The sequence below is a fragment of the Chiroxiphia lanceolata genome, chromosome 19 (assembly GCF_009829145.1).
Source record: "Chiroxiphia lanceolata isolate bChiLan1 chromosome 19, bChiLan1.pri, whole genome shotgun sequence".
NCBI lineage: Eukaryota > Metazoa > Chordata > Aves > Passeriformes > Pipridae > Chiroxiphia > Chiroxiphia lanceolata.
Genome location: NC_045655.1, coordinates 711,583 through 780,693, shown reverse-complemented (window position 1 = coordinate 780,693; position 69,111 = coordinate 711,583). Strand labels below are relative to the sequence as shown.

General features: G+C 49.3%; 4 protein-coding genes across 5 annotated transcripts in view; 3 read left to right on the top strand and 1 right to left on the bottom strand.

Moving 5' to 3' along the window:
* Positions 1-26,270: 26,270 nt before the first annotated feature.
* ADPRM (ADP-ribose/CDP-alcohol diphosphatase, manganese dependent) lies at positions 26,271-35,400 on the bottom strand. Of its 2 annotated transcripts, XR_004360326.1 has the most exons (5): positions 34,807-35,400; positions 34,196-34,312; positions 33,498-33,869; positions 32,866-32,873; positions 26,271-26,282 (listed from the first exon to the last, which is right to left on the bottom strand). XR_004360326.1 is itself a non-coding variant. In XM_032706920.1 (3 exons), the coding sequence occupies exons 1-3, from the start codon at positions 35,357-35,359 to the stop codon at positions 33,583-33,585; spliced, it is 957 nt and encodes a 318-aa protein (XP_032562811.1). In that variant the 5' UTR covers positions 35,360-35,400; the 3' UTR covers positions 33,227-33,582. The 2 variants fall into 2 exon arrangements, 1 of the variants encoding a protein (XP_032562811.1); XM_032706920.1 differs by lacking the exons at positions 26,271-26,282; positions 32,866-32,873 and having other exon boundaries at positions 33,227-33,869.
* Positions 26,408-32,695, top strand: TMEM220 (transmembrane protein 220). Its single transcript, XM_032706922.1, has 6 exons — positions 26,408-26,541; positions 26,679-26,708; positions 27,532-27,592; positions 29,965-30,088; positions 30,886-30,945; positions 32,016-32,695. Exons 1-6 carry the CDS (start codon positions 26,470-26,472, stop codon positions 32,146-32,148), a joined length of 480 nt encoding a protein of 159 aa, XP_032562813.1. The 5' UTR covers positions 26,408-26,469; the 3' UTR covers positions 32,149-32,695.
* Positions 35,401-35,562: 162 nt separating the features above from the next.
* On the top strand, positions 35,563-43,401 carry LOC116796355 (protein SCO1 homolog, mitochondrial). The gene is made up of 6 exons (XM_032706921.1): positions 35,563-35,580; positions 35,663-35,753; positions 36,526-36,723; positions 37,628-37,720; positions 37,832-37,947; positions 42,441-43,401. Exons 2-6 carry the CDS (start codon positions 35,723-35,725, stop codon positions 42,567-42,569), a joined length of 567 nt encoding a protein of 188 aa, XP_032562812.1. The 5' UTR covers positions 35,563-35,580; positions 35,663-35,722; the 3' UTR covers positions 42,570-43,401.
* Positions 43,402-60,082: 16,681 nt separating this feature from the next.
* LOC116796444 (myosin-3-like) overlaps positions 60,083-69,111 on the top strand; it is a 24,631-nt gene continuing 15,602 nt past the window's right edge. Inside the window, 16 exon segments of the mRNA XM_032707067.1 lie at positions 60,083-60,294; positions 62,703-62,846; positions 62,932-63,088; positions 63,835-63,862; positions 63,942-64,047; positions 64,569-64,661; positions 64,973-65,036; positions 65,113-65,211; positions 65,719-65,822; positions 65,903-66,041; positions 66,595-66,713; positions 66,907-67,056; positions 67,518-67,578; positions 67,581-67,687; positions 68,438-68,747; positions 68,892-68,965. Coding sequence (XP_032562958.1) covers positions 60,091-60,294; positions 62,703-62,846; positions 62,932-63,088; positions 63,835-63,862; positions 63,942-64,047; positions 64,569-64,661; positions 64,973-65,036; positions 65,113-65,211; positions 65,719-65,822; positions 65,903-66,041; positions 66,595-66,713; positions 66,907-67,056; positions 67,518-67,578; positions 67,581-67,687; positions 68,438-68,747; positions 68,892-68,965 — 1,959 coding nt within the window. The 5' untranslated portion in view covers positions 60,083-60,090.

The window sequence follows — 69,111 nt, the reverse complement described above, 5'->3', positions numbered from 1 at the left end:
AGTGGTTTAAAGAGAAAACTACAATTAAAATACACTCTGGGGTAATTGAAGCAAACACACTGTCACTATGTATCAGACAACAGTATTTTTAATGGAAAATGCTCAACATCAAAATCTGTCTTTGCTGTAAATCACTTTTGCCAGGAGCAAATGGGGTTTATTCTGTCAAAGAATCTTCTTGAGTGTTTTCCTAGTCGCTCACTTCTTAATTCACCTGGTTAAAGTCTACAGGGGAAAAAAGCTCCCGGCCCCTTTCAGCAGCTCTCCTGCCATGGGTCTGCCAGCAGGAAGGTGCCAGATCCAGCACCCACAGCTCATCACGGGCTCCCCCAATCCTACCCAACAGGCTGAACTAGGCCCCCTCCCAGCTGCTCACTCTCCCAGCACCTCATCTATTAGCTTAAACTTCCTGCCAAGGACATTTCGTCTTTACCTTCAAGGGTTTTAAACTATCAGAGGGCAGGACTAGCCTGGACACGAGGAAGAAATGTTTAGCGATGAAGGTGGAGAGGCCCTGGCACAGGTTGCCCAGAGAAGCTGTGGCTGCCCCATCCCTGGGAGTGTCCAAGGCCAGGTTGGATGGGGCTTGGAGCAACCTGGGCTAGTGGAAGGTGTCCCTGCCCTCAGCAGGGGATGGAATGAGAAGGTCCCTTCCAACCTGTACTTTTCTATGATTCAATGACCAACTGCAGGGAACAGCCAAATGTTCCATGCTTCACACCCAGATCTCCAAAGCAGCAAAGGAACCAGGCCAACAACCCCACAGTGTGTGAGCAGGCACTCGCTCTTCTCCCTTAGTGAAACCTTCCCTGGAATAAAACTCAGGCAACAAAACAACTTTGGGTGTCCAAACCAGGATGACCTACGCTCAGATGCACAACAGCAGCTGTTCCTACAGAAACATATTTCATTTCTATCACAACTCTTGGGGATGAAGATCTCCACTAGGCAACACTTCAGGAGCTCCCCAGCCTCAAAAGCACCGTGGGTACGACCTGGTATTTTCAGCTGCTCTGGTGTATGTTCTGCATTTTTAAGGCAAATTATAGTGCTCCAGTGGCAGCTCCTCTGTGGCAGAAGTGCTAAAGTGTTGGTTTAGAGGGTTTTTTTAATGCCTTTTAGCCTCCTGGGTCTGATCTACCTGCATTTCTGCCTCCAGGCATAGGAATCAAAATTATTTTAATGGAAGTACTTTACAGCCTTACCAGTCATGAACCTCTGGGCACGCTATGCAGGGAGCTCACAGCACAGCAGGTGACAAACCACCAGCACACCACTGCTTGTGGAACAAACTGCACTAAGGATTCCGGAGCTGGAAACACAAATTTTCACTCCAAAACTGCCAAGGTCAGAAAGTCACAGTGATGCTGGAGGGATTTTTGTCTCCTGCTCTCTGGAAGCCTCTCAGCAGCAGCCCGGCCCTCTGCTGCCAGCACCTGTGCTGTGAAGTCTCCTGCCACCAGCAAAGCAGTTCCCAGGTTTTCTTAAATTTTCAGATAGCCAATACAGTGAACTGAGCTGGTCAGAAAGGATTCACTGGTTATTGGTGCTCAGCTTGCAGCCACCTGAGAGCCTCTTCACTCCTGCAATGGGAAAATAACAAAAACCCTTCCCTAATATCCCATTCATTTCCAGTTTGTTCCAGGGGCTACCTACCATTAGACCCAGCTGCCAAGCTCTGGAAAACCTCATTATTTTGCAAAACCTTCTGATGACAAAGCCTTTTTATTTCCTTTCTTTTCCCCCAGAAATATCATTTATTCAGAATTTTTTGTTTTGTAGAAGACTTCAACCCCTCCAAAACACATGGACTGTCTGTGCCTGACAGAAGATCCCAGCTTCAGCCAGAAAGCACTGCTGGGGAAGTAACTCATCTCCTCCAGAAGCATCTACAGTCTTCTTAACATGCCAGACAACTGGGAATTGGCAAAAAGACTGACACAAAAGCAAGCCACTGTCCTTATAAATATAATCAATTCTTCTTGGGCTGCCCATAGTTCATATGAACCATTGGGTGCCAGCTGTTCCCAGCAAGACCATCTCTAATTCAGTCTCACCTGCAGAGCCATTAACACAGCTCCCTCACCCACATGCCTCCAGGCCACAGCTCCCTGGGGTAGACACTTCCCTCCACCTCCTTTCACATCTCAGTCACTGTCCTCTCTTATATTCACCAGAAAGGTCTATAAATCAACTCTAATCCTGCCACACAGCTCTAGCTTGCAAAGAGGTTTGAAATTCCTGCTTCAAACATCAAGTTTCCTAGATATCTGTACACCCTTAATAGCTTTCTTTTAGCTCAGAATAGGTGCTTTCCAACCCTCTCCTAGGGGAGTAATTCTGACATGCAGGCTCGCTCTGTGCTGGAACACTGAAGCAAAGATCTTTCTTAGCTTTTCCAAAACAGAAAAAGCATCAGTCTGTGAAAAGTTATGGCCAACAAATGATTTTCTATATACAATACCTCAGAAGAAATGTCTCTGACCAGCAGTCACAAACATACTGAGATAAAACCCACAAATACCAAATGTTTAAAAAACATTACCAATTCTCTCTCCAGATATAAAACCTGCCCTAACAAATAAGCATATTGACTACAAACAAAAAACTTTATGTAATTTGAAAGAAATGCAGAGTCAAGATTTCTAAATTCAGATTTAAAAAACAAACCAAAAATCAAAAAACCCCCACAAAACAAAACCAAAAAAAAAAACCAAAACAAACAAACAAAACAAAAACAAACAAACCAACAAAACCACAAAACAAAACAACCAAACGATTCCTTAAGCCCTCTAAGGGTTTTTTTTATTTTTCTAATACTTGTAAGCCTTGTAAGTTTTATAAGTAGTGAAGTAGACTCTAAAAGCAGCATCCCTTTCCTGTAGCACCCTTGTTACACATTCCTTAACCCTCTTACCCCATTCTATGCTCCCTATATCACCCTACTCCTGAATCTAGCAGAAATGTTTAGTCTTTTGTCAAGGCCAAGGCCTAGATTGTTGGCAGAACAGCATATCAGGGCCTGAACACCAAATGAAGTCAAGAATTAGGTACCTATGTACCTTTGTGCTCTGGTGAGGTGATGAAGTAGGTGGTCCCGAAATACACCCCATTTCATGGGGTGACCCGGGTCGGTCCAGAGTAAAGGCCACAGGGTGTGACACATCTGGATTGGATGGATGGTATTATAAATGCACCTCTCTCAGACACGGGGCGCTAGGTCTTTGTAACATCTTTAGCCTTGGCAATAACCCTTTCTTATCTCACCCCTAATTACCTGCGCTGGGAGATTTTTCAGCACCTAAATCCCACAGCAACAAACAACCAAACAAAAAACCCTACACAAAAATCCATGCAGAGCCTTGCTTCATAATACAGTTTCTACCTTACTGCAGCAGGGGTTTGACTAGACATCTGAGGCAATGACAGAAACTAGATGAACCCTCCAGAGTTCTCCAAGTCCCAGGGGCCACACACAGCATGAGAGACTCTCACACCACCTCTGGGAACAAGGTCTCTGACCTCTTCACATGCTGTCATCCCTTACAAAGGGGCAGGATAAGAAGGGACCTACAAAAGTACGTGGTGCCCATACCACCCATGCTTGAGATTCGAGGTATTCACCTGTAAGCTGAGCATGAGTACCTTCACCCTCACCACGACAGAAAAGCAGCTGGTCTTCACTCCACAGAAGTTTTAACAAGTGCAAGTCAAACCCCAATGGCAGCAGCTGGTGTTGGTGGCAGTTCAGGAGGCAGCAATGCCCTGGGCTCCAACCGCTCCAGCCACGGGCAATGCCTCTGTATAGTGACACAGTGCTGCTGTCGTGTCACAGGCAAAGCAGAAGGCACAAAGCCACCTCAACAACTGGTGACCTTTTCAGAAGTTTAAATTCAGCTCTTGGTGCACTAGCACTGTGAGAAATGGGGGCTTCCTCAGGAGCAGGAATAGTTGGTTAGTTGGAAGAAAAAGCAAATTCTCAGTATCAATATTTATAAAAAATGAAGAATTAAGCTAAAAAAATGGCATAGCTTTCTTTGTGCTTTTTCACAGAAGTTTCTCTGAAACTCTTTAAGCAAAAGAGACCAGTTCTCAGGCATTCGCTCAAAATCAAAGGAGAGCATCGCTATTAAGAATATCCTTTTATGCTTCAATATTTACTCTAAAATCATAGATAAAATTGATATTTTAGATCAAACTTCAGACCATGCTGCTTTGAGTAGAGAGCAATCCCATCATGTCAGGATCCAACATTTTATAAACCAGCCTTTAGGGGTGGCACAGCTCAACACACCTGCAAGGGGACCAGCACCGGCACCTGGAAGGAAAGGACTGGACCAAGGTACCGTAAAAAGTAACAAAAACAAAACAAAAAGTAACAAACTTTAAGACTGTCCCTAGACAGACTGTTTTGTCCCGAGAAAACAGAAGGTTTGCAGTAAATCTGCCCATATTAAGCAGTATTTTAAAACAGATGGTCCAGCTGCTCATGCTCAGGCGATTTCCCACAAAAGCCCACCTCTCCAGCACTGCCACCGCAGCACAAGACCAGAGCTGGGAAAGTGCAGCATTCCACACCTCCATCAAAGACTCCTGCCCAGAGCAGGGGAAGACACAGGCAATGGCTTTTTGCAATATTCCCCCACGGGTGCTGCTAACGACAGTTCCCCTGTGAAATAGCAACCTGGGCAAGCAGCACTGCCCGCTGCCCCTCTGCACAGAGCTGCCAAACCCTCCTCGTCCCTGCCAGCAGCAAACTCAGGCTCACAGAACACCAGAACGGTTTGGGTGGGAAGGGACCTTAAAGCCCATCTCATTCCACCCCCTTGCCATTGGCAGGGACACCTTCCACTATCCCAGGTTGCTCCAAGCCCCATCCAACCTGGCCTTGGACACTTCCAGGGATGGGGCAGCCACAGCTTCCCTGGGCAACCCGTGCCAGGGCCTCCCCACTCTCACAGGGAAAAAAATTCTTCCTGAGAATTTATTCCTAATCACATAGGGATCACACCAAACAACCACACTGCAGACCTGGGTACAGATCCTTTGCTTGACATAAGGGGCAGGTCATGGCAAAGCTCCAGCTCCTTGAGCAGTGAGGACAACCCAGCACTTGGAAGAGGCAGATGTGATCGCAGTCGCTCGGTGGTGCAGGCACTAAAGCCATGTGTATGGGGAATTGGCACTGTCACACTGCGGAAGCAGCAAGCTTGCTGTTTTACTAGGGTAAATAACTAGAGGCAAACAAAATTTCCTCTGCTAAAGAAACAGCACCATAGAGGTCTCTTAACAAAAATTCCCAAGTGCACTGGATTTTAAGTTCTTGGAAAAAATGCTGTACTGCTGCTGCAGAGGGCAGAGGGCCCTCAGTACAGAAGGAGCACTGTGAGTCTGTCACCAGCTAATCCCCGTGGTCTCACGCTGGGTAACAGAAGACTGTTGCAAAAATATCAGCCAGTAGCCCCAACTCGGATCCAGCTATCTTCTTCCCTTGCCCTTGTCCCCATTAACTCCTTCTCCCCCTGAGTTCGCAGTAAAGGCAATGCACCAGTCCTGCACACAAAAGCATCAAAGGTCCTCCTGGCTCCTGCAAGGTGTCTGAGCATCACAAAGAGAAGTTTTCCCCCTTTGCAGCCATCCGTGCAGAGCCCACAGCCAGAGCCAGCACTGTTGCCCACCTGCCCCACAGCAAACTGACCTGCAATGCCTTGGGTTATGATGCTGCAATTTCTCCACAACAGCAGGGTTCTCAATTTTTTGCTGAGAAGGTGAGAGCTGCATGACCTTTTATCAATGATGCAACAATCATCTCTGCTCGTGGCACCAGCACAGCTTGGGTCTGCTCCTGGTGCTGCTGCCCTTGGCGGCATCTGGGGAACGGGGAAGCTGAGGTATCAGCCTGGTCCTGCTGGCCATGTTTTCTGCTCCATGCAACACCATCAGTAAACTCCAGAGACAACAAGAACTCCAAAGTTATTTGCAGTAACTTCCCATCAGCAGAAACGGAGCATTCAGATGCTCCAAAGGGGAACAGAGGCTGGTTCTTTGCCTAGCCCAAGGCACACCACGGCAGGAATACCATCACACCCTGCAACACCTCTGAGGAACAGGCATTACAGAGGGAGCAGCACATGCTTATTGAAGATGCCACACTAACAGCTACACAGGTATCATGAAATCACCACAGTCCAGCAACAGAAAGAACATCCACAGCTAATGAAATTGTCTCCTGAAAGCCAAGAGTCCAAACTGTTTTTAAAGATGAGCTTGATATGCTTGATGCATGAGTAGAAAGGGTAACTAGTGGAGACAAAATAAGAAACTTATGGCAGGATTCCCCAGCACCCATTTGCCAGTTCCCCCTTCAGAGGGGAGTAAAGCATTGGCTGGGCTCTGGCTGATCCCGAGGAGTGTGTGCGTATGTGCAGATGCAGGCACAATTCTTCACTGCATTCTATCTGTGATTATTTTTCTTTTATTTTCAAAGAGACTTGCAAGGGTCTTTGTATTTCTTTGAGTTGTTACACAGATCAGAGCACATCAAAGCCATAGTCATCTAAAACAACTGCCATACTTGGGACTGAGGAAACTCTTCTTTCACCATATACAGGTCACCATCGAATCACAGAATCATCAAGATTGGAAGAGACTTTTAAGATCATCAAGTCCAACCATCAACCCAGCACTGCCACTGTAACCCCTAAACCACTACACCACATCATGCAATGCCAGATCCAGACATCTCTTGAACACCTCCAGGTATGGTGACTCCACCACCTCCTGGGCAACTATTCCAATGCCTGGCCACTCAAACAGTGAAAACATTTATTCTAATATCTAATCTGAATCTCCCCCGTCTCAGCTTGAGGCCATTTTCTCTGGTCCTCTCACTGCAGACATGGCAGAAGAGACCAGCCCCCATCTCCCCACAACCTCTTTTCAGGAAGAGCCTCCTCTTCTCGAGACTAAACAAACCCAGCTCCCTCAGCCCTTCCTCATAAGACATGTTTTCTAAACCTTTCACGAGCCTTGTTGCCTTTGGCTGGAACGTTCCAGTATCTCCACGTCCTTTTTAAAGTGAGGGGCCTTGTTCATCTGAAGCACTGGGCAAAAGTACTTCACAGGATCACTCTGAAGTTCTGTTCACAATTACCATTTCTGCAACATCCAAAGCACTGGGAATAGCCTCTGCATCACAAGTTGGAATTTTATACTTTAGCTATAGGTAGAAACTTGGAAGAAAATAAAAATATTGCTGTGAGCCTGCTGTAAATGCAGAGGATGTCAGAATCCAGAGGGAATGGAGACACCTGGGTTAGCCATGCTGGGGACCTCTCTGGGTCTCAAAGACTCAGGACATGCCAGCACAGGATTATTCTGAGAACATGAACGCTGGGCAGTCTGAGCTCTGCTGCCAACAGTATCACTCAGATTTGAGAGGGAAACCCAACATAAACCTTCCCAGAAAGCTTATATTTACTAAATGGAAATCACACTGTGGACGAGCAGGTCCTGGACTATATGCCACGTGCTGTGAGAGCAGCACAGTGCCCTGTCACAGTGCAGGGTGCAGCTCAGACCTTTGGCAGCTCAGTGATGAAGCAGGTTCCCTGCTGCCAGTTCAGTTCCAGGCTCCTGTTCAAGTCAGCCCTGACTAAGGCCTGTCTATATTAAAACAAATGACCAGGACAGAAATGTTCCAGGGCTTCGCTGAAATAAATCCTGCATTCACTCATTCTTCATCTACCGTATTTCTGTAGGGCAGGAAAAAAGCAGCCGACCTGACAAATCAGACTTGGAATTTCTTCAAGTCACAGAAGATCCCAAATCATGTCCCTGATGGGGAAGCCAGGCAAGCCCTCCCACCCCATACAGACGTGGGCCACAGACCAACTCCCATCACTCCTGTCTCAACCTTTGCCACTTGCTGAGAAGAGCCTTCTCCCGTTTGCTCAGCTGCAATCCTCATCAGCAGGATCAGCAGGGATATACCCATGGGAACAGGCCAGAGAGTAAATTCTTGTCCCCAGCCCAGAGGATATCTAACACTGATACACAGTGGCAAGGCTTCCCAGGAAGAGTATCTGGCTACTACTCTGGCGAAACCAGATGGGGGGATAAGCTCCAGGATATTACTCCAATTCTCCTCAAAAAGAAATAAATTAATTAGAAATACATTTTAAAATAGATTTGGATTTCCAGGAGAATGCTGGCAGGCTTGTTCAGATATTCCACAACATGTGGTCCCAGAGCAGAAAGAGCTCAACTGCCAAGCTGCTGCCTAAAGCAGCACATCTCCAAACCTTTACATCCAACCCTTTCTTCTTCCAACAGAAGTCTGAGCTCATTCACAATTCTTTTGTGTAAACTTGCATGCAAACTTACACCACAGTGTCACACTTTCTAGTGACAACAGCTGGGCTATATATTAGATCTGAAAGCAGAGAGCTGACCTCTACCTTTCCCCAAATCACAAAGGAAATCAGCTTTAAAACACTCCAGTTTCCACGTGCTGACTGATCTCACTAACCCAAGGCAAAAAGGACTTCATAGAATGGACCAAACCTCCTCAGCTCTGGGCCACAAGTCTTGGCCAGCATTATATAGAGCCATCCTGACCATCCTCCCCCTTCCTACCCTGTGTCTGTCCAGGTTTCTGAGTGGGACAAGAGGAAAGAAGAGGATATCAAAGGTAGGATGAAGTTTCCAGTGTTTGACACGAGCCCAGGTCCTGAATTGACACAATTCAGGAGGGGAACTGGTCTTACAGGAAAACAGGTCCCATTGCTCCCCAGAAGGGATTTCCAAATGCATGCTTTTATCTTGGTCCACAACCCCTCCCAGGTCAAACAATACAGCCATATGTTTTTAAGAGAAACTGTTTAATCTCTGTCCACAAACCTCTTCAAAGTACAAACACTTTGCTCTCTGGTCCAAAAGCAAAGTGATGGCTAATTCAGTTCAGAGAATTAGGTCCAAAGCAAATCATATAACCCTTTTGGTCCACAGAAAAAAATAAGCCTAGACAAAAACAGATAAAGGATAAACTCCCATTCAGCTTAGCTGTCTGCTCCCAACAGCTGTCCTCCTTACGCCACAGGGCGTCTCCTGAAGCACCTCAGAAAGATCAAATAAATTATTCAAAACACAGACTAATTCCTGGCGCTTGGACTCTTAGTTTGCTCCAGGACCAGCAGAGCTGTCTGCTTCCTGGAGGGCTGGCCCCGCCTCCAGTAAAGGGCAAACACAGAGGCTTCGATTTGCACAAGAGGAAATCAATTTAGCAGCTAATAAATACACAACTTGTGCAACACATATACTCACTTCTCCCTTGATGCTCATGCAGAAGTTAATGGGCTGTACCCTGCTAAGCACCGTCACTGCACTCTCCATGGGCACAGCAGCTCAGCTCACCTGAGAGGAGAGCCAGCTCAGCTCACCTGAGAGGAGAGCCGGGAGGGAGACAGGGAGCAGGATGCTTGGCAATACCATGTTGTACTTCCTCACTAACAGCAATTAGAAGAGATCCAGCCACAGAGGGCTACAGCCTGAGGAGTCAAGGTAACACATTTTGGAAGATGCTCTGCAGCATCACATGATGTTCCTGATGCAAATCCAGGCCAACAATATCTCACAGGCTCCGTGTGGGATCTGTGCAGGTGTGGAGCAGGCACTCAAGCAGGGTCACAGAGAGCTCCAGTGGGACCTGTGTTTGCCGAGTCTGATCTCTGAAATAGTCACAGACCATGCACAGGAACTTAAGCAAACCTGTGGCATCTGATAAAAATTGCAGTTGCACCTTTCCACCTAATCATAAGGAGGCACAGACATGTTGCACCTGCAGGACTAATTTTGAAGAAACATCCACCTAAGCAGACCAAAAAACGCACATCATGGAGATCTTCAAGATCTAAAGCTTCCCCTAAAACAAAATAAATCCCAGTAAGATTGCAGATGCCCATAAGAACCAGATGAACCTAATCTAAAATAAAGTGAAACAGAAAGTTTAGAACCAAAGTCAGTGCCACAGCCTGTTCAGAATGATGACTCCTGAATGCTAAGGCTGACACAAAGTTTTACTGCTGTGGCTGAGGCAGCTCAACTGCTGAGGCAGAGCAAGTTTTCAATTCTCCCTGCCTCCCTTATCATAATTTCTAAATGTATTTGGCTGCCAGAGTTTATCAGTCTTCTTTCACATCCTTTGGCTTATAACACTTCCCTGCTGTCCTCTGGGTGCTCTGGGTTTACCATATTAAATCACAGAAAGTTCAAGTCTCTCCCACTGTAAATCTCCCTTCGACTTCAGGAAGGGTCTTGGGAAAAAGACCAACTCACTAAGGCACAGTTCCCAAGAGGTAAAAACACTGGGATTAAAGGCAAAAAGGAAGCTAATGAGCCCCAATAGGGTGCTCTTCTACCTGTAAAGGTCAACGTACACCAGAGAGCTGCTTCTTGCACTCACAGCTTCTCAGCCCAATGCAACCGGGGAAATCTGCTTCATCCCTGATAGGCAAAAATACACACAAAAAAACCCCAAAAACCAAACAAAAAACCAGAAGCCAGATGAACTACTCAAGCCCATCCCCACACAAAAGATTGAAAACAGCATCTGGGGAGGCTGCACAGATTATTTTGGCAGCGGCACAGCAGCTCCTCAGTGAGTCAGAAGCATCAGGCTGTCCCGGGCAGCGCACACCTCTGCCCTGCCAGCAACGCCAGCTATGAGGGCTGGCTGACACAGTGTCAGCACCCAAGGGAGCCTGCAAGGGGACCAACTGACTCGGGCTTAGATCAGCTTAGCAGGCACAGGATTTAGGATAAGCATACACCCCTATGCCACACTGGCACGGTTTGAAAAGTGATAGAGCCAAGTCACCATGTTCTCCACCTGCCTCCAAGAAGGTGGGTTTCCTCCTTCCTGCCACCCCCAGCAGCATCATCCTGCCCCCCTTCCCGCTCTGCAGCTCAGGGAGCTGTGCCCCTACAAGGGAAAGGCAGGTCCTGAGCTGGGACTGCTCACGGGGCCAGGGGACAAACATGGCCCCAAGAAGGGAGATGCCTTCAAGGTGAACAGAGTGCTGCCTATGTTAAAAATATGTTAAATGTATGTAAAAGGTACATCTGTACCAGCACTTGCAGTCAGTTTAAATCTGGTAGCACAGCACCACCCCTTCGAGAGACTGCCACACCACACATGGTATCACCTGCAATGGCAGTTTTCCAAGCATCTTGTACACAGTTCATGTAAGTTCACCTAGCAAACCTCAGCAAGAGACCTGTAACAGAGATAACTTGTCCAACAACTCAGCAGTAGTACAAGGAGGTGGGGTGGGGGTAGAAAACAGCATGCAGAGTCACAGCAAAAATTACTTTGTCTTGTTCAGACAATCAGAAGAACCACAAGCGAAAACCAAAGAGGGCTCCAAGGCTTCATAAATCCTTCCTGCCATCCCAGAGTATGAGATGAAACCCACTCTCCCTGCAATTTCATGCTTTATGGACAATGACATAACCTTCAGGATAACTCAGAGCACTTTCCTTCTCATTGATTTTGAAAATCAAATATTTCAATATTTTAAAAGCCCCTGAACACCCAAGTGAGCGCCAGCTGTGAGGGGTGAGCCTCACACTCCCGTTCAGACATCCTCCAAACACAAGAGCTAGTGTCACCAGAGGGGCACGTGCAGATGGAAGAATAAGAAACATGTAATAGCTATTCCACTCTTAGCCCAGCACAGGCACAGTATCCAAGTTATCCACGAGCTGAGTCAAAGAAACACAGGTGAAGTGTCTCTCACCAAGGATTTACCATGAGTAACTAGTACACAGTAACTAATCTAGCTATAGCAACACACCTTTTTGAAAGGAAGACCTTTTTCCCTGCTCAACGGGCACTGCACTATCATTTAACCACGGCTCACACATCCCTTCTGCAATCAAACAAGTCCTCAACGTGAAAAGAAACCTGAGTACCCAGAAGACAGACAAAAGCCGTTTCAGGGAATGCCAGCAGCCTGGAATAACACTGTGCAAGATTCACATTACTGAGGGCATTGGACAAGGGAGCAGCAGTGGAACTGCGCAGGGAGAACCAAAAAACAGAAGCCGACCAAACCTATATAAAAACAGCTTAAAAAATTAATAACTACTGGCCCAACTGACTTAAAGACACAAATTTTTTTAAAGTGGTGTCCTTAGAGGGACTCAATTTCTCATTGCAGAAGAGATGTTACAGCCCAACAACCATAAATTACCAGAATCAACACAGGAATCCCCAAAACATTTTTTCATCTCTTCAAAGCCAGCAGACAGACTGTACAATAATAATAATCCATCCTGACTAGAATATCCATGAAAAAGCCATACCCCAAGGTGACACCTCCTGAACAACAATGAAAAGGTTCAGCCCCAAAATCAGGCAAGTTCTCCTCTGCCTGCTGTTGCAGCACAGCAATCCCCATCTCCTTGAGTGGATGCTGCTGTCTCAGCATGTGCAACAAGGCAAGGCAAGGGCAACACTCACATCCACATCTAAGGAGGTATTTGAATACAATGCAGCCCATTTTAAATAAGGTACAGGAGAGCTGGGAACATCACCAGCACCCTTCCAAAGCTGGTCCAGATCAGTGCACTCTAGCCTTTGTGAGAGGATGCCAGAAGCATCACATCCATTCAGAGATTTTAATTTCTTTAAACATCACTTCAGTGAAGCCTGGATGGATATTTCCTGTAGGTTCCTACCCCATGGGGTAGAGCACTACACAAACCTCTTCCCCTCATGCAGTTTTCCTTTCCAGTCTCCACAGGCTAGAACAGCTCTTCCTCCATTGGGAAGCAGACCCTCACTTTTAGTTTCACATAAAATCTTATCAAACCTAAATCCAACAGAAGACACCTGACTTCGAAACAGTGATCACGTACATTCCAGCTATACAACACTAACAAGGTGTTTATGTGTGTTTGATACATGCAGAGCTTGATGTGGTCACATGAGATTCCTGTAAGCAATGCTTCACTGCATACACATGAATTTAATTTGGGGGACTCCTCAACAACATCAATTTTAGAAAGTACACATTTTGACGTTTTTTTTGCTTCCTCCCAAAAGTCATCTTTCTCTTGCAGGATGACTCTCACTTTGATGAGCAACAGTCTGACTTCCACGCCTCTTGGCTTCCTCAAATCAGCATAAAGTAACTGAAAAGGCCTCCCAGGTCTGAGGAGACTAACTAGTACTTTTGGGCTGCCCCTTTAGCAGGAAAACAGACAGATAAGAATATCAGTTGATTACAATTAAACCAAAATAGAAAGCCAAAATGCCAAACATATGCTCACATGCCACCAAGACTCAAACACAAAGCAGACATAGCCACAGGATCCATAAAGGAATAAACTGGGGGCAAAAATGAACTGAAATACATTGGTTTGCTCACCACACAACTATCTTTATCTTCCATAACAAATGCAAACGTGTCCAAGTAGACACACACCCAACAATCTGCCAGTGTCAGCCTGCACCAGTGCTGTCTGCTAACACATACGGGTTTGATAATTCCACTGAGGGCAAGAGGAAGTGCAGGCACCCTCTGATTTTATTCAATCAGTTCCAATCTGCTGAAGACACAACTCACTTGGCCTATATTAGCATAAGAACAGGTAATTAATACACAGAGACAGATAATGCTTATTTTACTACCTACTGAGGGCAGGGGTTAATTCTTCCCTCCAGTCCCCTCTTTTCTTACCTTGTTCTTTTCCGTCTTCCTTGTTTTCATATCTACATCATACATTTCATTTTACCTGGCCATCCACACGCTGCTTCATACCTAATCTGCTGCTCCTTCACAACTCCTGCACCTTCCCACTCACTCCTTCCTCCTCAAATTCCCCTCTGAGGTTCCCTAAGCAAACTGCCATGTTTACATTGCTGACTCCTCTCACTTTCTCCACCCACGGTGCCCCTCTGCTCAGAGAGGCAAGTCCCCCAGCCAACCTTTTGACAGTGCCCACTCTGTATCCCAGCAGATCCAATACCTCACTTCTCTCCTCCTGCCAGACCTGGGTCCACCTTCTGCAGTGGGGAGGGGAGCTGCTCCAGTCACTCAATGCACTCACCAAAGCAGCGCTACAGCAGAGGAGGCCACAGGAATCATGGTATCTCTTAGTGAATTCCTATACCAAGGATCACTCTAGTCATAATGATGCCCACAAATGGTTTCAAGAAATATTCTGCTTCCCCCAGCACTGCTGCAGGAGCCATAACCGCCCCACTGGCACGGTTACACACCCACACCAAACCCACCTGACTGGGAGACTGACAAAGTCCATCGCAGTGCTCACCAGTCCCGTCACCCGCCAAACACGAACAACTCCCAAGCCTTAAAAAGCCTCCCAGCAGCTCTTTTCCATCAGGAAGAGAAAGGTAGAGGGCAGAGCTTCCTCGTAAACAGGCAGAAACTGATCACCCAACTCCAGTAAGTCACTGATGTTCTGAATGGCACCCAAGGGTGAGACAGGGAATCTAGTTCATCTCCTCATGCACCTCTTGGAAACCTCCCTGCCCAGGCTGCTTCCCTCATATCCACAGAGGACTCTCTCACCAGAGAAAGATCTTCTCTGATTTTTGCTAAAAACAGAAAGGTTATGGCTGAAGCCAGGTACAGAGGGCAAAGACATCAAGGAGGGAACAGACAGGATCACAGACACATGTGAAGGGAACTTAGAATCCTGAATTCCAGCTGAACGGGTCAGGAATTCCCACCCAACACAACTGAGCAATCATGTACACTCTGAGAAGTACACATACAGTAGTTCTGCTTGGTTTTTGAGAGACACCAGAGCATACCATGCAGCAAGGATCTGGAGAAGTCCCAGTTGCCTCTAGTCTTCCCCAATGCCCAATGTAGAAGTTGAGTCCGTAACAACTCCTGTTTGGCACTGAAGTTAGGATGAGTGACTCCAAAGGTTGTAATTAGAATCAAAATTCTCCCTATGCCTTGAAATTAATTACATTTTTAGATTTCATACCATCATTCTTCAAATGATCATTTTTTTCATAATGTGAGCAGTAAAGACTATTACTAATTTTGGCAATGAGAGAAACACAAACTTGCGCCAATTACAGTTTGAGTGTTGTTTTTTCCTTAAATCACTGTCAAAGCATGGTATCCCATTTCCCACAGAATCTGTTTTCTCCCCAAAACATCCAAGACACTAAATATTTGGAACTGTTCCCAAGCTTCAACATTACGCAAGTAAGACGGACAACAACTCTTTGCACCAGCAGTCACCGGCATCCAGACAGACTCCAGTGTGCATGCAATAAACATTAAAAAATTATGGATTAGGATCTATTTTAACACTTAGAATTCCAGCTCTCCTTTGTCTCTTAGTTGTGCCTTGAACACAGCACCATGAACTGCACTGGCCGGCAGACCCTTTGGGAAGAAACAAAGCTCCAGGTCCTTTGGCACGGCGGCAAATGCAGGCTGACAAGAGAAGACATGAGCATGAAGCCGGGGCACACAGAACACTAAGGGCAAGAAGACCTGAAGCAACCCCTTGCTTGATCATGAGGGTCTGAGGACCATGGCTGCACTGTGAGCCCAGCACGAGGACAGCACAGCATCCCCTCATCTCCATATGGTCACCTCCACATGGAGGACTTGAGTCTGTGTGCATCAAAAATGCTGTAGGATATCAAATTAAAAACAAAACAAGGTGGCCTGTAGAGACCTTCTGGATCCACTGCCCTAGCCCCAGACATCAATGTGATGGGCCTCAATTTCCATGAAGACTTCTCCCCTGTACCACCACCCTCCAACTATCCCCCAGCCCCAGCCCCTGCCAAACACCCTGATAGCAGATCCCCCTTGTGAAACTGCCAGCCCTCACAGCAAAACCGAACTCCCTGTGAGGGTCTCTCACCTAAGTTCAGCTTGCCCAAGCACATGTCCTGTGGGCAGGCTCTCCAAATACAACAGATTGCTGTCCAGAGGAGCACTGCCACAGCCCCTTGGTGTGGGAGCTGTCCCACTCTCTCCCGCTCCCATCACCCCTCGCAGCACCAGTTGCACAAGCCAGGTCGGAGTGTTTCTGGCTGAAAATTAACTGAGCAAAACTTTTTTTTTAAATATAATTACTTGTTTCCAGCTTAATGACTTCCCTGCTCCACCTTGCCATGCTGTTTAAGCCAATTAAATCGACACTGACGCAGTCCTACCTACTCTTCTCCCCACCCAGCAACGCATTCCTGCACCTCCCAGGCTCCCATGCCTGCCCAGCCCCACTACAAGCACACACTGGGCATCCCAACTGCGGAACACTCGACACTTTTGGGGGCTTCACTTTGTTCAGGTCAGCTTGCCTTGGCATCAGCAGGGACGTGTGCTGTGGGCAAGGCCACAGAGTACCTCAGAGGGCAGCCAGACCTGCCCCAGCAGCCTGCAGACCACCTGCAGGATGTCCAGTGCCTTCCTATCCCACCCACAGACCACAGATGGCATGGCAACAGAGGGATCTCTGTCCTCCTGGGACGGAGTTTCTTGCAGGTTCCAAGAACCATCACCATCACAGCAACCTGCTGCTCCAGAGCGCTCCCAGGATCCTACACTCCAGTCCTCCTAGGCACCTAAACACTCATCTGTTGCCTTAGGAAAAACCACTCCAACACTGGCCTTCACTTGGATACCATCACGCTGGCCCGTTGTCCTGAGTCATTATTTAAACAGCCACTTAAACCAGATACAAGAGAACCAACTGCCCTTCCTCCACCTGGAGAGAGGGTGCAGATGATACACCACCACAAGCTCACGGGGCATCACAGGTTCTGAGATCACGGTGGAAATCCAACCCTCAGCCCTGGAGACACAGGGAATTCAGAGGAACGACTCAAATAAGAAAAATGGGTCAGGTGGAAACACAAGGGGCAACAAGGAGGGTTTTAACTACCCTGCAACAAGGCTAGTTCTTGTTTAGTCACAACAGCTTTGGTACATCATGGTCAAGTTTTTAACACGTGCATTTAATTCACAAGGTCTGGGATTCTGTTTTTTGAAAGGTGGATAGTACTACCTTGACAAGGCCCAATCCTTCGCACAGGGGAAGCTACAAACAGCCAAAATTCACCTTTTTATTCCACATATACCAAACTCTTCAGTTTAACCATCAGTTCTCTGCCCAAACAAGTCCCCATCAGTTTCAGTGCAGACCATCCTAGAGAGAACAGAACGTGGACTACAGCAAACAACTGTGACAAACACTATTTGCTGACAGTACCTGCACCTCTGTCACAAAGAGAGCAACCCTTCCTTCTTCCTGTTCCCAAAACAGGTCAAACAGCTTTTTAGTATTACCATTGCTGTATTTAATTTGAAAAAAAAAACAAACCAGCACCATGTCACTTCAGCCTAACAAGAACTAAAATGCTGCTCAAGCAGAGAGTATTTTCCAGTGATCCAACTTTAAAGGAAAAACTCAAAAGGTGTTTGCCGAGACCTTTCTAAAAAATAAATATCCACCGTTTTTGCAAGGCTGCTCAACCATCAACAAGTGCCGATGGGAACCAACATGACCCTGCTGCAGCACTGTAAATTTCCATCCGAAGGGAACAAAACTGAACCGCAAGTTCACGCTGAGCTGATTTTACTTAAACATCGGTCTTGAGGAGAGCACACTCCGGAGGCGAGGGCCGGGGCGCCCGCGATGGCCGGGCAGAGCCGTCCCGCCGCAGCCCCGGCCCGGCCGCTCCGCGCGGCTCGGCGGGCACGGCCCTTGGACGCTGCTGCTGCTGCCGCGGCCCGCGCAGGGCACCCGGAGCGGCCGCAGGACCGAGCTCGGCCGGGAGAGGCCGGAGCCGCGTCCCGCCCGGCCTTTGTGCCGCGGCGGGGCCGAGCTCGGGGCAGGCCCCGGCGGGCAGGGCCAGGGCCGCGCTTCCTCCCGCCGGGCGCACCCGGGCCGGAGCGGGGCCGGGCCGGAGCGGGGCCAGGGCTGAGCCGGGGCTCCCTGCGGGCAGCGCCGCCCCAGAGCCGCGGCCCGGCGCGGGGGGCGCGGGCGGCAGCCCCAGGGGCTCCGCGCGGCCCGAGCAGGGCGAGCCCCACGGCGTCCCCGGCCCGGCCCGGCCCAGCGCTGCCCCGGCCGGCGGTGCTTACCCTGCATGCTGCTGCTGCTGCTGCCGCCGCTGCCGGCGGCTCCCGGCCCGGGCCCGCTCCCGCCGGAGCCGCCGCTGGGGCTGGGAGTCGCCATTGTGCGCGGAGCGGGAGCGGCGGCGGCGGCGCTGCGCAGGGACCTCCCCGGCAGGGCAGGACACACGGCCCCGCCGCCCGTCCGCCCCCGGCTGGGGCCGCAAACCCCTCCCCGCCGGGGCCCCGCGCCTGCGGCACCGCTGCGGCGGGGCGGGGGCGGTGCTGGGGCACCCCCGGGCTCGCTCGGGCCGGCCCCGCTGCGCTCCCGCTCGCCCGGCCCGGGGGGCACCGCCTGCAGCCTCTGCGGGGACCCCGCACCGCCGGGCCCGCACCCCCTGGGCCGGGGGTGCCCGGACATGTGCGCTTCTGGCCCCCGGCCCCGGACTCGGAGAGGCCCCTGGGGGGCCAGCGGTCGGCCCGAGCAGCTCTGTCGTATTTCTCGTCTTCTCTCCAGGGTTGGGGATTCTCCCACTTGAAAACTTCTCCTGACTCCCCCGAGACCGCAAGGCACGACTCATCCCGTGCTTTTCATGACACTCCGGGCATCATCCCCCTTCCTGCCACCATCAGCCTCCCCCTTCTTTTCACTGCTGTTCATTCCACCACATGGTTTCTGACCAGTCCTCTTAACTCCAGCAAACGTACAGTCCTAGTCGTGGGGACAGCACATGCTGGGAATTAGAGCAGTGGAATGGTTTCCCCAGAGCCGTGGGCTCCCTCCAGCTCTGCATGACATGGGCGAGTCCCTTCACTTACAGGAGTCCCTGTGTCTTCATTTTTGTAACAAAAATGATGCTGACCCCCCTTTATGAATGGAGATCTGCTGAGGAAAGAGATGGATGTCCAAGTGTTGGACAGAAGCGTGAGGCCTTTTTCCCTGCTCCTCCACTGCCCAGGCCTCCATGGAGGTGATAATACAGGAAACTCCTCAAGCCTTGAACACGCACTGGAAGTGCCTCCAGGAGCTGCCAGCCATCACCCTTTGTGCTAGTGCGATGGGGGAGGAGGAGCTGCCCCTCCCCCAGCCTTCGTTTTTCTTTCTTCCTCCCCCAGCGCAGCTCATATTGATTTATCTCACCAAGATTTTTATTTCCTCATATTCTTTGAACTTGGGAAAACATCTTCTCCCATGCTAGACTCTTCTAGTTTCCCTGCTCAGCTGTGTGTGGGGTCAGGGAGACAAGCTGGAGTAGTCTCTGGGGCACAGAAGGAGCTCAGCCTTCTGCCAAAACCCAGCTCACTTTCTGCTAAGCTCACCTTTGTCAGGAAGCAGAGGAGGTCAGAGCTGGCCCTGACCATCTCCCTGTTTCTGCTCCCAGCTCCTGCTAGTCCAGCAAAATCACTTCCCTCCCTGTCAGGGATGCAGCTTTCCTTTTCTTTGGGGAACACCATCACCCTGCTCACACAGGCCAAGATCTGGGTTTGAATTTAGGCTGCTGCCCTACACTGTTCCACCCTAGCCTCTGCCCTCTCAGGGGACATTGCTAACTTTTCCAAAGCTGCTTCCAGTCTGTCCCCTCCACTGCTTTGGTTAGAGAGGAATGGGATACACTTATATCCAGAGCTTCCCACAGGAACAGCCCTTCCTGACTGTGGTTTTGTGTGGGCACCACAGGTGGTAATCATCAGTGCCACCACCTGACAGAGCCTGTAACAAAGACCGCAGATCCCAGGGCACACAGCACACACATCCAGGTGAAGATGTGCCCTTATGCCCTCCTCCACATTCCTCTACGAGACATCTCCCTGCCTGGCACAAAGCGGGATCCTGACCCTACACCTTCACCTACACAACACTGGGGAGCACCATGGGTGGCTGCTCTGCATAGGAAGGGACACAGGAGAGGAGCATAATTTGGTGGATGGGCAGTGGTCTCCACAGCCAGAGGCCAGACCTGAGCCAGGGGAGCAGGGTAGTCCCACGGCACCAGTGACCAGGCTCAGTCTGGACTCCAAACAGGTCTACTGCAGTGTAGCAGAGCTGAAGTTAAGTCCCCAGGTCAGGTCTGGCTCACAGCCCCAGGATAGGGCAAGACAGAGCAGCAACACAAATGTAACACAGCCTATGTGGGAACCAAAGTAAAAGCTTTGACTAAAAACAGCTCCCAGGGAAAAGAGTGAAGAGTAGTTTCTATATATGCATACAAGCCCTGCGCCCTCAGGCTTCTTCTATTTCTTTTTTTCAAAGTGCTCCAAAGCCATCTGATGCTGATTAATCTGCTTGTTCTTATCAGCAACCTGGCCTTACATGCTGAGATTTAAACCTCTGGGGAGGGGGGTGCAGTCCAGGTGCTGACACAAAAGACACCTCCCCCCCCCAGTTTTCACATCTTTCCTTTCTCTTCCGTAAGCCTTCTCTTCTGTGTTAACCCTGAGTGCATGTCCAAGGTTGGCTTCTTGCGGGCTGTGATACAGAAACCCAGTGCCTGCTGGCAAACACTGGCACAAGCTGACAGCTGGCTTCCACCTCTTCTTTGCGCCACCTGCATGTGGATTGCTTACAAAATCATACTTTCCCCCCACTGTAATACCTGGAGGATCTGGGAGGATCAACAATACCTGTTCTGATATGTTTGTGAAACCTTTCCTTAAAAACTTCCAGTGGTGGAGATTGTGCCATTCCCCAACAATCTGTTCTGGCACACTTCTGTCCTAACATTATCTGAAAGTCTAACTTCAGGGGCTTTTGTTTGATCTGAAATCCTGTATATCCTGCCCTGTGCGCTGTGGCCATGGCCTTCTTCAAAGTCATCCCTTAGGCATTTGATGATGTGCAATGAACTGCAATGTTTCCCTTCACCTCCTTGCCTCTGCTTTCTCTCCTACACACTACATCTACTTATTTCTTTCAGTCTTTCTTCACATTTTCTTTGCCTCTCAGCATCTTCACTGACCTCCTTTGATGTTTTTTTTCTGTCCATCTGCATTTTTTGAAGTACAGCATCCCTAGCTAGGCATATTACTCCAGCTTGCCTTGGAGGCCACAGCTCACATGCTCCAGGTGGGCTTTGCCTTTTTTTCCATTGCCCTCTCTTACACCTTGGACTCTTTTGTTTGTTTGTTTGTTTGTTTGTTTGTTTGGAAAACTGCATCCACCCAGTTCCCTCACTTGAACCTGCTCATAAAAGGAATGATTGAAGTTGTACCTGTTGAATGTCGCCCTGTAGGTTGTAGCCTGTTTCTCCATCTAGTGCTGAATCCTGTTGTCTTTGCTGTCCTCCACAGCCTGAAGTAATTAGCAGGTTTAATAAGGCACTCATGGATTAATCATCCAGGTTGTTAACTGAAGTAACTAAAAAGACATGGCATCAGAATGGACCCCTGCAAAAATCCCTTCACTGTGTCCTTCCACTTTGACAAACACTGATAAATACCATTTGAGGTACAATGATCTCACCAGTTTTGTACTCACTGTGCCCTTATATCTTCTTAAGAAGGGATCAGAACAGCCAGTGTTAAAAGCCTTCCTAAAGTCAATATATTATGTTTCACTTTATGCCTAAAAAATTTTGCCACATCAGAATGTGAGAGTGGTTTGTCAGCATTTGTTCCTGATGAGTTCACGAAGGCTGTTGTCCATCCCCTTGCGTTCTAGGTGCATAAAAGTGCCCTGTATAATGAGTTGTAGCAGAACTTTTCTGGGAATTGAGAAGGACTTTAAATTAGGACTAAAGAAAGAAGCTGGCAAAGCATAACCAATCATAAACCATGAGTTTAGGTGAAGTCTATAAAAATAATGAGGTAGTAAGAAGGTTGTTAATATGGGATTTTAATAAGGACAAGAGGAAGGTCAATCTATTGAACACTTCAGACATGTCCCCTGAAGATGGTCAATCAGGAAACATGGGGTTGCTCCCTTTCTCAGTAAGGTGGGCTCCACCCTTTCCTGCTCCTGGCACCTGACCCACCAGTTAGGGCAACTAAACCCAGAGCTCTTTTGACACTATCACCTATGACCATGTATTTATTCCCAGATGTCCATATTGGAATTGTAGTCTGGGTTTGGGGGTCAGGAACACACCAAAGCTCCCAAACCCTTCACCTGCTCACCCAGAGTCTTTTCAGCAGTTTTGAGCCAATCTAAACCAATCTATCATTTGTGGCACAAGGATGAGGGCCCTTATGGAATGGGTCACTTGGATAGATGACCATGGCAGTGTTTCAGTAACATCTGTGGTACAGGATCTTGGGAAACGGCCTGGGTCTGGATATCACAGCTTGGCTGCTGGGTCCATCCCTGCAGCCTTTACAGGCAGAGTTGCTGGAGATAAGCTTAGACTACTGTGGGGTAAGTAGCAGATCCAGAGGCATAAGGAGGGGAATGTTTTGCGTAATACTGAGGAACAAGGAGCTCAAGTTCTACTCAGGGGTATTAAAGGTGCTTGGCCTCCCTCTCATGGGAGAAGGCAGTATTGCTGGGGACACTGCCGGCAGTCTCTGTCCCTGGAGCAGGATGGTTATACGAAGTGCTCGGGATAGTTGGTAAAGCTTTAAAGTGAACAGCCTCGACCTTTTCTTTGCAATAAGCACACCAAACACTGAAAGACCTTTTTATTTCTAAGGCACGCTACAGCTCGATTGCTTTTGAATTAGAGCAGCAAAGACCGAGGCAGATTCAGACGCCACAGTTAGTAAAGCAAGCCCCTCCTTCCCACCGTACCCTCAGGAGCAACAGAGGGGCCTTTTGCCCTTTCTTGCTCTTGTGTCACTGAACTTTGCTCACTCACAGGGTTGCCAAACCCTCCACACCATCCCTCCCAAGTGCCCAAGGAAGCTGCTTTCTGCCAGCCCAGCCCCCTGATCCCCTCAGCAGAGCCTTGTCCCACTCCACACAGAGCCCTGGATGTATCTGTCTAGCTGTTTCTCTGCCTCCCTCTCAGTCTCCACCAGTTTTTCCCAGCCGGTCTCTCCTCTCCTGACATGCAGCCCATGAGGTGGCAAGCAGCAGTCCAGCTGTGACAGAAACCAGGTGGGCTGTGCATCTTTGCACAATAGCTTGTGACCAGACGAATTCAAGAGTCAGAGTTCATCATAGATCAGTTTTCTTTTTGAAGATCAGCTGGTATGGTTGGAAAAAATTTTGTTTCTCGCAAGCAGAAGAGCTGTTGTGCCTGAAAAGCTTGTCCGCTTTTATTTTCCTGTCGTATAAATTACCCTAGTGAAACACACGCTGTCTCTTACATTCTTCTTACTCTTTTTAACACCACTGTTGCTTTTTAACCCTTGACATTTCCATTTTCTAGCCAAAAGTAACCTCTCCTCCCTTAGAAAATAATACAATCAAGAGCCTATCCCAGACCGGAAAACAAGGCATGAAGGTGATTCATTACTAGAGCTCTATTCCTTCTGAGGTGAGGGGAAGGGACTGGAGACGGGGGTTGCATCAGAAAGACAAATATTGCTGCATGCTCTCCAGTGAGGTCCTCCTCCTTAAAAAACCCAAACCAGGGGTGTGTAGTTCATGGTGCCTCAGCTGGGGAGTGCAGCCCCACAGGGACCTACTGGGAAATTGCAGGGATATTTGGACTGTTGCTGTTGCTAATCAAAGTTTCAAGCTGGGTTTGGGAAGAGAACAATGTGGAGTGCAGTTCTCCAGCTTTCCTTTAATCATTTGTAGTCCCTTCCTGGACTGCTTGTGAATAGGAGGAAAGTTGTACTCCTAAGTGTGCCTGTACAATCACAGAATCACAGAATATTCTGAGTTGGAAAGGACCCACAAGGATCATCGAGTCCAACTCTAAAGTGAATGGCCCATAGAGTGGTTTAATTTTTCTGGGCTTCAGGAAGGGAATGTCAATCAATGTAAATGTAGGGAGGAATTTAGTTATAGTGAACATGGCCTACAGTTCTGCCTGCAGCTGCCAGACGTTGTTTAACGTACAGAATAACATAATTATTATGAATATACAGCCTGCTCAGTGGAGCTGTAACAGCGGCAATCATTTACAAAGACAACTCTTACTTCTCTGTGGTTTTCTTTTACACTTGTGGCATGGAAAGTCCTGGCAGGGTGCTTTCTGCTGGGGGGCCTGGGGTGCTTTGCGTGTGATCATGAGGAAGATTTTCTTGGTGGAAATGGTTGTCAGGCATTGGAAAGGGCTGCCCGGAGTGGTGGTGGAATCCCCATCCCCGGAGGTATCCAAGACAAGACTGGACGTGGTACTCACTCAGTGCTCTGCTCTAGTGGACGAGGTGGGGATGGGTGCAAGCTTGGACTCGATGATCTTGCAGGTCTTTTCCAACCTAAATGGTCCTGCGATTGTATGATCTGCCCTGAAGACAGCTCCAGGGCAGGTGGAGGAGTCCTATGGTGGGACTGAGGCCAAGAAGCCCCTCATGGCTGCAGGAAGAGCAAACTGTGGGCTTTTGTGTCCATCGAGGGCCAAGAGAGGGCTCGGAAGGCTCCAAGGAAGGGTGCGAGGAGGGGGATGGAGGGCTTCTGCAGGGACCAGGGGACAAACCGTGGCCTCTGGAGCACATCCAAAGGTGCATTACGGTGCTGAGGGGGCAAGTGGCCCAGGCTGAGGCAGCCCCAGCACAAGAGAGGGTTCAGAGAGGACTTGTGGGTCTGAGGAGGGCTCTAGGCCTGGAGGACCTGGAAGGGAAAATGAACAAGTCCTGAGAGGATGGGATGGAAATTCAAAGTGGGGGGACTCTTTGCCAAGATAGCCTTCCCCACGTCTTTCCTGAACTCCCAGTTGTCCCCATTGGCTGTCCCCAGGCAGCGTGGGAGCCCACAGCAGCCCCCCAGGGCAGAGCAGGGCTCTGAAGGTGCCTGAGCGAGGTCGCACTGGGCAGCGGCTCCAGGGCACCTCTGGGGCTGTCAGAGAGGGGCTGTTCCAGGGCCCCTTGGGCTTCTGGGGGCTTCTTTGGTCTGATTTTGTAGAAGAGACACAGACCTGAGGCAAGAGCAGCAGGACTACAGCTCCTGGCCCCTCAGATGGACCAGTGTGGCCGCTCAGCTGGGCTGTGCCAGAAGACAACAGCTCCCGGCATGCTGAGGAGCCTGGCCCTCCGAGCTGGATCCCCCTGGGTGCCATCCTCCCCCCTTCAGCCCTAAGCCCCCCCAGGACTCTGCCAGCCTGGCAGGGCCACTCAGCCACCCCCAGGGCAGCTCGGGGTGCCGCGCAGGGGCCTGGGGTGCGGCGAAGGCCTTGGCAGGGGTCCTGAGCGGCCCAGCGCTGGAAGAGCTGTTGAGTGGGGAAAAGCTCTGGCTGGTCGGTGGGAAAAAGAGAAGAGGTGACAAAAGCCACAGTTTCTGTTAGGCTTGAGCGAATGTTATGCATTTAATGCGACTGAAGGGCGCAGAGGCCGGGCTCTGCAGTGCGGGGACAGGAAAGGGGTGTCCCGGGGGCACGCAGGGGTGTCTGAACTTGGGGCTCTTCGGGACATCCTGAGGAGACACGAGAGCAAAGTGGGGCCTGGAGACAGACACCCTGAGGGCAGCTGGGTGCCCAGGGCTGAGGCAGGCCTGTGCCCCCAGGGACACTCTGCCTGTTCCTGCCTGCGTGGTGGCTCCCTGGGACCCGTTGCCGGGGGCAGGTGCCATGTCAACAAGCACTGGGACCTATTGCTAGCGGCAGGTGTCCCGGATGACACCGGGACAAGCTGAGCCCTCGCTGGGTCTTTCCCTGGGAGAAGATGCTTTTGCTAAAGGAGAATCTGCTGCCCGAGCCTTCTCGCGACATTTCAGTTCAGAGTCACTGCCAATGTAACCCTGCCCTCTGCCGGTGTGAAGCTGTTTATGTGTTTATAGTCAGCAGTGCAAGCAGTGAGGGGCAGGAGAGCCCTGGATTTTCTATAGTTCCTGGGATATGCACAGTGTACCCAGCGCCACGCGGCTCTGGACTTGGCTCGAGTTTGAGTGCAAGCATTTTCCAATCCCCAATAAAAATCAGGAGTGATAAATCACAGACTGGCTTGTGTTGGAGGAGACCTTAAAGCTCATGTCGTTCCATGCCGCTACCATAGGCAGGGACACCTTCCACTAGACCAGGGTTGGACACTAGACCGGGACTTGGACACTTCCAGGGATGCGGCAGCCACAGTTTCTCCGGGTACCCTGTGCCAGTGCCTCCCCACCCTCACAGTACAGACGTGCTGACCGGTCCGGCCCAGGCGGGCGCGCTGCTGTCGGGCTGCAGCGCGGACGGGGACCGGGACCGGGATCGGGGCAAGGATCGGGGCCGGGATCGTGGCTGGGGCCGGGGCCAGGATCGGGATCGCTGCCGGCGGGCAGGGCGGATCCGCCCCTCTGGCCTTGCCCCCCCCCGTCCCCGCTCCGGCCATGGCGGCGCGGCTGTGGCGGCTCTGCAACCTCCTCATGGCCGCCTTCTTTGGGCTGGCGGCCGCCGTGCAGGTGAGGCCGGGGTCGCCCGGGCTGGGGGCGGCTCCGATCCCGGCCCCTCCGGTCCCCTCCGTCTCCCCCGTCCCTCCCGCGGGGCGCGGCCCCGGCCGGGCCGGCGGCGGGGGCTCAGCGCGCTCCTCCCGCCGCAGGTGAACGACCCCGACGCGGGGCTGTGGACGGTGAGTTTGGGCCGCCCTTCCCCTTCCTCTGCCCCTGAGCTGGGGTCGCCGCAGGAAACCCGCTCACGGCTTCCAGCTGGAGAGCGAGCTGGCGCCGGGAAGACGATTTCTCTACTGCAGCGACGGCTGGAATCAGGCCATGCTTCCAGGATCTGCCATATTTCACCCCAGATCTGCACCTCGCCCTACACAGCATCGGTTCCCCGTGCGGAGCGCTCCGAGCCGGCCCCGTGACCCATCGCCCTGCACTCGCCTTGAGTCAGCCCCGGGACGCTCCCGCCGCTCAGCTCGGCCTGGAGGGCAATGGGGACAGACCCCCTGCTCTGCCCGCCCTGTGTCGGGCACAGGAGCGGCCCGTGGCCCCGGCCCAGTGCGCCGGGCTGGGGGCGAGGGGCACCGTCTCTGTGTGTGACAGGAGCTGTTGGGTGGGCAGGAGCTACCCCTGCGTGTCTCCGGCGGTGGAGCCCCGCTGACAGCGGCACCGAAGGGTGGGCAAAGCCCCCCACACAGGGTGGGGGGACCCTGTCAGAGCTTTTCCTGGGATATCAAGATTGAGGGAAGGGGCCCTGCAGTGACTGATCAGGCAGCCAGCATTTGGTAACTCAGGAGCTAAGGAACAAGGCTGGCACTCAGCTGATGGCCCGAGATTTTGGGTGGTGACGATGAAGAGGAGCACTCACAGTGCCCGAGGGAGAGGCACTGGGAGTTGCTCTGTGCCTCTGACAAACTGCTGTGAAGGGGAGAAGTATTGCTGTGGGCAGGCACTTCTGCTTCCTGACCTTGCTCAGTTTTGCTACAGAGTATACTTATATGTCATTAACAGGTTGTGTACTTAGTGCCAGCTGCCCTGACACTGCTCGTCAGCATCAACCCTTCAATAACAGGTATGATACTGGGGTGCAAAACAGAGTCTCTGTTCAGATTTTGCCCCAAGATGGTTGTTTGTTTGTTTGTTTTTTATTGATCCACAGATTAAAATCAGGCCATGTGGGAACATGTCCTACTATCTTTTGAAGGCAAAAGGTTATGGGACCCGCTTCTACAAAAGCTGGTCATTGGTTTAGTGCTGGTGGCTAGATGTGCTGCAGGTGAAGAGAGGAGCCCTGCAGAAAAGTCCGCTGCTGGGATGGCTTGCCTTTGCACCCCAATTCAGAAGCCTGGGAGCTTGCTCTGAACCTGTCTCTGGTATCGACCTTAGCACACTAATTCACTTTATTTCCTTGTTATAAATCTGTGGTTTTGCTTATCTACCTCATGCAAGAGCAGCTGAGCTCTGCACAGTCCTGTGAAAGCACTAAAAGTCTTGTTCAGTGTCAGGTATTGCAACTGCCCCACAGAGCACGCAGGGAGCAATGGCAATGTTCAAAGGCTGCATTTCCGAGGGTGGATGCTACAGGGGCTAATGCCACTTCACATGATCAGAGAATCAGTCAGATCAGGAAGGATATTGAGGTGCTGGAGCAGGTCCAGAGAAGAGCAATGAGGCTGGGGAAGGGTGTGGAGCACAAGTCCTGTGAGGAGCAGCTGAGGGAGCTGGGATTGTTTAGCTTGGAGAAGAGGAGGCTCAGGGGAGACCTCCTCACTCTCTACAACTCCCTGACAGGAGGTTGTAGCCAAGTGGGCGTCAATCTCTTCTCCCAGGCAACCAGCAGTAGGACAAGAGGGCACCATCTTAAGCTGTGCCAGGGGAAGTTTAGGTTGGACATTAGGAAGAAAATTTTACAAAGAGAGTAATCAGACCTTGGAATGGGCTGCCCAGGGAGGTGGTGGAGTCACCGTCCCTAGAGGTGTTTAAGATGAGACTGGATGTGGCATCAGTGCCACCACCATGGCGGTGTTGGATCAAGAGTTGGAATTAATGATCTCTGAGTTCTTTTCCAACCCAGTTGATTCTATGATTCTATGGCCAGATTTGTTTCTGGACTCCAGAACGTAGTTAATTTTTTTTGTATTTTCATTCAGTAGAAATAATTTCAGAATAAGGCCATTTTATATACACAAAGTGACTGTATCTGTTCTGGATGAATACTTGTTTTGAATAGACTAAAATCGCATTTAACACCAATAAAGAAAACCTTCAGGAGTGCATGCTGTTGTCACAAATGACACCATTGCAGGCATTCGCTACCTTAGGCATATAAAGTGGAAGCATCCATAAAGCAAAATCCCTGAGGGTTGGTTTGCTTGTGGTTTTGAACATTTCAGGGGAGGTTTATTATGTGTGATAGGTGTAGCTTCAACATAATGGCATTTGGCTTGTCAAGAGAATCTGCATGTTAAGCTTTCAAGTAGAGTTTTACCCGTGCCAAGATCTGTAGAAAATAAAGATTGTCATGACACAACTATTTTATAACTGGAGATTTATGTAAATACATCAAGGGATATTTGCCATTCAGGTCTGTGGAAGACCCAGATTCTGCCTGTGCTGAGCTGCAGTAAGTTCAGTCAAATGGGGAATTGATTACAGCGTTGGGTCACTCTGAGCTCTTGGGTCTTGGCAGCTCATCACCTTTAATGCTTGCCCAGAGGGGTCAATGCCCCAGAAAACCTGCTCTTAACTTTAGTTTTTTTGCTGTTGACATTGCTGAGATCAGGGAGAACTGTCAGTGTCATTTCTTACGTCCCCCTCAGGAGCCCCTGGAAAGGGACGTGGAAAACCACAAGAACCTGTGGGCCATTCAGATATTTCTCATCATCTCTATTTATCTGTTTAAAAACATCAGTCCCCAGGCAGAGATGTCATCAGTGTTGCTCATCCTCATCAGGTAACACCTGAGGCAGAGTCTCCTCAGGGAGTGTGAAGTCAGATGCTCCCCACAGTGGTGGCTGCCTAGGGGCTAGGCCTCTCCTGGGCTCCCTTGAGCCCCTGGGGTCGTGCTGAGCACCTGGTTTTGGCTGTGAGCTCCAGAAAGGCTGTTCCTCCTGCTCAGGAGAACTTCCATTTGCGATAAACCTTGTGATTTTTTTTTTCCATGCACATTGAATGCTGCAGCCTGTTGTGTTTGCTGCAGAGAGCAGGAAAGTTTTCACTGAGGTTCTGATGCTGAGAAGTTGCATTCCTAGGCCCAGTAGTATTTATTTTTCACAGCACTTTTTAGCAGATCTCCCTGGTCATAAAGATACTGGCAATAATGACATCTTCCTGCCTAAGGTGTGTGTGTTGAAGGCACCTTTTTTTAGCGACTCAATTGCTTTTAGATTTATAGGTTTACTTCATGCTTCATGGTAGTTGCTGACAGTGTATTCTTTTCCTCAGATAATGGTGTTTGGAGGACCCTGTGTGACTTTCATTCTGCTGGCTGTGTGGTTGGAACCATTGCCTTGGCTTGCTCTTTGTTTGCTTATGCTCAAGGAAACATTTTTCACGAAGAGGAAGGCAGGTAAACAGTGGGTTTTCTTTGCCCCTGCCCAAATCCAGCTCACCAGGCCATCTCCTCCTGGTGTCACCTTCCAAAACTTTATTTGCTGGGCTGTTGCAGTGACTGCTGTTGGTCCAGAGGAATCAGATCAAAGAGAAGGGACCATAATGCTCTAAACCAGTGATTCCTTGGACTCAGGGAGAGTGAACAGTCATTGCTTGCCTGATTGTGGCAGGTAGATTTATCTGGGGGCAGTTCTGGCTTTCAAAGTCCAGAACACAAGAACAGTGAAACAGCTTTGCGCTCTCTTGCTGGAGCTGCAGGAATGGTAATTAACGTTACAAAAACTCTTGAGGTGATACCATATGCATGTTTATCTGGCATGGGCTGCTGAGTCCCCCAAACTGCCAGAGATTGAGGAGGAGGGAGGATTTCTCACCTGACATTTGGGTGTTGCCTAAAGTAGGTGCTTGTACTGTATTGAGGTGAAGCCCTGGCAGCTGTTCATGGTCTAGAAAACTGGGTTGCTGTTTGCACTGTGTTAATTAGAGAAATGTGCTGTGGAACTTAAGTCTAGCAGTGGAGTAAAAAGTGGAGGCAGGAATTTCTGCAGCTGTTTAGCCAGGTCATGTCTGTAGATTTGTGATGCAAAGTTACTCCTTGTAAATACCTTTATAATTATAATGCTAGTAAAATATATTGAACTTCTCCAAAGGAGCAGCTGCTACTCCACTTGTTTTGGAGGTAAAATTTGTATTCTCTGAACACAGACATCTGCTTGTATTATTTTCTGATTTATTTTTCATTTGGCTTTTCAGAGAGTTGTTTGGTCTGGTAATTATTACGATATGGATGAGTCTTTGCCGCAGTTCAGCAAAGTAAGTTTTATTTTCTCCTTTTTTTAAATCCATTCCTATGTTCACACCTAGTGACTAGGTCCTTGAAAACACATAGTTGATTTTGGTAGCTTGTTTTTCTGTTTCATGTCACCCTCTGAACCTTTCAGATGCCCAAGCAGTAGCAGCTGGTGCTACAGTCTGGAGGATCTCACACAGATAGAAGTCAGGGTGGGAGGAAATGTAAGGCTACATGAAACATTTTTTTCTGCTCCCCTGCCATAATGGGGACACTTTCTCTTTGTATAAGATGCTTTTTTTTATTCCAACTTGGTTTTGTAGCCTGAGTTGTCAGAAAACTATTTTCTGCTGGCACATGGTGCCTCTCCAGTAAAGGATTCTGCTGATGCATCCACAGGAGCCACATTAAAGTGGCTAAAGGCTCCCTGCTGTCTTTCCAGCTACAGGCAGATGTGAATGTTCCATAGCAGTTGTAGCAGTGGCCACAAAGGCCAAAGACATCCTGGCTTGTACCAGCCATAGTGTGGCAGCAGGACCAGGGCAGTGCCTGTCCCTGTGCTGGCACTGCTGAGGCACCTCCAATCCTGAGGGCAGTTCTGGGCCCCTCAGACAAGACACTGAGGGGCTGGAGTGTGTCCAGAGAAGGGAACAGAGCTGGGGAAGGGTCTGGAGCACAAAGAGGAGCTGAGGGAGCTGGGGGGGCTCAGCCTAGGGAAAGGGAGGCTCAGGGGGGACTTTCTTGCTCTTTGCAACTCCCTGACAGGAGTGGGGAGCCGGGGGAGATTCGGACTCTGCTCTCAGGGAACAAGGGACAGGACAAGAGGAAATGACTTCAAGTTGCACCAGAGGAAGTTCAGGTTGCATATTAGGAAAAATTCCTTCTCTGGAAGAGTAGTCAGGCATTGGATGGGGCGGCCCAGGTGGTAGAGTCATCATTCCTGGAAGTGTTCAAAAAATGACTGGCACTTCACGATAGGGTTTAGTGGGCGTGGTGGTATGTGGTACAAGGTTGGACTTGATGATCTTGGAGGTCTTTTTCAACCTTAACAATTCTGATTTGATGTAGCTCTGTTGCACTTGTTCCTTTATAGGAATCCTCTGGGAGGAGTTTGCTTGGCCGCTGCAGTCGTGGTCGCCCTCTTCCCCTTTGCTTCATGGCTGTACATTTACGTGAACAAAGAGCTGCGAGCAGCTTGGCCAGAGCACTGCAAAACAGTGATTTAACTGGGTGGGAGAAATTCTAAACATTCTGATTGTACTTGCCTTTGCTTTTGGTGATTAATGAAAGATTAGTGTCAGTTTGATAGGATACAAGAATGCCTGGCTACTTCTAGCAGTACCATTTGAGTTGTGGTAAAAAGTTGAGGAACACTGTCAAATCTGAATGGGGAATTTTTCTGTGGAAACTGTTGTTCAACTGACTGCTTCCTACATTTTCAAAGCACTGTTGATCTAATGTGTTCTAATGGTATATATCCTGGCATCCCTGGATCACTCTCTAACCACCTCGTACTTTGGGAAATCTACTGTTCTGTAACATAAGGGACAAGTAAAGCAAACACTGTTTCAATATATGACTATTTACAGCCATAGAACTTCCAAATACCTGCCTGGATAATCCATTTGAGACTAACTGGGAATTGAGCAGTCTGTATTTCCATTCCTGTGCTAAAATGATATATAGAATATATTTGAAAAATTATTTTTGCTATTAACTGAAAATCACTAGTTTTGCAGAGTAATAAACACTATTTTTCTAAAGAAAACTCAACAAAAGTCTCCATATAGTTTATTTTTCGGGAGATGGGTACTTGAGCCTGCCACCAGCAGATGTGGGCACCATCACAACTCTGCTGGCACTGTCACAGCTCTGCTGCTCACTGGCTTTTTCCTGGAAAGCAGGACCCAAGCAGCAGCCCAGCAGCAGTAAGCATGTCCCACTGCTCATCCTGGAGAAGGAAGCACAGGTGGATACACTGGACATATGAGCTGGGTGGGACAGAGCCAGCATAGGTCCAGGTGCAGCACAACAACACCTTTAGACCCGTGTCAGGGCTCCTTCCCTCAGCACTGCAGCAGGAGGTCACAGCTGTGCACACACAGGTCCCTGCTGGTGTATCTGCACCATTCCCTGCTGTAGCACAGATGGTTTCCCTTCTCTTTAGGCTTAGCCTTTTCTGGGGATTACTTTAGTCTTTTAAAGCAATGTTGGAAAGCTGCATTAGGCTACAGGGTGGGTGTATTCTGCCAGACATGAGACATTACTGCCTTATGATGTTCACAGAAAATAAATACGTTGAAATGCGGCTGGGCAGGTACAACTCTGCATGCTTTAATGCTCACCGAGAAAATAACAGTGGGTGGTTTTTTGAAAATATTCATAATATGGTTTGCATCTTTTCACAGTAACAAATCCAGTCTGGATTAGGTATTTCAAGTCAACATTCTGCATTCAACATTTCAATTACTGGCCTTCTCTATTTTCCACAAAGAAATCAGGTCTGTTTCCTTACAGAAAGGTAATTTCTAAAATCCTGTATCCTGAGCTAAAGCAATAAGGATCAGCCATGCACCTTTCTACAAGCAAACAGTAAGCTGAATCCCCTACGTTTTTATCCCGAGTCCTTCCTGAAGAGCAATCTGTATTTACTTGGCATTTCAGAATTGCATAACTCTGTCTGCAATTCTGCCCCTTCCCTTTAGTATCATTTTATCTTCGTAGACATAAATAGTCCCAAAAGCGTTGCTTTCCGGGGGCGTTTCAATCACCCCCTCCAAGGTCAGGTGATGAACTCCATGGGAGTCCAGGCAATATCCCCCATCGTGCAGGTGCCCCGCGAGGACACAGACCACGCACCGGTGGGAGTGGATGACAGACAGGGCAGCTTCGTAATTCCAGGCCAGGCACACCCTGTCTGAAGCATCGGGGTGAATGGGCAGGTGACCTGCAGTTGAGAAGGAAAAAAACAGGAGAGTTAAACTGTAACAAAGTCTGTCTCATTGCTGTGAAGCTCAGCCAACCATGTGCAGAAAGCTCCCCCCAGTATGGACATAGTCCGTCCTGCTCCTTCACAGGTTACATCTGTATCTCAAGGGAGCTACAAAGCTGCTACATGTTTTCCTCAACTCACATACACCAGCTGTTCCCGGTATATATCCCCGGGAATATATACCCCCCTCAAATATAGGAGTTGAAACTAGATGATCTTTAAGGGCCCTTCCAACCTAAACAATTCTGTGATTGTATGATATATCCCCCATATTCACCTACCCATAACTACAACTTTTTCTTGGTTTTCATCAGAGAACTTGAGGACTTCATCGAACCAGTTCAGCTGGGCTTGGCTAAATCCTCCATTAAATGCTACAAACTGAGGTTCTTTGAGCCCTACAATGAAGAAGAAGGTTAGGCACAGGTGCATACACCTCCCACAGCTCCTCTATTTGCCTTATGTAAATCTGCTTACAATAGATGGTTTACTCTCATAACTTGCGGGATTTTTTTTTTTGCTTTCCTTGGATCAAAACTCCAGCGTCCTTGGACAAACGAGAAGTGTTTTGTTAGTGTTTTCAGGGGGTTTGGTCACACTGCATGCACAGCGTTTCCGCTCTTGGGTGTCTCCCCCAGCATGGGATGCGGTGGGCACAAGTCGATGCTCTGCAACAGCCCCTTCACCAACAGCTACCCGTGTTCTGATACTGTGGGGCACAGAGCACAACACAGACCCTTCCCACGGGTAAGGGGGAGCATCTCCCGTGCCCGCCTAGGGCCGCACTGACCGCAGGGAGGAGGAGGAGGTTGGCAGCCCTGGGGCACCCGCCCGAGCCCCGCTGCCAGCCCCGGGAGCTGCTCTGCCCGCGCTCCTGCCGTGCCAGGTGTACCTGCGGGGCTGTTGAGGTCCTCGTTGGTGTTTTTCTCCCGCAGCAGCCGCAGGGACTCCTCGTAGCGGGGGCTGTCCGGGTCCCTGCCCAGGACGCTCAGGTCGTAGGCGTCGAGCACGACGAGGCGGAGCCGCGCGGCCGGGCTGCAGTGATAGGCCTGGCACAGCCCGTCCGGGGGCCCGGCCGCGCCCCCCGCGGGGCGGCTGCACAGCCCGCTCTGCGCCAGCCGGGCCCGGCTGAAGTTGTAGAACTCGTGGTTGCCCCACGCGTGGTGCACCGGCACCGGCAGCCGCCCCAGGGCCTCCAGCACCTGCCGCAGGGCGCCCTCGGCCTCGCCGCGCCGGGCGTTCAGCCCGTCGATGCTGTCGCCCAGCTGCAGCACGAAGTCGATCGGCGGGCTCTCGGCGGCCCAGGCCCGCACCGCGTCCCGCAGCAGGCGCAGGCTGTGCCGGTAGTAGCGCCGCCGGCTGCCGCCGAAGTCGTGCCCATCGTCCGCGTCCGCGAACTGGATGTCGGCGATGACCCCGAAGGCGACGCGCGGCACCGCCTCCATGGCGGCCGCAGGCGGGGCGGAAGGGGCGGGGCGGGCGGCGCGGAATGGCGGGGTTCATGGCGCTGTGGCGGCTCGGCGGGGCCGTGCGGCGGGGCCGGGTCGCGCTGGGGCCGCTGCCGGGCCTGGCCGGGCGGGTCCAGGCGGGGCTGCCCGCGCCCCGCAGCCGCCCGTTCTCGCAGCTGCCGCCGGGCAGCGGCCGCCGGGCGGGTGGGCAGAGGCGGGTGAGTGAGGGAGGGAGGGCCGTGGGCAGGGGGCGCGGGCCGGCCCTGCCCCTCCGCGCTCATTGAACTCCTGTCCCCGCAGCTCGTGTCGTGGCGGTCGCTGGCGGCCACCGCCGTGCTGGGCGGAGGGCTGCTGGTCGGCATGAAGGCGGTGAAGCGGCGCAAGGAGCAGAGTGAGTGCGAGCGATGGAGGAACAGCGGCGGGGCCGCGTCTCGTGTTCAGACGATGTATTTTTTGTACTCAGGCGATGTATTTTTTATAGTCAGGCGTATTTTATCCGCTCGGGCATCTCTCGGTATCACAGCTTTGCAGAGCATCACTCTGTGCCTGTGTGTACGGAAGTGCCGTGGAAAACTTTCAAAAATTAAAAGCAAAATTCAGCGTTTGAAAGTTCTGAGGTTAGAATAGTTGTGTTTGGCTGCATGTGCTGTGCCAGGCGATGCAGCTCAGACAGGGAGCTGGGTGTTGTGGGCACATTGGGTTCCCTCTGTGAGGCACATGAGCTTTGCCCTCTCCTACAGGAAATGCCCACACCTTTCCTTTTCATGGATTTACTGTTGAAAATGGAGACATTACAGCTCTTAGGGTATGTTCAGCTTGCAAAGGATGCTGTTTTTTCCTATTTCCCACCAGGCCAAGTGGGAAATCCTCTTTCTCTCTTTATCCCCCCTTTCTTTTTAAACAAAAATGCAATCAGATAACAATAAAGAAAGATATTCTGTTTCAGAGGAATTTAGTGATTATATTTGATTTTATACAAAAGGAATGCTTTTTGGAAGCCATGGGCACATTGGGTTCCACGTGACAGGTGTTGGTGGATCTTGACCTGGCAATGCCCTGCCCATGACCCAGTGTGGTGCCTGACTTGGCTGCTTCCAAGGCTCACTGGGGAAGCAGCAGGGATTGCGACATGGATGTGTTCGATCTCCTCTTGTGTTTTGTAGAGCTAGAGAAGGAACGAAACCGAAGCATTGGGAAGCCACTGCTGGGAGGGCCCTTCTCGCTTGTGAGCCATGAGGGGCAGCCCAGAACCAGCAAGGACTACATGGGCCAGTGGGTGCTGATCTACTTTGGCTTCACTCACTGTCCTGACGTCTGTCCCGATGAACTGGAGAAAATGATTGCAGTGGTAGATGAAATTGGTATGAGAATTCAGGGAATTCAGTGAGTATAGAGGTCCTGTTTATGGGAGGGTCAGGTTTGTTCTAATGAAATGTCACAAATGGTGATAACTGATGATCTTCTTTAAAAAATGCTGTTGGCTGCTATTCAGTAGTTGAATTAAATGCTAAATGATCCATAGATCAATCTGCCTGTCACTAGGGTCTAACATGACAGCACTGGTCTTTCCATAACAGGAGACTTGGGAATAAAACATGGTGGTGGCAGATCACAGGGAATGCACTGCATTGTATTTTTGCCAAGAAGTGACTGTGAGGTGTGTTAGGATTTTTTTCCCTCTATTTTACTCATCCTGAAAACAAACCTCTGTGAGGGTCTCTCCTGAAGCAGAATGGCTGTGGAATGGAGGGAGGGGGAAGGCCGTGTGTTATGAGTTTCTCAGCCTGCAGGCCCTGAAGAATTATGGGGCAGGGATAGTGGTAAACCCAGCAAGTGGGAAAACAGACTAAAGCGAAGGAAATACAGCCAAGGCTTTGGCTGGAACATGAGGGAAAGAGCCTGAGTTGTGTCTTCACATTTCCTCCTGTTCCCCCATCCCAGCATGCTTCCCTTGCGTGCACCACTGTGCTTCCAAATGTGCATCACACCACCACGTCTTCTGCACCACAACCAGTCTGTCATCCCTCCTGAGCAGGGCAGGGGCTTGGGGGCGGGAGGACTGGAAGCTCCCAGCACAGACATAGAGCATTACGTCTCATAGCATTTGAATCGTTCACAGATTATATAGATTAAGCTGCACAAAATGGCCTTTTTAGTTCCTTAGGGTGGGCTTGGCCTGATGTTACTTGGCTGTGAGTTTGTTTGAAGGGAGATGAAAAATGATTTCTGGTTTTGTAAAATAAACAATAATTGTTAATGTCACAGAACAAATTCCATCTTTGCCTAATCTGACCCCACTCTTCATCACCATCGATCCTGAGAGGGACAACCAAGAAGCCATTGCCAAATATGTTAAAGGTATTACTGCGTTCTTTCTCTATGTCTCATACCATGTAATACAGAGCACTGGAAAGGAGCCTCTTGAAGGGATTCTTTTCACTAAAATGTGTGCGTCTTGTTTCTGTCTAGAATTTTCTCCAAAGCTGGTCGGGTTGACTGGTACCAGGGCACAGATTGACCAAGTGGCTAAAGCTTATCGTGTGTACTACAGTGAGGGCCCCAAGGATGAGGACAACGACTACATAGTAAGTATAGGGCCTTTGCCTACTGAAAGGCTGTGGATAAGAGCAGCATATAGATTTTAAAACCAGCTGTTGGATCTGTGCTGAAGTCCTAGGTGACAGAGCCCTTGTTGCACTGATCTGTTAAGCTGTTTGTCTCAGTCAGAACCAAAGTGTCCTCTTACAAGCTCAGAACCTCACTGAAGCGTGTTCAAAACATGTCCCAGCCCAGGCCTGCAGACAGGAGCACAGGAACTAGTAAGGCTGGCAGTTAGTTCAATGTAACGTGTTTGACTGGCTGCTTTCCTGTGTGCTCCAAAGAGAAAATGGAACTGGGAAATTAAGGTGTCTTAGTTTAACAAGATTACAACTTAGAAATTAAGAAACTTCAGGTGGAAGTGTGGAAAAGGAAAAGAACAGCTTTTTATTAACAAAATCTGAATAAACAGCAAATGATGCAATCAAAAACTTTCAGAAGAAACAAAACAAAGTCCCAATTTTCTTGGGAGGGGGAGAAACCTGCAGCAACCCGGGTAAGGGGAAGTGGGGGGGAAACTGAAGGCAAAATGTCCTAGGAGCAGAAACAGATGGGTGGGGGGAAATGGGACCCTAGAAAAAAATTCCGACATCTCTTTTCAAACCTGTGACATAAGGAAATAGGCAGTAGGAGAAATGAGAAGTAAAAGTGAGTAAGAACTCATTCTCTGCCAAACTGACACCAAGGAATGGAGTCTTCCTGGCAAGAGACTTGGATATCTCCCTGCAAATACTGTGGGCATCTTCTTCCTGTGGCAAACAACCTGCAGGAGAGAGCATGTTCATTAATGCTGAATTAAGTGGGAATAAAATACATAAGTAACAGTGTGAAGGAAGAAAATGAGGTTTAAGTGAGGCTGAACTGGGTAGTCAAACTTCCACTTCTCTGGAAGGGACAGGACTGATTATAGGGCTCTGAGCTGCTACCAAGACCTGAGCAAGCTGGAAGAGTAAAGCAGGTACAGGTGATAGGAAGAGTGAGGTTACATCTTACATGATCTGCCTTGTTCTTCATTACAAGAACTGAGGACATCAGAAGAAACTAAAAACAGGTTCAAAAGGAAAGGTAATGATTCTAATTGCAGCGGGCACATGAGGAGTGGAATCCCTTGGTACAGGTGCAAATGGTGGAAGTCCGCAGGGAGACTTGTTCTTAGTCTTTGGAAAAAACAATCTTTTGAGGGTTATGACGTGCACAGAAATCTTGTGTAGTTCAGGAAGTCTGTGAGATGACAGTGTTTGGAAACTGGGAGGTAATAGAGGAAGGTAACATTTTTGGTGCTGATTTTATACTCTTTCTGTAAAGCGACTGTTGTTGGCCACTGTTTGGGGTGAGATGCTGAGGCAAATTGAATTTGGTCTAATTCAGTATTGTTGGTTCTTAATCTGTCTTAAAACCACCTGACTCCCGCAAAAAAATTATCCAAAAAGATTGGGGGAGCAAAAAAAGTGGTGCATAGAAAGAAGGAGCAAGAGCAACACATGATCTCCGTGAAGGGAAGATGAAATCACTGGTGATGTCCACTGCTCTGCATCACTGAGGTGGGAGATCAATAACTTGTTTTCACTTGAAATGGCAACTGGAAAGACAGACAGACAGAAGCCTGTGACTAAGATACTGTATTTGAATGGAGAAATTGAATGCCAATTTAAATCAATATGAAATCAATCTAAAGATACTGCCTAATATCAGACTTTTAGAAGGGGGCTTGTGGGAATGCAACAACAGGTTATAGGAACAGGATTGGCAAAGGATACTTGCTCAGGAGAGGGAAAGAACTCCATAGAACCTGACACTAAATAAGTGAACTGAAGTTGAGGAGAGCTGATGGAAAGAGGCCAGCAAAGCTGAATGAGTGCTGGTGCTTAGCAAGTGAACTACATGTGGATTCTGTTGAAGCACACTTGGATCCTGGCATGGCCATGAAGGGACAATATGGGGGTTCAGCCAAGAAGAATAACTCCATGGATGACAGCAGCTTGGAGGGAGGCTGGAGGGTGATATTGGGCATAGGGGAAGGGACTCAGGATCCAGGAGGGGACCACTGCTCTGTGTTAGGGCTGAGTCTGAGGGGAGGGAAGGGCAACAAGGAAGAAAGGCCAGTGAATTGGAAGTAGGAGAGCAGCCTAGGAGCCCCAGACGTGGTGCCAGGGAGGAAGAGTATATCTACATCTCCCCAGGATTCTTCATAGGCTCTTGGGTTTTGGCTCTGCATGCTCTGGGCAGGGGACACAGGACTCAGGAACAGAGTGCAAACAGGATAGTGGCAACAGCAGGCCTGGGAGGGAGAGCTGGAGGCTGGTCTTGTGCCTACCTGAGATCCAGGTAATTTATACTCTGTCAGTTCTTCCAGTAAGGTTTTTTCCTCCTTATGTCTTGCCTGGACCTGTGTTCCCAGCTGGTGATGGAGTCTGATGTCTGTGCAGGAGTGGGCTCTCTGTCATCTGCTGTGGGGTAGGGAAGAGGAACAAGTCCACTGCAGCATTCGCTGCTTGTTTTGACTTGAAAAGAACATTGAGATGAGCATTTAGAAACTAGTTTCTATTTTAATTTTTCAAGTACTACTTCAATATTACTAGTTCCTATTCAGTGATCTCAATTCTGTAATTATCAATACCAGAATATCCAATTTATATGTTTTAGTCTGCAATTTACAAGATTTGAAACTCAAATTGTGACCTTCAGAACACGCAGTGGGAACAGTGCAGGCTTCAGGCAGGCAGAGACTGGAAAACTGTTTTTTGCACCCAAACTACCCAGGGAGTTAAGATGTTCTGAGCAGGCAACCTGATTTTTCAATTTTTTTTATGCTAGCTTCCATTGGAAGGATCTAAATTGTGATTTATCTTGCTTAAGACAAATTGTCTCCTTCAACTTGATTTTGTGACCTGATCTTGGGAATTTGAAACTGGAGTAAAATATCTGAATTAAACCCAAGTCAGTGCACAGGTGTGTTTCTGTCCCCAGCAATCACAGGTTCGTGGCCTCCATCGCCAGTACTTTGTGTCTTTACTGACAAAGGTGTGGTCACAGTTGGGTGCAGGCAGTGTTTGCAGTGGCATTTAAATAAATGTGCTGTGGAGTTACTGAGGGCACTTGGTGTGTTCATCTGGAAAAGAGGAGACTGAGGGGAGACTTCATTGCAGTTCCAACTTCCTGGGCAGGGGCAGAGGAGGGGCAGGGACTGAGCTCTGCTCTGGGGGGACCAGGGACAGCAGCCAGGGAATGGCTGGAGCTGTGTCAGGGCAGGCTCAGGTTGGATCTCAGCCAAAGGTTCTTCCCCCACAGGCTGGTTGGGCACTGCCCAGGCTCCCCAGGGCAGTGGGCACAGCCCCAAGGCTGCCAGAGCTGCAGGAGGGTTTGGCTGATCCTCTGGGGCACAGGGGGTGACTCTTGGGGATGGGCCTGTGAAGGGCCAGGAGTTGGACTCGATGATCCTTGTGGGTCACTTCCAACTTGGTGTATTCTGTAATTTTGGTATAAATCCAGTGGGAGTGCCCAGGACATCCGTGTGTGAGGGTGTCTCGGGGCCGGCAGGGGGGGCCCCTGCCCCGCTTGTTCCTGTATCCCATGGCCACTCCTGGCTCCACTCCCCCACCCTGGTGAGGTGCTGGATCCTGCTGTTAGCTGACAGGGAGCTTGGTTTAATACAATACTCCTGTTTATATTGCATTTACATTCTGTTAGCAGCAGGAGCTTGAATACCTTGTGAGCATCATGGAGCATCATGAGAAGTAGAGGGAAACTGGGAGAAGACCATCAGCCTCAGGTTTGCAGGAAAGGGCCCCCGCTTAGACAAGACTTGTCTGCTGAAAGTACTTCTGCACACATTCTGAGGGTGCAACGAGTTTTCTTTGTTTATTTTATTGGGTAAAACCAGCAGAGATCACTGAGGTGATCATAGAATCATGGATCTATGATCCTGAGTTGGAAGGGACCCGCGAGGATCAGTGAGTCCAACTCCTGGCCCTGCACAGACACCCCAGCAATCCCAGCATGTGCCTGAGAGAAGAGAAGCAGTGATGCTGAGGTTTTCCTTGTCTTGCTTTACCTTCTTGTGAAGAAGTTTGCAGCTGCCGAAGGCTGAACTAGACACTGTTGCTGCTGACAGAGATGTGCAGGATGTTCTAGTATTTAAACGGTGGCTACAAAGAAGATGGAAGCTCCCTTTTCTCGGGGAGTCACGCGGAAAAGACAAGGCACAATAGGTACAAGTTACTCGTGGGGAGATTCCAATTGGACACAAGAGGAAAAATTTTCAGAATGAGAACAATCAGCCATTGGAATAATCTCCCCAGGGAAGTGGCAGTTTTCCAACACTGGATACATTTACAATTTGGCTTGACAGGGTCCTGGGCCATCTTGTCCAGGCTGTACTTTTGCCAAGAGAGATTGGATCAGATGATCCATGAGGTCCCTTCTGACCTGGTGGTGTGTGATTCTGTAATCTCTTACCAAGCTGTGTTGTGCTCTCTTGCAGGTGGATCACACAATAATAATGTACCTCCTCGGGCCTGATGGTGACTTTGTGGACTATTATGGCCAGAATAAGAGGAGCACTGAGATTTCAGCTTCTATTGCTGCACACATGAGAAAATACAGATCCTAAAACACAAGGTCTTCAAAGATTGCTGTGAACATCACCTGTGGGTTTGGCTGTGGTTGGACACTGGCATTAAAGCAGAAGCACACAAGTGTAACATCCTGTCACAACATGCGTCCTTTCTTCCAAATAAGAAAGGCAATCCTGTTTCTGCAAATTACCATTACCAAAGATCTCTGCAGAGCCTTCCCCGTGGATATTATTTGCAGCAAGATCTAGGCTACCAAGTGAAATTTGGGACTTCTCTGAAAGATTGTTGGGAGCAAAAAATGGAAAGCACTTTTCATTTGGGAAGAATGTGTGTGCTGCTGGTAAAATTAACTGGTATCTCTTGGCAAGACACCAGCAAAGGACGGTCACTGCAGGAGGATTGCTTGGTGAAAAGCCATGGGGCCATGGCATTCTCAGAGGAGCTCTGCCCTCTGGTTTTTCTGTACTGACTTGCCTTCTGGGAGAGGCAGTTGCACTATTAAAAGCAGGAGAGCCTTAAGAGTGCTTCTTTTTTCAGGTTAAGAAGGTGAAGAGCATGGAAAGCACCGGCAGCTTCCATGCGTGAGACCAGCCCTGTAGTGTGCCTGATCTCTTCATCTGAATGCAGAAATGAAAGGGGTTTTTCTGATGATTTTTCCAGGTGAACACTGTTCACTTATAAGAAAAAGAGAAATGGGTTGCAAATAGGTTTTTCTTCTGGTGTAAATGATTGTGTGCATAGTTGCTCTGCTTGTGCTGAGCAGGGAAGTAGGAGGGTGGAGGGGGCTGTGTCCATGCAGAGGGCTGGCAATCAGATGCATTTTATGCAGTGCAGCATTTAAAAATAAAGATTTCTTTCTATAGGCAATATATGTTTTTCTTTCCTTAGTTAGATTTGACTAGAATATCATCAGAACTTTGTATGCCGGTCAAGCTTCATGTTCTTGCTGTGTTTTCCCTCTTTTTAGAAAGCAGTCTTTATTTCTAGTTGTGCACACCAGAAGCCTAAGGTGCTTTTTTAAGGCAGCTGAACCCCGCAGAATGGCCCATAGGAGACAAACCAGAAGAGTTCTTGGTGTGAGTCCCAGAGTGTCTTAGACTGAACACAAGTGTTCCTGCAGGTAGCACTGGTGTTCTGAGTGTGGGAGAGAACATTCCTGTCGGAGGGAAGGTGCAGGGTCTATGGAAAATTTCCGTCTTTCCAAAATTTTGAAAAATAGTAAACTTGACCTGTTCCAGAGCAATTCTAAACTACAACTGAAGAGTGCAGGCCCACATCAACTGCCCTGTACTGTGGTGCCTCCTGAGAGTGTCTGGAATGTTGCTGTGATAGAGTATGTCTCACACGGAGTTCTTCTCGTGAAGGTCTCTCAAGGAAGGAAGATTCCCAAAGTTCCAAGATAGGATATTTTATTCTTTGCCTCTCAAATACTACATAGTTTAAAGAAGGGTTTGTCTTTTAAAGCAAGATTTTTTTTTTTTATCAGTTTACAGTGGGAGTTTTGAAAAGTGTCCTGGTAGGCTTAACCTCAACAGCTGAAAAGGAAATTAGTTTTTATTTTTCCTCTTTGTGCTGGCTGAGTTGATTGCAGTAGGCAATAGGAGTGGTTCCAAAGGAAATTTCACACTTGAGTCTTCTATCAATAAGAAGGTGCATCAAGTCCAATGTGTTATCAATGGTATTAGTGTCTGTGATAAGTGGTACCCTGGCAATAATGATTTTGTTTTCGTGGATGGGTTGCAAGTGTCAGCATTGTTTCAAAAAAGCCTTTCCGCGCTGTTTGTTTTTCCCCACAATCCTGGAGGTAACTAATTCTCAAAACTTCCCTTACAGAGCTGACTTTTGGCACCTCTTGGTCCTGCATTTCCATGTGCAGGTGCTTGTGCACCAGTTTGTTTTGAAACAAGACAGGCCATGGCTTGACCTGCTGCTGACAATCCTGTGGAAGCTGGGCTGGAGACCTCTGGAGCTCCACCAGGACAGAGTAGAGGGGCAAAATCCCCTCCCTTGACCTGCTAGCCATGCTTCCCTTGATGCAGCCCAGGGTATGGCTGGCTTTCTGGGCTCCCAGTGAACATTGCTGGGAACGCTGAGCTTCCTGTCAGCCAATGTGCATCCAATGTTGATGTAGGAGACGTGATGGGAGTGGGACTAAGCAATGGAGCAGCTGATCCAGGAGGACACTTTGTTTGCCTCTTTAAAGTCTGTTTGTGCTTCTCCTAATTATTCCCAAGCACTTAAGATAGCCTGTGGAGAAAAGATGGATTTCAATATTGTAATTTGACTCTTTAGGGAATGGAAAGACTCATAATACTTGTTTTTCAGCCATATCTGTCTTCCCAAAGGAGCAGGAAAGAGACTATTTCAAAGGTAAAAGTGCAGAGGGTTGATTGTGGGGCTAAGGAAGAGGGAGGATGTATTTATTTAAAAGCCATTTTATGTAACTGATCACTGAGTAGAGGAGTGGTTTGAGTTTGTAAGGTAGCCTGTTCCAGGCACAGGGCATGGCCTGGGTCCCTGTCTCTTGTGGCAGTGTGAGAATCTCTGTCAGCAGCAGGCACTGACGTGCCAGCATTGTCTTTGTGCCATGTGGGTGTTTCCCTCTTCCCACACCAGTGCCAAAACTCCTCACTGAACCCTCCCTTGGTGTTTGGGGGCTCTGACTACCCCTCTGTTTCCCAGAGTATGAGAAGCATGGCAGTTTCCTTGAGCCTTCCCCAAAATCACTGTGCTGCTGGTGGTTTGCATGGAACAGGGCACGTGCAGGCTCCACAGCAGGAGGATTTTAGAGGGAAGGGGTTAGCTGGAAGGAGACACTCATGCAAAAATGTCAGGAGAGGGCCTGTTACTCACCACAATGATGTGCAGTAGGTTCTGATCAGTTGTTACTGGCAACAGGAAAGAAATAGTGGAAACTGACTGTAGTTCCTGAAGGAACTTAGTGCCATGGTCTAGTAACCGCGGCAGCAGTGGATCAAGGGTTAGACCTGATGATATCAGAGATCTTTTCCAACCCAGCTGATTCTATGATTCTATGATTGCTGGATAATGGTAAATTGCTGCTAAACAGCTACTGCTCACCCCATGTCTGTGCAACAAGCGCTGGCTCTGTAATGAAGTCGGTCCTACTGCAAGATGCTCCTTTTTCTGCTGCGTGACTCCACGTGACCCCTCCCATGCATTTTCACATACATTGGGTACTTGATCTCTTTCATGAGTGACACCTTCAGGTCATTTATTCAACCCCTTGTGAGTTGTTGGTGTTTGTGGAGTCTTCAGGGCCAAGTCTCTGCCCCATCTTTTACCATCCCGTGGCTCTGCTCTGCACAGCAGCCTTTGTCTGCCCTTCAAGGTCTCTGCTGTCACAGCAGGCTTGTATTTCAAATATTGCAGCAGTGTGTTGGTGCCAAATACCTTATTCTGCGCAGAGTACAGTCTGTGTAAAACCAGGATTGTATGAGGCAATGGTAAGTAAAAATAACACAAATTAGCCAGAAACACCTGCTCAGAAGAAAGAATTGGTGTTACAGTTTGAGCCAAGTTAAGCACGATTTGGACAAGGGGTGCCTCTTTCCCAAGGCTTTGCAAACTCCACTCATGGGCTGCAGCCTGGGAAGGGTCACCCCATCTACACTGATTCCCCTAAAGCTCATTTGCAGCTGACTCAGCTACAGAGACAAATGCAGGGTTCCTGTCTTCTCCCGAATGTTTTGACAGAAGTGTCATGTCCTTTATCTTGTTTTTCTGTGCCCTGAGAGGCAGAGCCAGCTGACCTAGGAAGACTGGGGTTGTGTGGGAAGGGCCCAGAGAAATGTAGGATGGAGGGATGTGTCCCTTGCCTCCCAACAGGATGTCCTGCTCCCTTCTGCCTCTCACATGACTGTGCCAATCACTGTTCCCTTGGCCTTTCCCAGAGGGAAGCTTTCTTTGGTAGTGAGGGCGGGGTTTTTTGTTGTCTTTGTTTGTGGGGTTTTGGCTTTGTTGTTGTTGTTTGGTTTCTTGTGATTTGGTTTCTTATTTGTTTGGAGTTTTGTTTGTTTATTAAAAACAATAAAAATGTTGTTTAGGCAACTGTTAGGATTTCACTGCCCTGCCTTGCTGACGCAGCGGAGCACAGTCTGTTCCCTGCATGTGTAGGATGCCCAAGGACTGTGCCAGGTGATCAGTGGGAGGAGGCAGAGCTGGTTGGGGTGACGCAAATGTGCTGTGGGTGCTTGGAGATGCTTGTCAGTGGATGTTCAGCGTTCCTCCAGTCCAGTATTAGAAGTGGATCAGACTCCTCTGTAGATGTTGTACCCAAATTCCCTGTAGCCCCGAGACAGTGCCCGGACCACAGGGAGGGAGCTCAACTCTGCAGGGGCAGGTTTGTGGTGGGGCTGTGCTGGTCACTGGGCTGGAGCTGGGGGATGCTGGGCTCCTTAAGTGGGTCTCCCCTCTGGAAACTACTGGAGGACAAGTTTCACTTGGGAACCAAATTTGTTGGACCCTGGTGCTGTGCAAGGTGAACCTGTGCTACCTTGGGCAAATGGGAGCCCCTGAGTACCCATGACAGAGGGAGGACAGAGCACAGTCCTGGCTGGGGCCAATCCACAGAGCTCTGCTGTGTGTGCCCAAGGCACACCCGGCCCCAGGATATGTGTCCTGGAAAATACCATTTCCTCTGAGTGGCTGAGATCCATAACACTGGTGCCATCCCAGGCTGGGGGCTAGTGACAAGATGTCTGAGGAATGAGGAACAGCTTCATTTGTCTACCCAAGGAAGACAACGCAGTCCTCATGTCATGGAGGAGCTCAACTAATGAGTGACACTTAAGCCACCTGGATGAAGCTGGCTGTTTTAGGAATTTTCTCAGCACCAGCATGGGCAGAGCCAGGGACTGAAGAGGTACAGACTGTGACTTTAAACATCTGCAAAGCCCTGTATTACATTTTCAGCCCAGATCCTAGAATAACACAGATATGAAGGACCCTTGGGAGGTTTGTAGTCCAACCTCCTGCTCAAAGTAGGGGCAGCTGCAAGGTCAGACCAGGATGCTTAAGGTTTTAAACAGCTAGGGCATGAAAACCTCCAAGGATGGAGGCTGCACAACCTCTCTAGATGGGTAAAAAAATGTTTCCTGCTAAAGCAAGTATTTTTCTTTAAATCCAGTTTGAACTTCTCATTTCAATCAGCATTTTAACTTCAGGGTGAAGAGACTGATTCCATCTTCTTGACAGCCTTCTCATGGGTATTGGAAGGCTGTTGTTAGATCCTCCTGAAGCCTTGTCCTTCCCAGTCTGGGCAAGCCCTCTTCCCTTGTCCTCTCTTTGTGTTGTATGTGATGGCCAGCTCAAGGTCCCTGACTGTCTTGACCTCAGATTCTCAAACTGTTCCCGGACCAGTCCCAGCATGTGGGGGTTTTTTTAAGGATGTTTTCCTTACTGGGGGCCACACTGCACTGCCCGGCAGGGGTTGTGGCCTCGAGGGAGAGGAGAGGAGGAACTTTGGAGCGCACAGAGGTTTGCCAGTCCAGTTTGGGGGAGAGGGAGGGGGTCGGGCAGGCCGTGGGGTCCCTGGACTGGCGGGAGGGTGGGCGGGGCAGTCCTGTTTGGAGTGTCGCGGGTGAGCAGTGTGAGGGAAGATCTGTGGTAACATGGTGAGGGGGAGGGTAAGGTCAGGGTAGGTATTGGGTTCTTCCAGGGGGTTGGGGGGTTTAGGCTGGGTTGGGGCTGTGGGAGGTACCCGAGCCCTGGGTGGGTGCAGAGACCCCTTATCTGTGTGCCCACCCTGCCCGGGGCTGCCTTTGGGATCATTCTCTGTTCCGGCATTGTTGCAATGAGGGCAGAATGTGCTGAACTTGGCTCACTTGTGGCTACTGCCCAGGAACTGTTTGTTTTGGAACTGTAGCATCCTGAAAGGGTGCTTAGGACAAGGGAATGTCCCTGGGAATATCCTTGGGTTTGAGTGTAGGTGACTGGGGGAAAAGTAGGGAGTGAAAGGCTTGCCCTAATCGTTTTAGCGGGGGAGAAGCTATGAGGTTGCAAGCTATGCTGGCGATGGTACATGCCTATGCCGAACAGATCAAAACTGAAGGGTCAGATAAAATGTGTCCATGGGCAGGATGGGCTCACAAGCCTTCTGGTAGTCATCCTAGGAGAAGGACAACTCTAACTCCAAACCTGGGCAGATGGAGCTCGCTTAGCCCTGTAAGGCCATCCACCTAAGAGAAGGTCACTCTAATAAAACCTACGTCCTGAGGACCTCACTGTCACTGTCCAAGCTCGCTCGACCCCGGCGATGAACTTAGGATTAAAGGGTGGGCCCAGTTCTCTGCATGCTGTGTCTCACCTAAAAAATCCATTGTGCAGGGTCGAAGGATTTGCCAAATCTTCGTTCACCAAGCCTAGCCATGATAATGATGATGATTTCTTTACTGGGTGCAGGACTTTGCATTAGTCTTTGTTGAACTTCATAAGATTCCTGTCAGCACATCCCTCCAGCCTGCCTGGATCCCTCTGGATGGCAGCTCTGATCCAGAGGTATTGGCTGTCCCTCCCCATGTTGCCCTCTGCAAAGCAAGATAAGCCAGTGTGGTGTTTCCTCTGCCAGGTGATTGACAAAGGGGCTGCCCCAAGCACATGACCTATCAACAACTGTTCTCTCCTACTACCAGCCAGGTTCTTCACCCATCTAGTTGCCCACCCAGCCAGGCCATGAACTCCTCTCTTGGACCCAACGGTGTTGTGGCAGGTGGTTCTGGAAGCTGAGGTTGGTCAGTGCCCACTGTTCTCTCTACAGCTGCGGATCTGGTCATTCCATCACAAAAGGCAATTGGGAGGGGCAGGTATGATTTACTTCATGATAAATGGACACTGACTGTTCCCAGGCACCTCTTTTATGTCCCAGAGATGTACTCCAAACACATTTCTGGGTGCATTTTTTCCCTCTTCACTATTTTTTGTCTGCATCTAAAGAAGAAACCTCTCAGATAAGCAAGCTGATGTCTCCTGAGAAGACATGGGAGGCAGGTTGGGCCTTGGTCCACAGTCATCTGGGCAAAATCCAAATCGGGTTTTATTTTTCCGTACTCTGTCACATGTATACTCCCAGTGTGAAAATACTTTCTGTGCCTGCAGGGATAGCCAAAAGGGCTCAGCCCAAATCCAGTTTTGATCATAAGGAGATTACAGGAATGTATCTGCTCCATGAGCAGCTGCTGAGCTCCCTTGTGCAGGTGGGTGCAGCAGAGGCTGTGGCTCCCTGGCCTGGTCCAGTGTGGGCCAGGTCCTCAGTGTTCATGCCAAAGGAACTTGGTTTTGCCCAGGAGCTGTGGAGCAGCTCTGCTCTCTGTACTGAGCTGGAGCTGTTCCCCAGCATGAGGCTTTTGGAGCAGGGCTTTTTGGAGCTCCAGCCTTGTGCTGGGGCAGTGAGGGCTGCCTTGGTCATGGGTGCTCACACAGGGCTTTGTGCAGTCCCTGGGGTCTGTCCCCAGCCAGAGCATCCTGCTGTGTGCCCTGGAGGGACTGTCCAGGACAATTTCAGGGCAGGTATTTTCCACAGCACTAGATTTACCTGCTGCCTCCAAACAAGCTGCCATTCCTGTTGGTGCCCGCTGGGCCCCTCTGCTTCCAGGGCTTGGTGGGTCACCACAGGGTCTTGCTGGCCTGGTCCTGTGGGTGCTCCTGGGTTGCTGGCCCAACTGTCACCAGCCATGCTCCGCTTGGCACAGATTTGTACCAGCACCTTCTTTGAGACAAAAACAATCTCAGGAGCACTTCCAAGCCACTCCAAAGCACAAACCAGCCAGCTTGACTCAGGGGCAAGCTGCAGTGGCAGTGAGAGAGGGCAGGGAAGAGGGCTGCAGTGCTCAGGACTGCTCTGCTGTGCCTGTTGCAAGGGCTCATGGATTGGAAGCTGCTTTTGTGTCTTAGGTCCCTGTTCCTGGATATCAGGGTTACAAGGAGGCAGCAGGGGGGTTTCTGCTGGCGCAGCTGCCTTAAGCACAGGCCAGAGACAATTTTGCAGGGGGCACCTGTCGCTGGGTATCTGTCAAAAGGCCTTGGTACTGTTGGGGAAGAAAGACGCGCGACACACACACTAGGATGAAGAGACGCACTAGGATGAAGAGCCAGAGAGATGTCTGCCTGCTCAACGCAGCAGGCAGCTTTTTTTTATTCAGTTCTCCTACCTCTACTTTCCCATACACAACACAAACATATTCTTACAACAACATCCAGGAATGCGGCACCTGCACTCAGCCACACAGCTCAAGGCTGTGTCCATGGGAGCTATCTAATTAGCTCCACTGCTCTCACGGGAAATGGCCCAACACTCTGCAACGCTCCAAATCCTTCAAACTTCATTTGTGGGGCTGTGACTTCACCCCACAGGCACCAAAACACCTGGCATTAGGCCAAGGGATGGGACAGACCTGGGGGCAACTGTGGGGTGCCTGGAAGACCGAGGTGTGCACTTGAGCTGACACCTGGCCATGTGGCTGCCGCTCTGCTCGTGTTCCTCCACGGCGGCTGCCACAGGCTCTGCAACCCTCCAAGCTCTTCCCAGCCCTGTTGCTTTTCCCTGACCCCCTCCCCTGGGGTGAGCAGTGCTGTGCTGCTCACACGGGGGTTCAACTGGTACAGACTCAGGGTTCAGGTCAGCTATGTTGTGGGAGTTCTTCAGAACTGCAACCATGGCACTGAGCTTCAGTGACAAAGTTTTCTGGCCATTGCAGGAAGCTGAAACTCAGCATCTCCTGCAGCCACCCAGAGCCACTTCATCTTGCTGCTTGCTCACAGCCTGAGGAAGAGAGCAAGTCTTGCCCATCCCCAGCCTGGGCCAAGGCCATGTATGGTTGGAGATATCATTGCTCTTTCTTCCTTTCTCAGTGCCTTTGCAGATATCTACATTTTGTGAGCCTTTTCTCACTTGATAAGACTTGCATGGTCCCCAGCACTGACCCTGCATTCCAAGATGTGCTCCCATCGGGCCCTAGCCAGGATCTGGGATGAGTGAGGGGTCTCACATGCGTCTCTAGTGAACTAATGGATGGAGCTGGAGTCTGAGCATTGAGTGGGCTCTCCGAACCTGGCTGCAACTCAGGTGTATTTCAGTCAGGTAAAAGAAGCAATGTACGGACTTCTGAGGAGTCAAAAGAGCTGGGAACAACCTGCCCTTATGCACTGAAGTTTCTAGTTACAGCCAAGGCTTTCCACTCCCTGCTTCTGGACTAGCTGTCTCTCCAGGACACTGTGTGCTGGGGCTGCTTAGGAGCTCCCCAGCCTTGGGGCAGTAAGTCTATACTGAGCGAAGCACATATTCTGGTCTGCGCTACAGGGGGAATGGCCACAGTCCCTGCTGTTAGACGTGAACTCATGAGCAGGTCAGTTTTACTGAATTGCCCTTAAGAGCCAATCTGGTGGCCTAAAAGGAAAGGCAAAAAGCTGACTATTTGTCTGCTGGAAAAGAATTTAAAAGGTTTGGGTTGGTTCAAATGGAAACTGATTTTTTTGAAGGAAACTGTGCTGGTAGTAGAGTGCCTAGCCCCTGACTTCCAGCAGCTCTACATCAGTTGTATGTGCTGCTGGGAGTATGAAGGTCTGTGCTGGGGAGACCTGGGCAGGAATGATTGCATTCATTCCTCTGTGCAAGAGCCAGCTCATTCCATGTTTTAAGCTGTGTATTACTAGTTTAATAAAGCAGGTTCCTTCAGCATGCCAGGGAACTTACTCAGCTGCAGCTTACAAAACCTCCTTGTTCTCCCAAAGTTCTTTTGTGCAAAATAGACACCAACCAGTAAATCCACCTTTAATTGTGGGGGCATATTGAGCATGAGTTGCCCCTTTTCTGAATGCAGGGCAGCATTAAAAGCTCCCTGGCAGCACTGGGATGAGAGAGCCTTGCAAGGCAATGTGGCTCATGGTGACAGCACCCTCGTGACCTTCACCTCAGGACAGCTCTGTGTCTGCACAGAGCAACAGATGTACCTGCAGCTGCTGTTCCCCCGGGCTGTTTGTGAGTAGATGTTCACCTACACAAGTGCCCTGGGCCTTTCTGCACTGCCCTAGGAGGGCTTTGGCCACCAAAGAAGGTGATTCGCTGTCTTCTGCCCGTGAGACGCTGAAGCAGGGTGGTGTTGGCCTGGGACTCACCTAACTTTTCCTAGGACATCATTTCTTGCCCACCCAAACCCCATGCTTGTAGCAGTCCTGGCTGGGGTGGGATGGTGCTAAGGGCCAGTCTTGTACCCTGCTGTGAGCAGCAGCCCCCTTATCCCAACCCCAAATGCAGTATGCCTGTTCATGGGAGCAATCTGCTGGCACTGCCTCTGGCTGTGTGGGTGGGGAGAGAGGCAGTGGCCCTGGGCACCAGTAGCACTGAGTTCAGATGAGCAGGACTCCAGGGCTTTGAGCTAAGGAAGGACATCCATGCACTCAGCAAGTAAAACAAAAAGACTGCTTTTCCCTATCAAGCTCTTGTGAGGCAAAGAAATAAGTATGTTTTGCTTTTATAAGAAAATGTTGAGAATGGCTGTTGTCCAGTCTGTGTAATTCCTTGGCTCCCATGTCCTCTGAAACGGCCTGTATGTGCTTAGACACTTTGTCATGGTCAGAGTGGAGCCCTCACTGAAACTGTGGAGCTTGAGGGGTAATTTACTGGGATTTGTTCTTTCATTTTCCATAATAACTGGAAGCATGTTGCAGTAACCAACCCCCTGGGTAGGCACTGGTGTAGGTCCTCCAGTAAGCTGTGGTCCCTGCAACCCTTTCTGGGGCTTCCCACCAGTTGCTGGGACAGAAGCAGCAGATGCCCCACTGCCAACTATGACTCCTGGGTTCAGGCTCAGCCAGCTGATGGGCCCCTTGCCTGGCCAGATCCTGCTGGCTGCAGGGCAGAGAGGACCATCCTCTCTCCCACCCCATGCATGGGAAGCTGTTCTGTGGTGTCCACTTGACTCAGGGATGTGAAACCCCTACTCCCTGCCCCTGAGTCCAGGTCTGTGAAGTGAGGCACAGAGCCACTCATCAGCTTGGGAGGTGTCCCTGGAAAAGAGGGGCAAGCCCGGGGCATGTGGGGACACCGTGGGGTCTGTGGGGAAGAACTGGGTGATCAGCAGGGGATTTGTTCCCCATTTGTTCCCTATTTGTTCCTCAGGTTGGTGCTCTGGGTTCAATGATCATAGGGACCAAATCAGAGAGAAGGTCTTTGCAGGGAGATCAGCATTGCCCAGTCTGGTACTGGCACTTTTTTATGGTTTTGGGTCCACGTTGAAAAGATCTAAGCCTGCTCTCACAGTACATGCGGCCACTTCAGCTCCCTGTAGTACATGTGCTCCAAGCCCCAGGCCCAGAAATCATGGATGTATTTTGCTAAAGTTTTCATGAAAACTTCCATTGGAAGCATCTGGCAGGAACAAGAACAGCCCAGGCATTTGATATCCCAAAAAGCTGAAAGGAATTGAAACCAGAAGCTGGTGAACATTAGGAAGAATGCAGTCAGGAACACCATTCCTTAACTTTAGTTAAATCATGATTTAACTTTAGTTTGATGCATGTTATCTGTATACTTCATTCCAATTGGCTTTAGTACCAGAGACTTTTGAAAGAGCAACTGTAAAGCAGAACTGTAGTGCAGAAGGGCTGTGACACTCACCTCAGGCTTTCTTGGAGTGTTTCTCTCTAGATAATTTATATTTCTGAGAAAACCCCAGGAGATTTAACTACAAGCTCTTTAATTAGACCTTTACTGGAGTAATTTCAGTGACAAGTAAGACCAGGTTGATTTTGAAAAGGTCTACACATCCCTGCTGTGCTGTGTACACTGAGCTGCCCACACTGGGCTGTGCCCGCAGGGGTGGAGGGACAGTGCTGGCACAAAGCTGGTCCCACCACAGCCATCACCTCTGTGCTATTCCAGCTTCCAGCAGTAACAGAGCCTCCTGAGAGTCCCTGCACTAGATCCAGGCTCATGAGAAGATTCAACACTCCTCCTCACCCACTGATCTCTCCCTTTGCATCAGCGTTTCTTGCCTTAGTTTGTTTTTTTAGTGCATTTTGTTCTCATTTGGAAGGATCTGTTAAAGGGGGCCCTTGCTCTCAACATGGGTGTGCAGCTGAGTCCTCACTCTGGGCCACAGGCACCTGAATTGAGCTGTGGTGAACCACAGTGACCTGGGCTCACAGTAGCAAGCCCTGTGCTTGTCTTGTTTTGGGTTTTCCTGAGGGCGAGCAGGATCCTGCACAGGTGCAGAGATGTCAGTTGTGTGTGGCCTGTTGTAGCTCATGGCTTTGTGGGTAGGAGACTAATCTTGTATGGTCCTGGGGTCGAGGTGAAACACTTGAGATGTTTTACAGCTCTGGGAGTGCAATAAGAAGTATCTTCATGAACAGGACCAAGTACCAGACATTATACTGGGAGCACAGTGTCCACCAGCTGAGCCCCAGAGCCTCCAGGCTGCAACCAGGTTTCCTTCTGCTGCCCCTGCTTCTGACACTGACTCTTAATGTCTGTCTCCACTTCTGGGGAGGTGAGAGACATCAGTTGAAAATCCCAAGGCTAAGAAAAGGTTTGATTTCGAATCTCCTGTTTCCTGGCTGCTGGTCCTATGGGAGTGACTGGAGCCAGCCCAGTCACTCCAAAGTGTGGAAGTGTGGCCCATCCCCACTTCGGTGCTTAACAAAGTCACTCAGCTCAGGCTAAGCAGATCCCCCCTTTTTTAGAAGAGTTTGTGATTTGTCCCTCTGGGGTGCTTAACAATCCCCTGCACAGCACAAGTGGCTTCATGTCAAGCCCTTGGGGATTAGATGTCCTCCTGAAATCCTGTACTCAGAAGCTGGAACCCAAGTGTCACAGCATGCTTTGAGTCTGATCCAGCCTCTTCCCTGTAGAAGAGACAAATCATTCCTTTATGATCTCCCCTGCAGAGTGGGAAGACCAGCTACCTTACCAGAGGGAAATACAGAGAGTTTCTAAAGTAGTTGCTCTCTGGAAAACTCCAGACACACAGAGTAACAACAGTAATCTTTCTTCAGCTTGCTGAAATTTTGGAACTTTCTTGATTGGCTTGAAACACCGGCAATGTCCCACTCATTCAATTCCTACTGTCATTTATAAGGGAGACTTAAGTTTTATATCTATCATGGGACTTTCTGATTTTCAATTGCACAAAGCTGTCATCCCAAATCATACAGCTTGTCAGTCATTCAGGGGCTCTGAAGCACAGGCAAGTCCAGACATAGAAAGGTTTGTACACTTATTTCTTGAGACAGGAAAATCTAATGCATGTTCTTAACACCAAAGAAAAAACCTCCAAAATTGAGATGTGCAGATTCACCTGTGCTCCCCAAGCCTCCTGGCATCCCTGCTTTGCGGTGTGACAGGCACAGTTTTGTATCTCAGCCCTTGCTCCAGGCTACCTTCTGTTAAGATTTTACAGCAACTATTATCTTGACAGATGTTTTCAATCATGATGGGGAACAGTATGAAATCAGAGTGTGATTGTTGTAATGCAAAGTGGGGCCTTTCCAACAGCAGGCATGGAGTAGCAATGCTGTGGTAGCTGGCTGTGTAGTTCATGGATCAGAATTAGAGATCTGAAAGTAATTAATGGTATTTTTTTCAGCTCTAACCCATGCTAGGCTGGGGAGAACATGAAATGATACTGCAGCTTGTGGATATACTGGATGGCCTGAGTTAGAGACCTGAGGCAGACCGGGATGTTGTCGGTGCAGGGCTCAGCACACGCCTGTGATGAGCTGGCAGCAGGGGCTCCCCGTGGAGCCCCTTACTCCCCTTACTGAGTGCCAGTTGTTTTCCTGCACTCTGCTCCCACCTGGGCACCTGAACCAGCCAGGGAAACTGGGAGAGTGGCTCTCATTGCCTGTGGGTGCTCTTTGCTTCCACAGCTGGGTGTGGGGAGTTGGACACCAGCGTGTGCCCAGGTGGCCAAGGAGGCCAGTGACATCCAGGCTTGTACCAGCCATGGTGTGGCAGCAGGAACAGGGCAGTGCCTGTTCCGTGCTGGGCACTGCTGAGGCATCTCAAATCTTGTGTCCAGTTCTGGGCCCCTCACGACAAGAAAGATATTGAGGGGCTGGAATGTGTCCAGAGAAAGGAATGAGCTGGGGAAGAGTCTAGAGCACAAATAAACACCTGAGGGAGCTGGGGGGGCTCAGCTGGAGACAAGGAGTCTCAGGGGGGGCTTCCAGGGGCACAGGAGGGGGGAGCTGGAGGGGGTTGGGCTCTGCTCCCTGGAAACAAGGGACAGGACGAGAGGACAGGACTTAAGTTGCACCAGGGGAGGTTCAGGTTGGGCATCGGGAGGAATTTCTTCCTGGAAAGGGTGGTCAGGCATTGGAAGGGGCTGCCCAGGGAGGTGGTGGAGTCCCCACTCCTGGAGGTGTCCAAGGAAGGCCTGGCCATGGCACTCAGTGCTCTGGGCTGGGGGACAAGATGGGCATCAGGCACAGGTTGGACTCAATGGTCTTGGAGGTCTTTTCCAACCTTAATGATACTGTGGGTGGGGTCCAGCCCCTTGCTTTGGGCATGCCTGGGAGCAGGAAATGCCCTGTCTTAATCACACTGGCAATGCAGTATCAGGAAAAAGTCCCAAACTGCTTATTGGTCTGGTGTGTCTCAGTTTTTGCTCTCAGTACATTCACTGTGCTGACTTCAAAGGGCTGATCACAAGGGATGAGGGCTAAAAAAAAGCTTTTCCCTCATCCTCCAGGCTTAGGGGGATTCTAGGAATTCATAGTTCATGAGATATGTGGCTGTCGTGTCCATTTTTAGTGACCTTAAATGAAATTACGGGCAACATGGAACATGTTTTTCAAAACGCTGGTGACTGACTCTGCTGCAAGCCCACAAGGTTAGTTCTTGTTGGGCAAACACAAGCAGGGTCAGTCATTGTGGCCTAAAGACAAGGTGACGTCCCCTGTGCTGCAGCAGCAGCTGCAGGTGTCCCAGGGTGCTCCAGCTCGGAGTGGTGCTTTGGGAGGTGGCAGGAGCTATTTGGAGTGGGCTTCTGGCTTCACACAAGTCCTATAGGCTTCATTCTGCTGAGGGAAAGCTGGTGCTGCAGCCTTGGATGAGCATCCATGAAGAACAGAGAGAAAATAGGGCTTACTGAGTAGTGACAGAGGATGACCAGAACAGAGATCCTTCCTCTCCTGCACCAGGAGCTCACTCTATCTGTGCGTGAAGGCTCCCGCTGCTCCTGCCAGTCATTGCCCGGCTGCTCTGTACCAACCAACTATATTGGGACTGGAGACCTCCCTTCAAAGCCCACTCTGACCCCAGGGAACTCATACCCACTTTTCAAGAGTTTTGAGTCAACTTTGCTGGTTTTGTAAAAGTCAGTGAAGGCTTGATCTCACTGGAAATGTGCACCTGGGATGACAGATTTTTAGGCCAGGAAGGCAGTACCCCAGCAGCAGCCTGGCTGTGCTGTCCTGAGATGGGAGAGCTCAGCTCCAAGTCCTGCCTATCCCCCTGCCTCTCCTGCAGAGTTGGGGAATTGTGCTGCAGTTGTATTTTTTTCCATGCTAATTCCCACTGTTTTCCTATGCTTTTCAGGGCACATGTTGGCTGAAGTGGATTCAAGGGTGTTTTGGCAGCATGGTCTGAGAAGCCTGTGGCACAGCCTTGGTCTGAGGAAGGGAGAGGAATGACTGAGTCTATGGCCAGGCCTTACTGCCTGAGCTGCCCACGTCAGAGATGCAGAGCTGCAGTGTGTCCTTGCTCAGCCTGTTTCTCCTAGACACAGCTCTGCCTTCCCCAGGCACAGCCAAGCTTGCAGCCCCAGGGGTTCAGGTGAAAGTGCTGCTCTGGGTCACTAGTGCTCAGGACTGAGCAGAGCTGTTACTGTCCTAGCGGGCTGGCAAAGGGGGTAGTGCCCAGTGGTTTTGTGGCTACTGTTTACCCTTACCAATATCCTTCTCACATGGGAATTGCAATCATCCATGTCTAAGAACCTTCTTAGAACGATGGTGATGAGGCTTTCTGCAGCTCTTTTTGGCAGCAAGGGCAGTGAACATCCTGAGCAGCCAAAATTGTATTTGGAGCTACTTTTCTGTACCATACTCAAGGTTTGGCATTCATGAAGTGTCCATCTCTGGCTAGATTTGGGTGTTCTTTCTGATTAGTCTCTATTTTGCCATGGTTTATCACATCACATTTCAGTCATGGCCTCTCATCCCATCCCCCCCTGACCCATGCAGTGATGGGAAGCCACAAGAGTTGCCATAACTGATCCTAACACCTTTTTTCCTTTCCATGGCCTTGGTCTCCACCCCACACAGGGCTGCTTTGGGTTCCCTCACCACTGTGCAGCTCTGCCCAAGCATCCTGTGAGCAGGAGCAGGGAGGTAGGTCCCTTCTGCACTATTATTTCTTTGATATGTGGGTGAGAGTGGAAGGAAGTGCTGGCCATGGTCATAGCTGGCAGGAGAGCATGTGACCGGGAGAGGAAATTCTCACAAGAAAAAATCTGCAAACCACAGATAGGTCCCAGAGTTACCAAAGTTGGAAAAGGAGCAGCTCCTTTTCTTACACACTGTATATGGCAGAAAATGAACACGAATTGTGAGCAGGCAGGAGTATCAATCCCTTCCTTCCAAATATAGGGAAGGGGCTGAACCAAGAGGACCAAGCTGAGCCTATAAAAGCAGTCGGGGAGAAAGCCCTTGGTGGCTCCCGATGTCCTGGCCAAGCTCATGGCCATGCTGTGACTGACCTGCAGAGTGGCAGAGGGCTCCTGCCACAAGTCCTGTTCCCTGTGCTTGGAGCTTCGCAAGGTTGTAGCGCTGTAGTGGGAATTCTGCTGTGGATTCCCTGCTGGGCCATTTCCTGGGCAGGGAAGGGCGGGTCTCTGGTGAACTGTGCTGGCCCTCAGCAGGCGCAGTGGCTTGCAGTAAGTGAGGGGTGTCAGGCCTTAGGAGAGGCTGTAGCTTTGGTGAAGTCTGACCTTCCACTCTTTCTCTTGCAGAGATCTGAGATGTCGCCTGTTCCTTCCCTGCTTTCTGTGACTGATTGTTAAGGTGAGAATTTAAGGCATGAAAACTAATATCTTGCCCAGGCTGGCATGAGCTGATTTTTCCCTTGCACTCACCGTGGACAGGTCCCTGTTCTTCCTCCTGCATGAGCTGCTTGTGTCCATTCCTGCCTGCTGTGGCTGCCCACCAGAGGACTAGGACAGGCTTCATGTTGATAGGGAGTGGGGGAAGTCATAAATGAAAAACCAGGAAAAAGATAGTCTTCAGGGCTTCACTTTTTCTAAAGACTATGTTAATCCTTTAGAGATCCCTCCCCTTTGCCACACTTCCACTGGGAGCCATCCTGCTCCTTTGGGCATGGATCTCCTTTCCCTGGGGCCATAAAAGGTGGCAGCTCCTTTTCACTAGGTTTGGACATTCCAGCTTTGAAAGGCAAACATCTCCCTGAAGACCTGCAGCAGGTGAGGGCTGGGAGGGGTGAGCTCAGAGCAGACAGCTGGAAAGGGCTGTGGATGTTCAGCCTCACTCTGCTCTAAGGACTGCCCAGGGGACCAGCACAGGGTGTGTCTTTCAGCTCCAGCCATGAGCAGAGACGCTGCCATGGAGGTTTTTGGTGAGGCTGCACCGTACCTGCGCAAGTCAGAGAAGGAGAGAATAGAAGTCCAGAACCAGCCATTTGATGCCAAGACCTACTGCTTTGTGGCTGACCCTGAGGTGGAGTACACCAAAGGGAAGATCAAGGCTGCACAGGATGGGAAGATAACTGTGGAGACAGAGGATGGCAGAGTAAGTGCATTTCTCCTGGTCCTGCTGAGGGACCCAGGGCATCGCTGGGGAGGGCAAGGAACAGGGGAAGCACCAGAGTGGCTCAGGCAGGAAATCTGTCCTGCTCTGCCCTCCAACTGGGACCGGCACAGCCTCCAAAGGAAAACATAGCTCTGAATGCTGGGATACAGTTATTCATTGGATAATTATTCTTAGTTTAGGGGGACCCCTGGTGGTCTAGTGGTTAGGATGCAGCACTCTCACCGCTGAGGCCCGGGTTCGATTCCAGCTCAGGGAACTCCCCCGGGCAGATGGAGCTCGTCAGCCCTGTATGACCATCCACCTAAGAGAAGGTCACTCTAATAAAACCTACGTCCTGAGGACCTCACTGCCACTGTCCAAGCTTGCTCGGCCCCGGCAGATGAACCTTAGGATTAAAGGGTGGGCTCAGCTCAGCACACACTGTGTCTCACCTAAAAAAAATCCACGGCACAGGCTCAAAGGGTAAAGACCTTTCCCAAATCTTCATGAAGACTGGCCATACTATTCTTAGTTTGGGCTTTAAAGAGCAGACAACACTCTAAACCAGGTTAGGTCATTGCCTTGCCAGTCTTGGCATTCCTCAACCACTGCTTTTAACACTTTTTCAGTTAACACTCTCATATCCACTGATAAATTCTTTCCTTTACTGGTAGCACAGCAGACAGATAATCTGAAAGTCCCCTTTGAATGTGATATTGTCAGTGTCACTGGCTGCAGTTTCCCAGAGGAGCCTCCAAGGTGTTACTCTTCCAAAAACACTGAAATGTCATAGCAGCTCAAGTCCTGACAACTTTTGTAACAATAATTGCAGAGGCTCAAAGAACCACCTCGACCAACATCTTGGCAGTAAATGCTACAAGAGTTTTAGAAAGCAAGTAAAGGGTAAGCAGTGATCCACAGCAGTCTCAGGGAAGTGACTGAGGCTGCACCAGGCTGAGATGCACAAGGTCCTGCTTTCCTAAGGCCTGACTATTTTATGTCCATTTGGACTTTTTGGCCTGTAGTGGCCTGTGGGAAAGATTTTCACACTTTTAAAATTGGATTAAGTGTAAAGTCCTTCCTTTTCTCTGCTATATGCAGCATTATTTTTTCTTTCGCAAGGAGTAGAAGAGAATAATTCTTCCTTGCTATGGCTATGGTTCTCTCTGCTGTTCCGGACTTTGCAAACTTTGAAAGTGTCTCCTTTTCACTCCCAAACTCTCAGGTTGTACTCTTCTTGTAGAAAAGCCATTTCATATGTGTGACCATCTTTGTTTCTCTTCTCTGGAGCATTTCTAGTACAATTCTATCCCTTCTAAGAGGTGTGATCAGTAATGAAGGTGTGGATGAACTGATGGACACTTCCTACATAACACTCCCTTCTCTTCTCCCTTTCTTTTCTAACTGTTCCTATTATTTTAGAGCTTCCTGCCCTCTCCTGAGCACTGAGCTGCCATTGTGTTAGTAGTGACTCCCAGGTATGTGCTGTGAGGAGCAGTTAATGCACGATCTCTTGTTCTACATGGAGACTTCCTGCAAGTCCTAATTGCTCAGGTGTTTGAGTGCTTTAAAAAGGTATTTAGGGATACATATCACAAAGCTGCTTTTGAAAACTGGGCCTATAATTCTTGCTTTCTCAAAGGAGTCCAGGACCGTTCCACTAGTCAGGACTTGAGGTAAGAAATAGTGTTCAGTCTTTCTGAATCAAACATGATTCCACACTATTTCTTCCTTGCCTTGGACTAGTCAGCTTGGACCAGTCCATGGGAGTAACAATTTCAGCAATGGATAAAAGCAGTGGGATAAGTCAGCTGAATAAATTACAGCAGGATTTTCAAGCTCTTTCATGGTTCATAGTGGCTGAGATGAGCTGCTACCAGCTGTGAACATCTGCTTTCCTGTACATCTTCTGCCTCCCCCCCATCTCCACAGGCCCTGGCTGTGTGAGGGGGCAGTCACCCACAGTGTGAGCCCAGCAGACGGTGCTGTTTGGAAGAGATAGAGCCATTCTTTAATTAGGAATGACCACAGGGAGGAGTGGAACAAGTCAGTCCCAAAGAAGGATTTGCTATTGATGAATCTTGTGCTGAAGACCTGAAGTTCATAAGCAGCAATAATGTGTGGAAAGATCTGGTCCATCAGAAATCCTGTCTTTGTGCTTGTAGCAGTTCCAGGACAGTAAATGTACATGGTGTCAGTTTGACAGTATTGTAGAGCTCCTGGCTGGCAGCAGTGTTTGCCCTGAAATAGCCATATCCTGTTTTGCACAGTTAAACAGAAAGAAAAACACGAATTAGAGCAGCCTTACAGATGTTATTACTTCTCTGAGTTTGTGTCTCAGTGTGTACTTAAGAAAGGACTGTTGAGAGTTGCTGAATCAAGGTTCACTCTTTCTTTCTGAATTATAGACAGTTGCTGTCAAACCTGATGATGTGTATGCCATGAACCCACCAAAGTTTGACAGAGTTGAGGATGTGGCCATGCTGACCCACCTGCATGAACCTGCCGTCCTCTACAACCTCAAGGACCGCTACAGCTCCTGGATGATCTATGTAAGTTCCCACTTCTGGCAAAGGTGAAAGTACAGCCACAGGAGCTGGACTTCAGTGACTCTTCTGTTCCATTTTTTTCCTGCAGACCTACTCGGGTCTCTTCTGTGTCACTGTCAACCCCTACAAGTGGCTGCCCGTGTACAACCCGGAGGTGGTGTTGGCCTACCGAGGCAAGAAGCGCCAGGAGGCCCCTCCACACATCTTCTCCATCTCTGACAACGCCTATCAGTTCATGCTGACTGGTGAGTTTCTCTATTTTGACCAGGTTCACAGAAAAAACTGTGTCAGAAATGCAGTTCTGCCAAGTGCCATTCCACTCCTGCCATGGGCTCAGTCACCTTTGCAGGGTGCTACCCCAGCTCCTTGGTCTGGGTCGTGGTGTAGATTGTCTTCTTAGTCTCCTTATTACTGTGCAACTATTTTAGCTCTGAATGATGCAAAACCTGCTCCAGATAGCTTTCCCTGTCTCCTGAAATGGTTTGGTTTTTTTTTCATTTTTGAAGCATCTGCTGTTGTGCTGCACATTTATCAGCATTCCTGCTCTAAGTACTAAGCTAAGGACCATAACAGGGACCTCTGCAAAGGGCAGTTGCAGTTGGATAGGATACACTACCTGGGAAGTCCCTAGTCAGCGCACCTGAACGTGGCTTCAAGCAACAGCAGGTAGATTCAGAACAGAGCTGGTAGAAATATTTTCACCAAAATACATGGGTTTAGTTTGAATAAAGTCCTGTCCTATATTAAATATCAATAAAATTAGAAATGATAAAGACAGAAGCAAGAAAGACTGCAGCAATGGTGGAGAGGAGAAGACAAAAAGTGGAGTATAGGGAGGAGAAGAGAGGAGGAAAGAAGACCATGCAACTTTTCAGTTTTGCCTGCAGAGATTTTGTTTCATTTCCTCTGATGGACACCAGGTCACAGTCGCCTGAGAACCAGCACTTTTCCCTACAGCTTCTCTGACTGCAGGTATTTTTCCCTTTGACAGATCGTGAAAACCAGTCTATCCTGATCACGTAAGTACATCTGTCACTTTGGGCTTTGTGTCCAGCAAAAAGGGGCTGGATTTTTCTTCACTGTGCTTTCTTTCAACAGCGGGGAATCTGGTGCCGGGAAGACCGTGAACACAAAACGTGTCATCCAATACTATGCAACCATTGCAGCCAGCGGGGACCCAGCCATGAAGGAGTCTGGGATGAAGGTGTGAGGAGGAGGGGTTGGCAAGGGGCAGTTCAGGATGTCCACTTGTGGCTGTGGACAGCACTGGTGACAAACATTTCCCTCAAGATATCTTTTATTAGCTTCAGTCACTCTCTCAAAAGGCAGCAGGACCAGGGGCTGAAGTGCAGGTACGACACAACAATACAAGCCACTGGAGCTGCCACTGACACTGCACAGGTGTAGCTTTACCTGGACTGAAACCAGGTCTGTGGGATTGGTGTCCAGGAAGAATCAGAGGTTTCCTCACATGGATCAGTCCGTCCCTGTGGCTGAGACCTGAGAACTCTGACAGTGAGAGAAATTCTGAATAAGAGGCAAATGACTCATTCACTGTTTATCCCCAGTGCTGGTTCTTGGTGCTGGAGTCGAAAAGGTCCTGCAGTAACACTACACAGCTGAAATGAAGGGCACATGGCTGCACATATAATCATGCCATAGATTCACTTCTTCCTACCACAAAGCTCATGGTGTTTTTCAATGATTATTCAATTATTCCTGCAGGGTACGCTCAAGGATCAAATCCTCAGCGCCAACCCACTGCTGGAGGCCTTTGGGAATGCCAAGACGATGAGAAATGACAACTCCTCACGCTTTGTGAGTCATCCTGTGTCTGTCTCTGCCCTCCTGCATTTCTAATGCTCTTTACCTGCTTGTTAGTTGCAACTAGGAGCCCCTGGGCTGGGAAAAATATTCTTGTTGACCAATTTTTGTGGTTTGTTGTGAGATGCTGATGTGTTTGCAGCTGTTTCATGCTCACAGCTATGTGGGCTGCAGCAAACTGTTCCCCATTATCTAGATTTGGATATCTAAGCTAATTCAGACTGATTTGGAGGTGCTGTCACTGAAACTCAAGAGAGAAAAACAGAGGTTGCTGCACTGACCGCTATCTTTTGTCTGCTTGCCAGGGTAAATTCATTCGTATCCATTTTGGAACCTCTGGAAAACTGGCGTCCGGTGACATTGAGACCTGTGAGTGACTGAGGGGGGCTGACTGCTCTGCTAGAAGGCGAAGAGCCTGAAAAATTTCTATGCATACGTATTACAGACCTGCTGGAAAAGTCAAGAGTCACTTTCCAGCTGAAAGCTGAGAGAAGCTACCATATCTTCTACCAAATCCTCTCCAATAAGAAGCCTGAACTGCTTGGTAAGGACAGCCATCACCTGGTGACATTAAGTAAAGTCACTGTGGGAAACATTTCCCCTCAACATGCCAGCTCAGTGATGAAGGGTCCAGTGGCAACTGCTGCCCTGGTGCCATGTGTCACCCTCCCCCAGGTCCCCCTTTGGCAGTGCCTCAGGCTGTGCAGAGCAGGGACACTTTGGTCATGCTTATTTACATCCCTGACATCACGGTGTTGGCCAGGCCAGGGATACCTGCTGTGCACAGCACTGGTGTCTCCGTGTGACAGGGTTACTCAGGGTTACTCCACCTCCCTCCCATTTATTCTCCCTGGGTAAGTTCTAATATAAACTGTGTGCAGGTGAGGTGCAGGGATGAATGGCTTTCCTCTATCTTCTTTGTCTCTTAATAGAAAACCAACAGTGCATCCTTTTGGGATGCAAAAGGAAGGAGAGCCTGTGAAATCTTGCTGAGCCATTGTTCCAACTTCCCTGCTAAGTTCTGGCTCTCACTCCTGTGTTTGCCTTTCAGAGATGCTTCTCATCACTGCCAACCCATATGACTACCCCTTCATCAGCCAAGGGCAGATCTCTGTGGCCAGCATTGATGACCAGGAGGAGCTTGTTGCCACAGATGTGGGTACAGTTAGTGAGGAGAGACAGTCTCACTCTTACTCTCACCACTGCTATAACCAGCTGATCTATCTCGTCTGCAGGCAGCCATTGGCATTTTGGGCTTCAGCCCTGATGAGAGAATGGGGATTTACAAGCTGACAGGGGCAATCCTGCACTATGGAAACATGAAGTTCAAACAGAAACCACGTGAGGAGCAAGCAGAGCCAGATGGCACAGAAGGTAATACCTTCATGGCTGTGAGAGAACTAATTCCAACTGGTTTCCATACCATTTTTCACTAGAAACAGCAGGAGTTTTCCAGGAGAGATGCAGTTGTTCCGTAATGACCACAAAAAAAAAGGTTTGGCTTTCAGCTTACCAGCTCCAGTAGAGTCACTTTCTGCATCCACTTTGTTCCTGATGACTCTGCTGAAGGACCTTGTGCCTAGGACATATTATTACTGTAGTGTTCACAAGTTTCTGGTCACACATCCAGACTTGGGCTGCTTGGGTGACATTGCGGAGAAGTGGCTCGAAGGGAAAACCACTCTTGTCCCATTACCAATGCCCTCACAGGTTCCACCACATCATCTGGGGCTGCCGGAGCCACTCCATCACGAGGACCAGCTCTACAAGGCTGTTCAGAAGAGTAAATGAGAATGTTAGTCAAGCTTTGTGGATAGGCTAAAGCCACCCACGTTGCAGGTTTCGGAGTGAGCTCTGGCTGGTTCCAATGCACTCTGTAGGTCTAAGCTAAGAAGAAAGTATTTCAGCTTATGATTTTGTTTTCCAGAGGCTGACAAAGCAGCATATCTGATGGGCCTGAACTCAGCAGACTTGCTGAAAGCTTTGTGCTATCCCCGGGTGAAAGTGGGAAATGAATATGTCTTGAAGGGCCAAACAGTGGATCAGGTGAGTGTCAAGGAGCAGCAGGGACCATCCTCTGCCTAAAGGAAGGAATGGATGCAGGTCACAGCTGAGCTGGTCAGGACCATTAGGGGCTGTTAGTGCACTGTGTGGGCTGTGTACCTGGGCACGCTGAGGATTTATTCTGGTGGGGCCCTGGCAGTGCCCTGACAGAGGTGTGTGAACCATCTCCCTGCAGGTGCACCAGGCAGTGAGTGCCATTGCCAAGTCAGTCTATGAGAAACTCTTCCTGTGGATGGTGATGCGCATCAACCAACAGCTGGACACAAAGCTGCCAAGGCAGCACTTTATTGGGGTCTTAGACATCGCTGGATTTGAGATCTTTGAGGTTTGATTTTATACAGCACTCTCAGACTTCTGGTTGTCTTTAAATTCTTTTTCATTTTGTTTGACTTCTATGACCTTTCCTCCTCCTCACCCCAGTGTAACCCTCAAGAACAGGGCAAATCTCTCTGAAGCTGCTTCTGCCTTTGTAGATCCATCACCTACTTTGTAAGAGAAGAGACATGGCAGAAGCATAACCATGAATCTGCTGTCCCCCTCCCCACAGAATCTGCATTTAGTGACTTAGGTACGATACGGCCACCCAAAACATAGCCAGTTGAAGGCTACAGCAACCATGTGCTGCACAGCACAACTTCTCTGTAAGCCTGGACCACCCATGGTATATTCTTTACACTGTTATCAAAACCGTTCTGAGACAGCCTGGCTGACTTTGCTATGACATCTCTGTGAAATAAATTGATTGGAGGCAGTTTAACATTACTAACACACTTACTCAAACGTTAGTTCAACAGTTTTGAGCAGCTGTGCATCAACTTCACCAACGAGAAATTGCAACAGTTCTTCAACCACACATGTTCGTGCTGGAGCAGGAGGAGTACAAGAAGGAGGGAATTGAATGGACATTCATTGACTTTGGGATGGACCTGGCTGCCTGCATTGAGCTCATTGAGAAGGTGAGTTTCTTAAGCATCTTTGGCACTCACACAAATTGGATCTGGAAGGGATTCTTGAGAGTGTTTGGATTGAGTGCCTTCAATGCAGTCTCCCTGTGAAGCTTTCAGGTCTCTTCACCTCCTCTGTTCCTTTAAACATCACCTTTGTGATTAATTATCTACTGACTGCGAATGTATTCTGTCTTCTAAAAAGACACTGTCTCTTTCTTTTCTTTCTTCTCGCTGCTTTCTTTTCTTTCTTTATTTTCCTTTCTTTTCTTTCTTTTCTTCTTTCTTTTTTTCTTTCTTTTTTTTTAAATTTTTTTTTCTTTCTTTCCCTTCCTTCCTTCTTCTCTTTCTCATTCTAAATTGTCATTTTTCATTCTCATATTTACCCCAGTTGTCCTCTGCATATTGGTTCCTGCTCAGGTTTCCCTCTCAGTTTGAATTTAACTGAGCCTGATGTCTGCTTGCTTTTTGTTCCTTCTGGGTAAGGAGAAGTCACTACTGTATTCTAAGAAGTTACTACACAGTTTTTGCTTGGCTTCTTTTGTTTTCCAGACACTGTCTGTGTAGTTCAAAACTATTTATGAAAATCTTTTGAGTGCTTTTGAATATCTTGCCAGCTGTTCACAACAAATCTTGCTTACTTGCTCCTCCCAGACTAATTCTCTATAAAATACTTCCAGTACTTTAATTTGACCATTTCTTTTACTCTGTATTATTGTAACTTGAATTTATCTTATTTGAAAACACCCTTTTTCTATTCAGCCCATGGGCATCTTCTCCATCCTGGAAGAGGAGTGCATGTTCCCCAAGGCAACTGACACCTCTTTCAAGAACAAGCTCTATGACCAGCACCTGGGCAAGTCCAGCAACTTCCAGAAGCCCAAGCCTGGCAAAGGCAAGGCTGAGGCCCACTTCTCCCTGGTGCACTACGCTGGCACAGTGGACTACAACATCACTGGGTGGCTGGAGAAGAACAAGGACCCCCTGAATGAAACTGTCATTGGGCTGTACCAGAAATCATCTGTGAAAGTTTTATGCCATCTTTATGCTGCCTTTTCTTCCATAGATGAAGGTAAGATCAGAGGATTATGCTTGTTCCTACTGTGCCTGTCATGTGACATGAGTCACTGTTGAGCCAGTGCTCATGTGCCGTGTGTTAGATGCACAATTATAACGCTGTGAAAGGGATCTGCAGCTGGACTGTCTCATTTTCCAGCTGAAGGTGGTGGAAAGAAGAAAGAAACCAAGAAAAAGGGCTCTTCCTTCCAGACTGTGTCTGTGCTCTTTCAGGTAGGTGTGTTCTCTGCTGGGAGGGCAGTGCTGTCACCCCTGGCTGCACAGGATCACCTGGCCCACTTTCTCTGTGGCCACTCTGTGGCAAGTTACATTTGGGATATGGCAAAGGTTGAGTTCTGCTTTGCTGCTGAGGTCCAGTG

Excerpts from the sequence above, each read along its gene's own strand:
- TMEM220 (XM_032706922.1), top strand. The coding sequence starts at position 26,470 with ATGGCGGCGCGGCTGTGGCGGCTCTGCAACCTCCTCATGGCCGCCTTC. Across the intron at positions 26,542-26,678 it reads GGCTGGCGGCCGCCGTGCAG|GTGAACGACCCCGACGCGGG; the intron begins GTGAGGCCGGGG and ends CTCCCGCCGCAG. Across the intron at positions 30,089-30,885 it reads TTTCACGAAGAGGAAGGCAG|AGAGTTGTTTGGTCTGGTAA; the intron begins GTAAACAGTGGG and ends TTGGCTTTTCAG.
- ADPRM (XM_032706920.1), bottom strand. The coding sequence starts at position 35,359 with ATGGAGGCGGTGCCGCGCGTCGCCTTCGGGGTCATCGCCGACATCCAG. Across the intron at positions 34,313-34,806 it reads GGACCTCAACAGCCCCGCAG|GGCTCAAAGAACCTCAGTTT; the intron begins GTACACCTGGCA and ends TCTTCATTGTAG. Across the intron at positions 33,870-34,195 it reads AGAAAAAGTTGTAGTTATGG|GTCACCTGCCCATTCACCCC; the intron begins GTAGGTGAATAT and ends TCTCAACTGCAG.
- LOC116796355 (XM_032706921.1), top strand. The coding sequence starts at position 35,723 with ATGAAGGCGGTGAAGCGGCGCAAGGAGCAGA. Across the intron at positions 36,724-37,627 it reads TGCAGTGGTAGATGAAATTG|AACAAATTCCATCTTTGCCT; the intron begins GTATGAGAATTC and ends TTAATGTCACAG. Across the intron at positions 37,948-42,440 it reads ATGAGGACAACGACTACATA|GTGGATCACACAATAATAAT; the intron begins GTAAGTATAGGG and ends GCTCTCTTGCAG.